Below are 72,089 nucleotides of genomic sequence, written 5' to 3' on the forward strand. Positions count from 1 at the left end.
GCCTGGTCTTGGAAAACTGCAGAGAAAAAGTTGACAATTTGTCGGTTTCCGTTTGTTTGATGCGTAACTTCGGAGTGGTGAGAAAGTTGGATGACGTAATAAGTTACGTCACAAGTCCTAATTACAGTGACGCTTGTAAAACTCTAATATTCCCAACGAGAATTAAAAAGAAAAATTATTCCAACGGATAATAGATGAAGTTTTTTTTTTCTTACAAGTTGTTTCTTTTATTGTTAAAATATTAATAAATATAGCAAATAATTATTCTGTCAAAGATTGATTCTTGATTAAGTACCAAGTAAACAGACTTACTTTTTAATTTCAATCAAACCATGAGTCGTGTTATAGATGTAACTTTATTAGAATGTACTTAATAATTAAAAAAATTTTATGCACATGCTTGTATAATGTGAAAAGATTCTTTAATAGTTGTACTTAATAGTTAAGTTGATATAACTCGAAATATTTAAAATAAAATTTAATATTTTTCTAAATACATGCTTGTATAATGTGAAAAGATTCTTTAATAGTTGTACATAATAATTAAGTTGATATAACTCTAAACATTATAAAATCGTTTTTCATATTTTCCTAAATACATGCTTAAAGCAGCAAATTAATGTACATATAAACATAAATTATTAGTGAAAATTTTAAAAATAAGCAAAAAATTTAAATGTTTTAGTATCATATCTATCTTATTATTTATCCACTTATTTGGTTTAAAGCTTTTATTTAAATTATAAAAAACGTAAGAATATATGTATTAACTGTTTATGTATATTAATATATATTAAACAATAAAATTATATAATTTTTTGTATACATATTAAGCTTTTTTATACCGAATTAAGAATATACACAGAACATGTTTAAAACTTTGTATACAACCAAATTTATTCTGAAAACTTATACTTAATTTGACATAATAAACTAAATATGTATAAAAGTTAAGTTAGTTTTTATAAAACATACTAGGTAGTTTTTTAGTTGAAAATTTTTAAAGCTTTGAAAACTTTTGGATAAAAGTAGAAATGTTTTGAATATTCGGCCTAAAAAAGTGTCTGAAAATTTGCGTTCCGAGTTTATCAATTTAACGCATATCAATTTAAACCAAAATTAGATGGTTGAATTGGATCAATATAGTAAATTAACTTCTAAGTAAGTTATATTAGCAAATAAATATTTGTAAACTTTTAGCTAGAAAATTTAAACTATCTTATAAAATATAAAAACTAGAGACACAATTCATTCAAAAGAGTTTTATTGAGCAAACACAAGTATGATATAATTGGGCTAACCTTTTTCATTTACCTAAAAGCGATATGTTTGTACTTTTTAGTAAGTTTACATATTATCTAAAATAATACTGTTATTAAAATTTAAGAAGCAAACGGTTTTTTAAAACCCTAAAAAGTCAAAACTTTTTTAAGATTGCAACGTCAATTAAATGCAAACAGTTGAAAAAATGTGTTTTTAAGCTACTGATAAACTAACTTGTTTATGTTTAGTTATGTTTTTTTAAGATTTCAAAATTAAAGTATTTTTAGACTAAAATAATATACAAAACAAATAATTTGATGTTAATTAGTCTAAGTATACCAGGTTAAGCGTCTGAAACATTAAGATTTTATCTTAAACAGTGTTTGAAACATTAGTTTATACAAAAATAAACGTTGAAAAATAAACTGCTTTTGAAAAGTAAACATTGTTTAGCATTATTTTATTTGTTAAGCTAAAGACCTGGAAGTTTGTATTAGCATAAAGTTTACTTCAAATTTTGTTTTCATTATATAATACTATAAAGTTTATTTATTCTTTTAATTTTGTTTTTATAAAGTTTTTTTAATTTTTATAGCACGTTTTCAAAGTTAATTGTTGACATTAATATATCACTTGTTGTTCTATTAAAATAAGTCGACAATAACTAAATAAAATATAAAAATCCCCAAAAATTTATAAAATTCTTTAACATTTTATTGAAAAGATCTATTTTGAAAAAAAAAAATTTAACGAGATTAGTTTACTTGCTATAAAAAAGTCTAAACAGAATTCAGAGTTCTTATGTGATAGATATTATATACATTAAAAAGGACTAAAAGCTAAATACTTATTAAAAACTATATATCATGTTTTTTATATAATGTGCTATGATGCTTTAAAGAGATGAAAGAGTTTATTCACATATTTTACATTGTTTATATAGTAACTCACATTATAAATTTTTTAAGAAAAATTAAGTAAGTATTTATTTGTTTTTTTTTAATACTAAGCTTCATATAAGGATTAAAATTTCAAAACTTATACTTCTAGTAATTTCCATTTTATAACTTTGATATATTATATAGGTATAAAATTCTCTAAACATCTTAACCTTTTATAAAAATTTTAATTTTATCTATTGAACGTTTAAAAGCATACTTATATAAATAACAAAAGTTTTAATAATCTATGTTCTATAACAAAAAACTCGACAAAAAACTTTAAAAAACGTTCTTAATAAAAAATCGAAATTAAATATATACGTATGCATTTACGTTTATCATTAGTACCAACCAAAGCTTTTTAATATTTATTTTTAAGTATGTGCTAAACAGGTTTTTTAGGTAAAGTTATTTTAAAATTTTCTAGGATTTCGAAATGTAAATAATTAAATTAATTATAATACATTTTATTTTGTTATCATCATTACGTAAATACAACAAAGTAATAAACCTAAACCTTAATATTTATCTAGTTATAGTATCGTAAAAAAATTAAATACGGTTAATACGCTAAAACTTAATTAGTAAATAAAGCTAACATTTTTGAATTTTTTTCTCAAATGTTTTCCAATATAAAACACAGACAATTTTTGGTATTGAAAGTTGTACAGGATAATTTACATTATTAAAATGAAGTATTTTAAAATTAATAAGTTTACTAATTGCATTTAGAGCTTAAAAACAAAAACAATAGCCAAAAAGCTTTATGTATATGCTTTCATATCTAAAGTATACAAATAAAATTAATTAGTTTTTAATTAAAACACTTTTTGACTCTATCAAATAAAACCAGCTTTGATTTTAAAAAAAACATAATTGTTTATCAGTTTGGAGTTCTTAGACAAGCTACCATTAAACATGACGTAGTATTTAGAAGGTATAATATTTATAAGTTATTAATTACGTAATATTTATAAGGTATTATACTTACACAACTATTTTTGAAGCAGTATATTAAGCCTTAACAAGTTACGCTAAAGCTATAAAATATACAAAAAAATTGATTGAAAGCTTAGTTGATTCCAAGAAAATGTTTTGTATATTAAGTTTAGCTTTTCTAAAACATTTACCAAGTGTCATTACAAAGTACAAAAAAAAACAACATTTTGCACATTTCAAAGTTAATAAACACCGTAGCTAAAAATACTTTAAAAGCAATACATGATACGATAAAAGCGGTTTTGTAAATTAATGTTTATTTAAATGTTTACAGTACAACAGTTTGCAATGTCCATAGATGTTTTAAGCAAAGTTTTTTTTTCATTAAAATTTAAGTTTAGAGTAATTTGAAAGAACATCTTCGATATGTACAATTAGTATTAGTACTACTTTTAACTTAAAAATACATCTAGGTTTCTTTTTTTTGCTTTATATACTTACTTAGCGCATAATTTTGTATTTAATAATCTACATTGCAAATCTTTTAAATTTAAAAGTTATAAACAATTCTGTGTTGTATTTGTTACTGCTAAAATTATTAAAAAATATATATATTTTTTAAAAGTTGTAAATACACTTCTTTTCTTTAAAATTTATACACTATATATTTCTAGTATAAATTCAAAAGAAGTTTATCAGAAAACTTAGGAAATATAGCTTTCTTAAAACTACCTTGTTTGTAAGACCTAAATTTTTTGGTATAAAGTTTGATTTATTTAGTATTTAAACCTACTGTATATGTTTATCTTCGTATAAGGAAAAGTTAAACACGTTTCGCAAAACATTTCCTGATAGAAGTAGTCTTACAATTAGTTACTAACAAACTATTAAACAATTTACGTTTATAGATGAACTCAGATACAAAACCTATGTCAAAGCCTGTAAAAAAAGTTGTAGACGGTACCAACTCTGTTGATGACGTAACTAAACGTGAGGAGACTGTCAATGAAGTCACGAAAGATCAAACTTCTGTCTATGACGTAACAAACGACCAACCGTCCATCGATGCAGAAAACCTTGTTAACGTTGGCAACGCTGCTAGTTATGTGAGAAACGGTCAAGTATATGTTAGCTACGTGGCAAGGGGTGAGAAAGTCACAAGAGAACAGAAGTCTATGGATTACGTGGCAAACGAATGTCAGGGTTTTGTTGACGATGCATTGGGTCACCGGCTAACAAAAGAGGCATACCGAAACAAGTTTAACAAAAAGGGAAGGAAAAATCATTAACTGGTCTTCTACAAAGGGTTTCTGGAAACTAAAAAGTTTTTAAATGATTGAACTTTTAATTTTATTCTATCCTTTAGTTTTTAATTATCGTCTACTTTGAAAATTCCCAAAAAATTAAATTCTTTTAATAATTTTCTTAAAGACAAGTCTTGTAGTAGATTTAGAATCAGTATTAACAAAATTCAAAACTTATTTCTCAAATTTAATATAGATGTATAAGCTTTAAATGTTTTTTTTTAGTTTATAAATCTAGACTTTCTACCGACTTATATAATACTTAAATATATTTTAATGGATGCACTATTTTCTGCAGCTAAGCACTAAAAATTTTAAAATTATATCTTAAAAACATATATAGACAGAAAACTAAACTAAGTTAAACATAAAATCACAAAAGATAAAGTTTTTTGAAAAGTTAACATCAATTCAGTGTTTTTGAAAATATTTATGTGATATTTATTAAAAAAATTTTATGAAATTTAATAAAATATTTTCACTTCACTTTACTATTTTACTACTTTATCTTAAGCTCTTTATATGTCGTTTGTGCTTTTGTGTGTTTAAAGCTTTTAAATATAGTTAACCAAATTTTTCAAAGTGATTGTTCCTAAAAATATTAATCATCGTTTGTTTTAACATAAAGTAAAAAAGTGTAACTATTACTTAAATATGCAGAAAATAATGAATTGAAAACGTTTTAAGTTATAATAACTAAGTTTTTGTTATCCTAAGGACTACTAATTTGTCTTTTAAGTTAACCAGTAAGCTTTACAAAACACACAATTGTTATGCTAGAAAAAACATATACTTAAAAGTATTAAAACAAAACTTTTAAAAATTATGTGTTTGTTATATAATACATACTGTAGTACAAAAAGAGTATAAGGGAAAACGATAATTTTTTATCACCTCTTTGTATATAAATTTTAACGTTTTACTTAGATTATAATATGAATTAAATAGCTTAAAGACTTGGTTTTTTTTTTTTTTTTGCTTTACAAACTACATCACAATTATGAAATTATAGCAGGAACTTAATATTTTAAGTACAATAAAGCTTTGTTTTATTTTGAATTAGTAACTACAACTACAGTGTAAAAATTTAAAATTACGCTTTAAAGTCATAAGACTTAACTACAAATTTCAAAGATTTTTAACTTTTTTTAAGACTACGAAATATGTTTTAATAGCTTTTGCTGCTTATAAAATGTTTTGATCAGTGTTTCAATTTTTCATACATCCATTTTAAATACCAACTAAAAAATTAAGCTTATTTTTATTGAAGTATAGACTAAATAAGGTATACTTTTTTATTAAAGTTGGTCAAACAGATTTTGAGATTTTAAAAGTGTAAATCAATGTATTGTTAAATGATAACTAATCTATTGCAGCTAACTTTACGTAATTACGTCCCAATAATAAACCAAGAACTAAAAATACGTATCTCTGAAATAGAATCCGCTAAAACTTGATTAATAATTAGGTTTAATATTTTAGAAATATTTTTTTTTATTGAACCACATTTTCACTGTATTATAGCTGATAAAAATTATACAATTTAATTTACAACAGATACAAATATTTGTTTTTTCTTACCATGCTAAACCGATTTGATATGTCTAAGAACGTGTCTTAGTAAAAAGAGACTAAATTGAAAAAATTGTACGCATTAAACATAAAACTACCAAGCACTTTTGTATAAGAAGTTCTTTTTTGACTTTAATCAAAAAAACAGCTTTAGGTATAATAAAATAACAAACTTATTATTTGCCAATTTTCAGTTCTTAGCAAGCTAAGTCACTTGTTTGTTACGAAATGTAAATTATTATAATTCAATATTATTACACAACATACTTGTGCAAAAAGCATAAAGCAACAAATGAAAGCATTATTGCATTTAAATAACGTAAACTATTTGCTAGGTACGAACTGCCGGTATGGAACACACGTTTTAGCTGGAAAACGCTGTGTTCAAAATATTTTTTTATTTGGTTTATAATTAATTAAAAAACCTTAGACTAGTAATAGAAAAGTATTTCATTATAAAACAAGTTAAACTTTATCAAATTAGAATAATTTCAAAATAAAAGAACCAGAAAAAAACTTATGAACTTACAAATTGTATATCAAATCTATTATTCAAAACATATATGTTACAGTTTATTTAGTTGAAGAAAAAAATTACAATGCCATTTAAACTTCCATACATTATATATATTATAAATTAGAATACTTAAAAAGTCATACAAAAATAATTAACAGTGCAATTGACACTAACAATCCCTTTAATTGCAATATAAATGTAAAAAGCGTATGTAAAGCGGGGAACGGGTCAAAACTGCACAAAGACAAAGTTGCACGAAGTTACTAAATTGCATGAGAAGACTAAACTACACAAAGACAAATTTGCACGAGTAACAGTTTTGCACGGAGTGTTATTTTTTCACGAGTGTTAAAAAAAACAAAAAAAAAACAGTTATTAAAACAAAAGAAAACTAAGTTTAAAACAAAAAAGGAGAAATAAAAAGCTAGTTACCGAGGGTAAGGGTTAGGGGTAACAGTGATGATAAAAATAAAAAACTAATAATAACTAATAAAGAAATTAAAAACAAAAAACTAATTAATAATAAAACAAAACGAAAAAAATAAGTTATCGACCGAGGGTAAGGGTTAGTGGTAACAGTAGTAGTAACAAAGAAATTTAAATTGGTAAAACAATTAAATTACAAACAAAAATGACTAAAAATAATAAAAATTTAAATTTTAACTAGTGCAAAAATTTCTTCGTGCAAAAGTATCTTCGTGCAATTTTGTGCCCTCGAGCAACTTTGTGCGCAAATGCAAATTTGATACCTACCCAAATTGTAACTAACCTGTATTTTTTGATACTTTTAAGGAAGTACTAGTGTAATTTAAACCGTACTGGACATTAAAACCGTTATAATAGTGTTTTTTCTTAACTAAATACGTTTTATCCACATTACACAGAAGTTATTATTTTAAATTAAAAAAACAATCTGTTAAAATATGTACTACTACTAGAAAACTTTAAGTTACGCACTTGACCATTTTGAAAAATTGAATTTTTTATAACTAGTTTTTTCATGTTCTTTATAATAAGTAGTGTATGTATAAATTTAGTAGAAAATTGTATAAGTAAAACTGCTTTGTTACGCAAATCAGCATTTTTTCTATAAAGATATTTTTACTTAATATTTGTATCTACAAGTAATAAAAAGTACCAATCAGTTTATATTTTCGCTCATTTATTTTCTGACTTGTCAAACATCTTCTTATTCTAACTAGTTTAGCAACATTCGATACACTTTTTAAACTTTTAGATAGAAAAACACAGACACTACATCGAGAGCAGAAATGTCAAAGCCTGTGGAAGAGCTTGTAGGAGGTAACAACCCTGTTGATGACGCAATAGAAGGTCAGAAAACTGTTGATGACGCAACAGCTAATGAGGAGCCTGTAAATGACGTAAATGACGCTCAATCATCTTCTCAAAACGATAAAGTACATCTCAAACCTAAAAAACATAAAGGAAAGAAATGGAAAAACGGAACTAATCGTAAAAAGGGTTTCACCAAACCAAAGAATGTTTTTGATGACTGAGTCATATTATTGCTATTTTGTTGAACAAAAAATTGGTTTTTAAAAAACAAAAATTATTGGTGTCTAGTAAAAAGTTTACCTTTAATAAAGTTAATTAGAAATACTTGAAATAGTTTCTTCAGTATTTTTTTTTGAAATAAACGTAAAAGTTTTTAATTCAGCTTTTATTACATAAACAGTTTGCTCTTTTATTAAGTTTAACTTTAAAAATAAATATTTACCCATTCATAAAAACTCATTAAGTAAATTTTGAAAACTTACTGTTTTATATTCTTTAATTCAATAAAAAAACTGAATAAGTTCTAGTTTTCATTACGATTAAGGTAACATTAAAACGCACTTTTGTGTAAATAAAACACTGTTCTTTTCTATTATCTACTATCTAAAGTTTTTATGAGATGTAATATTCCGATAAAAACACCAGAAGTACTCACAAGAATATATGAGGTAATAGTTTTTAATATTTGATGAAAACAATTTACTGATATCGATGTAAACTTAGAACTTAGGTGATGTTATAACTAAATGATTTTCTTAGGATACAAAGAACTTACTTAAAACAATTAAAGTGAATTCACATTAAATAAATAAATAAACTTATATATGCTACAATTTAAACAGTTACCAATGTTTATACGTGTTTTTATTTTTTCACATAAAAAAAGATATTTTATTTATAATACTAAAAGCTTTAAAAAAACGTAGATTAGTGTCACTACTTAAAGCTTTAAAACAAAATCTAAAAAGTTAAAAGCTTTAATAAACTAAAGCTTATTGATTTCAAATTAAAGCGTTAAGTGTTGAAAAACGTATTAGACTGAGTTATAAAAAACTTTTGTATTTTAATGGTTTATTTTTTGAATACAAAATTATTGTTATAAAATATTGCTAAAAGTTTTACAATTGTTTCTAATTATTGTATGATCATAAAGAATATAACCAGTAGTTCTTAAAAACACTTCACAATTTATACGTCAAACTTATGATTGTTAAAAAACGATACACTGTAATATAAAAACAGTATTTTTTGAAATCAAACTTAAAGAACAATTTTTTTTTATTTTACAAACCTGATAAACATTGTTCAAAAGTTGTCATGTTATAATCTTACTATTGTTCTTTACATCTGTTAAAAGCTTATCGAACTTTACTTTATGTATATACTTTGTACATTTAAAACGTAACTATCAATCAAAGTTTTATGAATCCACACCATTAGAATTTTCTACGGGTAATGTTGTGTTCTTTGTCCCATTTTCTTTTCCGTTTTGCCTCGGAGGGTTGTCTGTACCACTGCAATTTATGTTTGTTTTATATTTTTAATGTTTAACTTTTTTATATACTGATTAAACTATTTATTTAATTTAGTTTGAATTATTTATTAACTTGAAGATTTACTTAAAATATCCAAGTTGTTTTTATTCAAATGTTTGTTAGTGTTTAACTGTTTGATTTAGCGTTGTTATGGTGTACAAAACAAAAGTAATAAATAATGAAAATACTCAATACAGCTTTGTTGTAGAGTAATTGTTAATAAGCACTCTTGTTAAATCGATAAAACAATTGTCAATTAATTACATACGCACACTTATGAAAGATTTGACAAACGAATTGGATTGTTACGTAATTGCAGCAGTATGACATGAATTGACAGATATTTAGTTAACAAAAATAAGACTTTAAATAATGTTGTTTTTCTCTAAGATAAGCAAGGTTTTTCAATTTTTATGCTAAGACACTAAGCTTATTTATAAAACCAAAAAAGGGGTTTTAATTAAAAAAAACTTTATACTTTAAATTAATTAGCACACTTGTCTACTACTCTAAAAGTAGTTACAAAACTAATTTTTACTTTAGTTTGTTGTTAACTTAGCAATTTTATAGTCATTCAGAGAACACTAGTTTTTGAACTTGTAAAAATGCTCAAAAGTTTTTACAAATAAAGTTTAATACACTATTACAAAATACCTGTGTAATTTTCAACATCACATTAAGAATTTCCTATACTAACCCTGTGGTCGAAACTATTACTTAAAGTTTTTTAAATTTATTTTAGTCAAAGATTTTTAAGCATTGTATTATGCATTGAAAGTTAAGTATTAGTTGTTATATTATACATTGTTATATATAAAGTTACTTATACTAACTCTGTTGTTGAGACTTTTCTTTTCTTTCTGGCCCCAACTGCTTCCATTACTGAGCCCAGTTTACCCTGCGTATGCAGGTAGTAAGCCCCTCCTATACCCACAACAAACAACACCAGGAATATACCGGCTACTACCGATCCAATATCTGTTTATAAATAGTTAAACTTATTAGCTTTTAAAAGAATATTGTTAGACAAAGTTTTGTTATTTAGAAATAGAGACAAATGATGTGAAATAGCGTTTGCTTAAAGCTACTGATACTTTGTTGCTTAAAAAAAGTATGATTTATGTTTGTAGCTTGAAATTTTAAAGCAATATATGTTTTTTTAGTTAAACAACCAAATTAGCTTTTGAAACAAAATGAAACTTGTTTTTTGTAGTTTCATTAGCTGTAAAAAGTTTAGTCTACTTAAACAACAACGTGCTTGAGTACTAATATTAACGTCATTTTCAAAAAAACTTTATAATTTTTGTTTAGTATTTAAAACAAATTTGTAGTAACAATCAAACTATCAAAAGTTTTGAACATGTTGTTTATAAATAGCCTACGTTGTGTTTTGTAAAAGCTACAAATTTTTAGCAGACACAGTAAAAACTACCAAAAACACTTTTATTTTTATAAAATAAAACACGAATAACTGCCTTGATTTTTAACACAACTGAATTTCTTTCTCGCGTTAAACGTTTGTACCTTAATCTAAGAACACTAAATTATTTCTTATTTTCTAACAAAAAAGCAAACTTTAACAAGTTTTTAGTCAGAAATATGTAAAACAATAATACTGATACAAAACTTAAAACTTAAAAAATAAATTTGTATACTTAAACTATTTTAGCATATCTTGATTAAAACTCATACTTATTATTTTTAGTAAAAATTTAATATTTTTATTCCAATACTGATGTAGACAAAAACATTTACTAAACAATAACAATACAAACTTCCTTTTTTGTTTTAAAACAGTTAATCTATGTAAAAACCACTTTTTTTTCTTGCCTTACAATTGACATACGCTATGTTTTTTTAATAAAATTTAAACTGAAACTTACTCATAGGTGGAGTAAATGGTATCGGTTCGTCTCTTGCTTTCTTTCCTAAGAAATAAAAAAAATAATGTTTTAAAAACTCTGTTAAAGATTTAAATTTTAATTATAAAATATACTTAACTGTCTAACAAGTTATTTATACATTTAAGCAAACATAACTTAAAACCAGACTAACCAACAGCAGCACATTATTTTTTCTTAAGTTTAATAAACTAACTGCACAATAAATTTTTCGGTAATAATCAGCAACAGCACATTCACTTAATAATATTATTTTTGTTATAAATATACCACCAGCATATTGAGATTAATAAATTTTAAAAACTAGTTTTAAAGTTTATTCTCAGTGGAATATTCAGCAACATTATTTTTAAATAATATTACATATTTACAGCTACTTAACTAGACACAAAGTGAATTTTCTCAACATCAAATATCAAAAACATACTAACACTTTTTATGTTTAAAATAAATTAAACTAACTACAAAGTGAATTTTCCCAACAATAATCGGTAACTACATATTATTGTTTTTTTAATTTTATAAAACTAACTACACAATGAATTTTCCCAACAATAATCAGCAAATAAATTTAATTATTTGTATTATACTCTAAACTCTCTACACAGTGAATTTTCCCAACAATAATCAGCAAATAAATTTAATTATTTGTATTATACACTAAACTAACTACACAGTGAATTTTCCCAACAATAATCAGCAAATAAATTTAATTATTTGTATTATACACTAAACTAACTACACAGTGAATTTTCCCAACAATAATCAGCAAATAAATTTAATTATTTGTATTATACACTAAACTAACTACACAGTGAATTTTCCCAAAAATGATCAGTAAATAAATTTAATTATTTGTATTATACACTAAACTAACTACAAAGTGAATTTTCCCAACAATAATCAGCAAATAAATTTAATTATTTCTATTATACACTAAACTAACTACAAAGTGAATTTTCCCAGCAATAATCGGCAGCGGCACATTCGCTGCATCTGGGTCCAACTAAATAAGGGTGCACCCCATCTACGTTTCCCCTGAAAAAAATAAAATTTTTAATATTGAAGTAACTAAGTTTTGTAAACTCTCGCGCTTAATTAAAAAACTATATTTTTAAATTTTTTCACTAGTTGTACTTGCTGCTTGTTTATCATTAAAAACGTTTAAGTTTATCTCAGGAAATATTTTTAAAAGGTTTAAGTTTATTTGTCTATTTGAGCAAAAAGTGTTTGATGTTATCAAAATTACTTAATGTATCTTTAAGCTGTTGTACTAACTTTAGTTGTATTTTCTAGAAGTAGACTTTAAAATTACTAATTTGAAAACACTTCACTATTACAACAGTGCTGCGTAAATTCTTAAAACGTTCTTAAACTTTTAAACGATGGAACTACATTTAGTCTACAAGTCGCTCTTATAGTTACTGACAAAAACCGGTTCGATCTACATTTTAAAACCTGAGATGACTATTAAACAAAAACTACTTTGAAGTATGGTAGCACGGTAAGCAATAATCTTTAAATATCATAAAAAAGCTAGAACAAAATGTTGTGCATTTTTTTACTATCCTAATGACTATCTTTGAATTACTTTAGAGCCAATTGGTAAAATTATATCCCTGGTGTGCGACTCGATAACCGAAAGGTTTTTTCGAGCACCAGGTCCTAGGACCAAATACTTTGAGCATATTTTTTGTCGTTCAATAAACTATATATAACTAAGATTTGTTTTAAGTATAAACAGTTTAAAAATATGGATTTTTTTTCTTTGTGTTTAAGTTAGCTTACATAAAGCACAGCCTTAACAGCCACTAGCCTACTTTACAACAAAAGTTTACTATAATTACTAAAAACTGTAACTCAAACCAAGTTCTGGTAATCATTGATAAATGTATATTATTAATTACCCAGGGGCGTACCAACAAACAAAGAATATGATCTCTTATACTTTCACAGAAACATTTTACCAATTAACTAACTCATAAGCATAATGACATACGAAAAAATTAATCTCATATATTTTTATACGAAAACGTTTTACTTATTCATTAACCCAGAAGCGAATCTAAAAACGAAGAACATGGTTGTTTATACTTTCATACAAACGTTTCAACAATTAATTAATCCAGGCGCGTAATGGCAAACCAACAATGACGTAATTTGTTTTGAGAAGAACTTTTTACTAAACAACTTACCAGAGAGCACACCGAATAATAAGAAAAATAGGATTTGTTTTCACACGAACTTTTAAACGTAGGAGCGTAATGACAAACAAAGAACATGATCTCTTATATTTTCAAAGGATATTTTTCATAAAAAATTTACCCAGGAGCGTATTGACATACGAAGAACATGGTCTCTTGTGTCTTAAGAGGAAGTTTCTTCATTGTTGGACAAACGTATAATTAATTTTCACTGAAACGTTTTACTAATTTACTTACCAAGGAGCGTATTGACATACAAAAAATTTTAGCTCTTTTGTTTTTTTGGTGGAAGATTTAAACAATCAAGTCACCCAGGCGTGTAATAACATAATTTATTGTATTTTCACCGAAACTTTTCAAATTACCCTGGTGCATACTAACAATGATTTCTGATAGTTTGAGAGGAGCTTTTCACTTACCCTATCTTGTATCACAAATTACCAAGGCGTGTACTAACACAATTTATTGTATTTTCAAAGGAAGTTTCAACTTACCCTGGAGCGTACTGACAAACAAAGAACATGATCTCTTATGTTTTCACAGGAACTTTTTCATAAATAACTTACCCTGGCGCATACTGGCAAACGAAGAACATGATCTCATTTGTCTTTGGAGGAAGATTCTTCATCTTGGGGCAAACGTGCCAGGCGCACCCTATCTTGTAACTTTGCGCCCAAACAACCTAAAAAAAATATATGAAATATTTAAAGTTAATGACAAAATATCTCACTTTGAAGTAGTTTTGTTTTTCGATATGTCTACTTATTAGGTTGTCACAGTTTTATTGTTTTGTGTTATCTTTTTAAAAATACGTGCTTAAATTGCACATTACAAAAAAAAAACAAGTGAGTAAATCATGTGAAACTTTGTGCAAAATCTTTAAAACGTTTTAAAGGCTTGCACACCAACAAAATGTTAATTAGCCAACACCGTTTTACTTACACTCCATTCCAGTAGATAAAACAGATGTTGAAAAAAAGTTTTACATCAATAAAACGTTACTAAGTGAGAAATTAAAACTTTTTTATATGCTAAAATAAACCCAAGTATAAGTACAGAACAGCCGATCACTGGTTTATATTGGTATCTTTGAGAACAATAAAAAATCATTTGAAGTTTAAATTAAAGTACTTTGAAGAACAACTACAGTTTAAGTTTACATTTAAAAAAAATTTTTATATGCAATCTGCGTGTAATGACCACATGATTAACCAGGAACATAGTTTTTATTTTCAAACTCGTACAAATGTTAAAGAACAATTTAAATAAGAAATTAAAGCTTATTCAATTTATAAAAAACCTGAGTATAACGCCCACACAGTTCGTCGGATACTGATTTAAATCAGTATAATATTTCATCGACTCGCCGAGATTAATTTTAAAAATCGTAAAATTCGTACATTATAAACATTTATTATTATTTAATAATCAAAATAATAATAAACATTTGAAATAACTAAAACATCTATTATTTATACAAATCATTCATTAAAACAAACCTGAGTGTAGTGACCACATAATTCTCCGGGCACGCACGTCTGATTCTCAAACTCGTAGAACTCGTACTCTATGAACCACTTGTCTATCGCGTTGATCGGGTCGAACTCCATCGCCATTATGCCGCTCCCCGACCACAGATTCTCACCATTGTCGAACTGGTAAAAATAAAACAATGAAAAAAGTCTATAACAAACTTTCCTAACAATATTTTCTTACAAGTTAATAACTAAAAAATATTCATTTTAGAGCTAGTAAGTAAAATATTGAAATTAAATAAAAAAACATCCGACAAGTTTTCATCGTTGTCAAGCTAAAAACCAACGAAATAGTAAGCTTCACCGTTATCGAACTGGCAGGTCAAAAATAAAAAAGAAGAAATAAGTATTTTTCGAAAAGTCTAAGGAGAACAGTGAAAAGTAGCATAGTTTATGTTTTTTTTGATAAAATTCAAACAATGGATTTAGAGATATACAAGTCTTTAGAAATTTTGTGTCCAGTTTGGTCGTTTTAAAAATATTCAAAGGAGTTAAAGTATAAGCTTTTTTTTATTTTTTACTTGATAACAAAGTAAACGGTCATATAAAGTTTAAATAAAAATATGTTTAAAAAATATACTGTATTGTAACGAACTTTAAGAACAGGGCCTCTTCTTTCGGACTTTTCAGAGTGTTCCCATTTGCAGTCGTAAGCGTATTGTAAAGAAGTATAAGCTAGTCCATCATCCCAAGTCTATAAAAGTTTACTTATTGTAACTATCTACATTAATAATTCTATTTGCAATAACAAGCATCTTTGAGTTAAGAGCACGCAAATTCGTTGTCCCAAACCTGAATGAATTAAGTTTTTGTACCTTTTTTTTATGCAATCATAAGCTTATTGTAAAGATGTGAAAGCAAATCCATGGTTTCAAGTCTTGAAAGTTTTATAAAACAAAAAAGTGCTGCACAAAATATCTGTGTTAAACAAAGAGTTTTTTTTTGCTATTTTTAAATTTGTAAAGTAGTTCTAAGTCATACAAGAGTATTACGTTTTTTTTTATTTACGAGAAACTTTGTAAGATTTAAAAAAATAGAACCGCATTGTAAGTTTTCTTTTAATGAATTTTTTAGTTGCACAAAGGTTTTTTTATTGTCTACTATCATTGATAATAAACTATACACGTTACTATTTACATATTATTGTTATAAAATCGACACACTACTTAGTCGAGCTGAACACTCGACGTTTACTCTTCACTTTAAACTAATATACTATTTTTTAAAATAAACACAATCATTGTAAACTTCAAGTCTAAACACGGGTGCTTTGCTATCACACATTTTGTATGAATAAATAAAACAGGTATTACTTTTTTTTAAATAGTTTATACTACGAACGTTTAGTTACGATAAGCTTTAAGAAAAATAAATAGTATTTCTAAACTTACTTACTAAAAGAACTCAAAGCAATAACGCTTTTAACATAGTTTCAGGCTTTACACTTATTAAAATAAAAAATACCTTTAACACATTTAATTATTTGCGAAAACATTGTTTCACCATAATACTTCATAAAAAATTTTTTTAGTTCTGTTTAGTTTAGCGATCAAGCATTCTAGCTCATACTAACTGTGTTAGACTGTTTTTATCATACTTTAGTTTAATATCTCAAACTTCTCATACTAATTACGTGAACTATACTTAACTTGTCTTAAATTATTTTATCTTGACTATATTTTATATTCATTTTTTCAAGACTTTATTGTGCAAACTAAGTTTCGGTCAAAGACCTCGTCAGTGCTTAAATAAAAAATCTAAAAAGGTATGCTACAGTCATGGAAAATAGTATTTAACTTTATTTGTTTTATAAAAATCTAAACATATAATAATAAGTTGTACTATTTTAATTCAACTCAGTCCTTATTTACGTACCAATAATAGTAATTTTTATTTTACCCGGTTTTTCATGCTATTTTCTCTTATATATAAATACTATATATTTTTATCTATTTCTCACCATATATCTCATATTAGCAGGCATGGGTTCTTTATCCACATCATTTCCTAACTCAGCTCTCAACTTATTGTGGCGATCCACAATTATCTTTTGCTCGTCCTTGGTAGGCAGCGCTGATCTTTTCGACCTGCGAAAATAAATACACTGATCACCATATTACAACCTAAAGTTATCAAAAAACTTTTTAGCGAAAAGAATTTAGAGCGATTTCATCGGAAATAGAAGTATGGAGGTGTTTTTTTTTATTAAGTTTTATTATGCAGCGCAGACGTTTTTCCACAGCGGTGTTTCATTAAATACATTAAGCTGCTTGCAAACTTAGATCAAAGATATTTGTTAGAAATAAATTATAATATAGGGCTTAATTGGCTTTTTGGTATGGGAAATGTAATAAAATAAAAATTTTAACAGCGTAAAGTTATCGAAAGTCTTTAAAAAATAACATTTTAAGTTTTTTTTTCGGTATTAAATTTAAGGTATGTTTATAATTTTAAGGGATAATTTTTTTGTTTGCAGTGACCTGAAAAATAACATTATAAATACAGTAATACAAATCAATATTATAAAAACTTATATTTATATCACTAACACAATACTTTTTAAAAAGATAAGATTATTAAACATCAAAAGTTTTAAAACAATTTTAAGTTCAAAGTGTTTCAATTTTTGTTTTGTGTTAGGATCTTTTTTCAATATTCTTTTTTAAACGAAATGAAAGTTAACTAAAATAACAAGAGCAAAACTATAGTAATGTGCAAAGTTAAATGAACTTTGCAACTTTTCATTTACGTATTAAAGAGCTACTTGAGTACCTTTTTAAACCTTGAGACAATTAATCATATTGTGTCTAAAAATAAAGTTGTAATAATACCTTGAAGCGATTTAAGTTTTTTATCAATGGAAAATTTTGTCAAATAGCAAAACCAAAACTTCAATTACACTTAGTTTTAAACGTTTGTTGAACTGACAATCAAGTTTTAAAACTTTGATTTATTAATAGCAACGGTTTTTAGTTATTTTTAAAACTTTTAAAAAAAAAATCATAAGTTAACTCACCTTGACAACACTACCTCACTTTTGTAGTTTGGTAAAATGCTCAATAAAGTTAAGAAAAAGCTTACAAATATTTTGATTTCCATTCTAAATTTAACAAATACCTAAAAACATTAATTTTGAAAATAAACTTTAATTTTATACTTTCATAAAAAAAATATTTTTACAAAACACTTTGCATTTATTGAAAGTGGTTTTGTTTACAAAAATATTTGTACTACTAGCAATTAAATTAAGGATATTGGTTGTAGTATTAAACATTTTCTTTAATGTTTTGAGAAAACTAATTAGAGTATATAATTTTTTTGTAAACAATAAAAAACCTCTGTATTTTTAACAACTTATCTAAATCTAAGTTTTCTGTAGATAAACTGTACAAAACAAACAATATTTCGTTAAAAAACAAGTAAAAATAATTGTAAATAACTGAATGAAACTTTCCAATTGACTTAAAACAACTATAAACTTAAATATACTTAAATTTTATGGTAAAAAAACAAAAACGAAACTCTTTTCATGTCAAGTTTAAAACAAAAAAAATCAACAAGAATAAAAGAAAAAAATTATTATAATTTTCTTAGCACAAAGTTAATTAAAAACCTAAATACCGTTTACATATACTGCTCAAAATAAAACTTGAACTTTAAAAACTTGAAACATATCTAACCAAAAATCAAAAGCTTTATAAACTTGCTAAAAGTCAAATTAAACAAATAAAAAAAATAAAGAATAAAACGAAACAAAACATTTTGGTTTATTTGTAGCATAAAATTCATTAAAAAATTATGTACTGCTTGTTTTTATATACACCGTTTAAGAGTATATTTGAACCATTATAATTTAAAAATATGTCCTACCCGAAACAAAACGCATTTTAAACTTAAAATAAATTGAAACAAAGAAAAAACCAACAAAGACAAATAAAACTTTTTGATTGTTTTCTAGACTCAAGTTTATAAAAAAAATAAACATTTTTATTTATAAACTGTACAAAAGTATAGTTGTGCCATAACAGCTGTATAATTTACGCTACCCAAAACAAAACGCTATACTAACTTCTCTTCAAGTGAAATAAAACACAAAAAAAAAAAAAATTTTTTTGTCCTTAGCATCAAATCGCAAGTTCAATGCTACATAAAACTTTTTGTTTTTATCTGTTATTGTTCTAAAGCGTGCGTATATTAAAAAGGAAGCTTCAGCGAAAAATCGTTCGAGTGTTTTAAGTACCATCTAAAACATTCTCATCTCTTGTGGAAAAAGGCTTTTTATTACCAAAAAAGTTGGTTTTGTTTACATTTCGAGGCATAAACTTCGGATTAGCACACTTTTTGTTTCTTGTTGAAGCTTGATTTTTTCAAGACAATGTACTGCACCCCAAATATAAAGCACTTGATGTTTGAAAAATATGTTGGAGTGTTTTTGAGATGCTTAATGAAAGCTTAAGATGTATCTAAAAATGAACTTTTGAAGAAAACCAAACAAAGATTTAGAAAAAAACAACTACAGTTTAAGTAGAATACTAGAATTTATTTCAAGCTTTAGTTACTTTGAAGATTATATACCGTTTAAATAAAACCATAAAACTACCTTTGAACTAATTTTTAATTGTTTTTTTTTGTACAGTAGACATGCTTATCAATTAGAAATAATACTACCTATTTTACAAAAAGAATATGAAACATGTTTAAACGCCAAACTGCAAAATAGTCTGTAGCAGTTATACCAAAACTTAAATAGTTTTTAATGATGAACTTTTTGTTTAACGTACACATGCTTATTATTCAAAATCTATACTACCTGTTTTACAAGAAAAAAAAAACTAAGCTTTAAACCGTGTTTTATCGTCGAACTGCAAAATAGTATGTAGCAATTATACCAAAACTTAAATTAGTTTTCAATAATGAACTTTTTTTTTAACGTACACATGCTTATTTTTCAAAATCGATAATACCTGTTTTACAAGAAAAAAAACAAAGCTTTAAACCGTGTTTTGTCGTTAAACTGCAAAATAGTATGTAGAAACTATACCAAAATGCAAACTTATAACCGTTCAATACTCGACAAAGTTTTGCGAATGTTTATGTTTGCAACAACAACTTTGTTGATATTTATCTGTCTGGCCCATTCATCATCAAGTATTTTTAGAAACATTAAAAAAGATTTCGTGAAAATTTTAAAAGTGTTAAAACAACTTTTTTTTTTACTTTAATCCACTTCAAAGGTACAATCCTGATAAAAAGGAAGATTAAAAACTTTACAAAAGTATAATGTTGTAATGCAGAAAGTTTTGTATAGTGTCTTTTTTTAGGGTAAAGTAATGTAAAAGTTTAAGCAATATTAATTCGTTGAAATTTTACCTCTTTAACTTTAAGTTAAACTCTAAAAAGTTTTTAGACGTTTAAAAATCATATAAACAGTAAAGAACAACATAAAAAAATTTAAAAGCATGTCTTAATAGTTCTTTTTTTTTTACATCTTCTGCATTTGCTGTAAACATTTAATAATTAACGATTTGTATTTGTTGTGTTTTATCTTTCATGTATAGTAAATATAATTCTTTAACCTGTCTTATACAGTTATTGAAAAACACACGTAACACAATTGACAACTTAAAAATACAGCTTAATTTTTGTTGAAGTGTTTACTAGAAAGTAATTTTCAAGCTATAATTCACTTTAATTAAAATATCAAAAAACAAGTTATTTAAAATTTTTATGGTTAATAGAAAATTACATACAAAATTTTATTGTTTTTAAGTAACTTGCTTATTTACAAAAACATAAAGTTTAGTGTGAGTATTTGATAACTGTAACATTTTAGTTAAATAACTAAAATGAGAATAACTTATTCTTCTTAATGTACTTTAAGGATTTGTATAAAAATAAAACAAAACTAAATACAAAAAACTATTGGCCTAGTTCGAAACAAATTTAAAGACTTAAGTTTTTGTTTCTGAAGTTTAAACTTTATCTTAATTTCAGTATACTGCTTTTAATCCTTTTTTTAACAAAGCAATATTTTCAGTTTACTACTTTTCAATTTATAATTATTACATGTAATTAGTTAAGGCTTCTCATTAAAAAAAAACTAGCTCGACCTTTAAAAAACGTGTTTATCGTTTATCGTTGCTTATCGGGAAACGTGAGACTGAAAGCTTTCTACTTTTGAAAATAAAAAAATTAAACACAAAAACTTCAAATTTTTTACCTCGAAGCAGAAACTTTCAAAAGTAAAGTTTTATCTTTGCTAATACTCCAAATTGTTTCCTGTATACTAAGAATAAAATTTATAAATTTTTTTTGCAGCAATCTTAAGCTAATTTGGTAAATTTATTTTTAACTTTATTTTGTTAATTATTTGATAAATAAATTAATCAAACCTTTTTTATTTAAGGTGTGAATATTTAAGAATAATAAATTATAAAACTAAGTTTTGAAATAAGTAAATTAAGTATTTTAATTTTTTTTTAATTTTAGTTTCTTAACTGTTAAAAAATGTTATCTTTCCAGACGATTGAAAATCAAAAATCTATTCTTTAAATACAAAGTACTTTAAAAAACTGTTTAAAAATATGCTTAAAAGTTTATCTAAAGTCATAATCGCTAATTCACTGATATGTTGATCATTTTAATTAATTTTTAGATTTTTGTTTATAAGCCTAGATGGCAAGTTTTTCAACTTTTTCGTCAACTTTATTTCAACTTTCAAAAAAAAGTTTTATATTTTGTCCGTTGTATTTTATATCTGGTTGGTTTAAAGCACTGTTTTCACAAAAGGTCTTTTGGTTAATTACATTACAATTTATGATAATTCAGCGGACAAATATTTAGTGTATATTTTTTTTAAACAAGCCTTAAAGTTTATAGTTTGTGCTTTATAGTTATTATTTCTTAATTCAAGATATCCAGTAATAAGAAAACATTTAATAGTTGCTTAGAGTAGTGTTTTAAAGTACTTTTTATTTTAACACTTTTTTATCCTTACTTTCAGAGTCATTACTTCTGTTTGTAAAGTACTTATACTCTATCAAATGTAAAAAGTCTTCCTTTTCAAGGTTACTTAAATTATTTTGTATTGAAGATTAAATTTAAATTTTTATCAAAGTTTTTACAATGCATTTTAAATAATTAATATTCATTTATATTAGTACTTACTGTTTACTCTTAAAACTAACTTCAGAGAGCAGATTTACAGTATTTGCTTGAAAGATGTTTTATTTTTGAATTTTAGTGGTAAAAAATAGTTTCTTAAGTTTTAAACAAAGAAGATAAATTTCTTGTTTTGTTACAAGGGTCAAAAGGTTGACAATTGTAATATTGTGTTTCACTATGAGGTCAAAATGTTAATATTCAACTGTCAATTTTAAGATATTAAAAACCTTCTAACAATACTTTCCACAGAGCATGACTGTAAGCTTTTTTGTAAGTTAAAAAGTACTAACTAACACAAAAAGGTAAATAAAAATCTACTATATAAAAAAAAAGGTTTTATACTCTGTTACAAAACCCTTATCCTTATGTAAAAGTTTTTAATTCTTACCTTGAAGTTTTCTAAAATTGGTCCATCAACAAGTCCATCTAACAAGTCCAAAAGTTTTGTCATTAAATTCTAGAGTTAATTTAAAGGATTTTTTTAGATAAAATAACTATTAACTGTTTATATTGAAGTACTAAGTTAATCTCAAGAAATTAGTTACCTACATTCTCAATTTTATAAATGAAAACTAATTAATTAAAGATAACTTAAACTAGTTTTTCTGTTGTTTTAAAGTTAGTGATTTTGCTCTAGATATTTTATATTTTAAGTCAAATTATTAGCGTAGGGTTTTCAAAATGGGCAACATCTCCCTTGGGTCGGTTTTGGCTCCCAAGAAAACTAACTAGTAAGAGAGTGGACAAATAAATGGGTAATAATGGGGGAGACATATGATGATGGCGGGTATTATTTATAAGATAAAGAAAAGGAGTTTGGTAAACTTTGTATTAATGCAATAAGTTTTATCGTATAGTTACTTATTAAAATGCATGACGTAAAGTACTAAAACTAAATAATTTGGACTATAAACTATTGATTTCTTAAAATTTCAAGTTTTTTAACTATTGTCTAACTAACCGTTATATATATATCTTTTTAATTCCACGAACTATGAGCTTTATATTTTAAATGAACAATTGTTATAATAAAACAAATTAACAACTTAATACTTTTAAAAGACCAAATATTCCAAGCTTATGTCAAAACATGACAGCTATTAAAACTTTTTTTTAATTATAACATCTTTTATTTTTTCCAGACCACATGAAACCTTTACTATAACAACTAGGGTACTCTAGATATTAATTGTTTACTACAAAATTTCACAAACAGTTTCGGATCGCACCAGACATTTGTAAAGTTAAAAATAAATTGGAGTCTTCTAGACCCTTATTATTTCATCTAAAGTTTCATTGGGTCAGGAAATCCCCCCAACTCTGCAAACGTCTGGTACGATCAAACGATAATTCTTTGAGAAAACATAATAACAAGTAGCAAAAATAGTTTGTATTTTTTTTACTTCGTTCATTTATTCAATAAAAGCTTTATTTGTTTAATCATTACATTTTGTTACTTCTACTTAATTTATCATTGTAGTTAAACGTTTGTTGTAAAATTTCATCATGCAACTTTTAACTACAACTTAAATACTAATGAGTTTAGACGAAGAAAAATTTACTCCTTTTTTTTGTTTAAACTAAGTTAAGCATATCATTTAATAGTTTAAAGCTTTAACTTGCAAAATTCAATTAGTAATCAAACCTTATAATTTTTAATGTTTTTTATAGACATTTTAAAAATATTTATCGTTTTTAAAACTTGTTCAATGCAGCTATAATGAATAATAAATTTTATTGTCCTGGAGAGCACATTAAACCGAATCCAAGTGGTGTACGACTCAATTTTTTCTCTAGACCAATTGTTTTAAGCGTTTTTTTTGCTTTCAGCAAGCATTACTAATACAAACAAAATTTGTACTGTAGTATAAAGTAAGTTCGGTAATAATCACGAATTAATTTCAAGCTTAATTTTGCGTAATATGGTGATAAAATCTTATAATTAATCCGTTTCTTATTTAAAAAATATATAAAACAGCTTTACTACTTAGCAGTTTTAAAATATTAATGCCGTCATATAGATAGTTTTATTCGTAGAATTTGGAATAGTTGTGTGTGTTAAATTTTCCTATAACAAATACAAATTGTTATCACTGTTAAGTTTTTATTAAACTGTTTTTATGTTTGATTTTAAAATTTATGTTTAATTGACTATATTTTTAAACTAAGTTAGTGTATAAATATATTTTTATAGCTTAACTAATGTCTAACACTATATTTATTACTTTCAACGTTTATTAAAAGTTTATGAAAGCTTATAAAATCTGAACGAAATTGATAAAGTTGTAAATATTTTACTGTTTATTAAGATATGTTCTAACTTGCATTCTACTTTAAAATTATCTGTTTTTAAAAATTACTACCTACTTTTTTTTTAATTATTTTTACCATGAAACAAAACAACTAACAAATATTAACTTACAACACAAAGCTGTTTTTTTTAAACTTTAAATTAGTAGGAATACTAAAAAACTAAAAGTTTTAAAGCCGTTATTATCGAGATTACCTTATATTTAAACTCAAAAAAGCGTTTGAAAATTATCCGCTGGCTGGCGCTAGTTTGGGTTAATTTCGTTCGTTCCCAGTTTTTCTACGCTATTAAACATATGAGTTTTAACTTTCTTAAAGATAGTATATAAAAGTTGATAAATTTTAAAAGGTTTACGAGTAGTTTAGTTTAGTAGCAAAAGTTTTTCAAAAAAGACTGCCGTATAATTATTTAGGCTTAATTGTAAAACATGAACTTAAATTTAAATTAAATACTTCAGGAATACCAACAAGATTATTAAATAATAACCTTCTAAACGAAAAACTCAAACTGTAAAATATGTGAGTTTTAGTTTTTTCTTAATCGTCATTTTCTAAATATCAGGTTCATGTTGTTTACGTGGTTTTATAAAATAATTTTTTCAAATATATTTAGCTAATCAACGAACTCGCTTTAAAAACCGAAACAGTATACAACTCGATTTTTTTTTTTTTCAGAAGAAACTTGAAAGAACTTTGTTTACATAAACAGTTTAAATAGTTTAGATAATAAATAGTAAATTATATTTGCAATAGTTAAATTTCGAACTCTATTAAAGCCATTAACAATATTATACAAAAAAGTATTTAAAGTCGTACAGGTATAAGTTATTAATGACATCAATTTTTAATAGTAAATGTTATTAAAGAACAATTACAGTTTGTTTTCAGTAAACTAGTTTTGTGCGTATGTCTATTTATTGACATAAGATAGACTTAAAACTTAGTAAGTTAAACTAATAATAAAATCTTTGCAATTAGAGCTAAAGTAGTAGGACGTAAAAAGATCAAAACAATGTAAATCTGTTTCAAAAATTAAAATAAACTGCTACAATAAACAATTGTCGTAGATTGGTCAATTAAAAGTTTGCAAAAAAAAATTACCAAATATTGTATTAAAAGTTTTGGTTTGTAAAAAAAAAACTTGACGCGCTTTTACAATAAAACGTTTGAAACCGAAAGTTCATACAAAGCATTTCTCCCAATCATAAAACTTTCATTTGGTACTAGTTTAAAAACTAAACAGTGTTCAACAAAAGCATTAAAAGGATTATTTTGTATCAAGTCAAAAGTGCTCACGTTTTTGCACGCAACGTTACTGCCTACCAACGCTATTACCTAACAACGTATGTCGCTTAGCAACGTACTACTTTGCGTGAGTTGTAACGTTGCTACGCTACATTACGTTTTGAAATATTTTTAGTTTCCGTACAAGTTTTAAGTAGGGATAAAAGCTGTAAATTTAGTTTTATTTCCATACTTGTTCCTATGTTTTGCGAATTTACGCATAAAATCAAAGAACTAACATAAGCATAATACTAAATTAAAAATATTTTATAAACTTTCACTTAGCTTGAAATTGTCACCAACCTTGTTTTAAATTAACATAGAAAAATATTAAGTTCTTGCTGTTTTAACTTACCAAGTTTGTATATTTTAAACAATAATAAAAACTAACGTGTATTCTAAAAGTTGAAAGTTCAAGTTTTTTATAACAAATTTAAATTTTATTTTTTATATGTTCTACTAATTCTACTTTAATCTATAAGTTAACTAGAATTTTTTCAAAAATCAACTTGTTTGAAAAAAGTTAAAGGTACAAAAGATAGTCTTAATTTTCATAAACACTAGTATGATACTGCACTTATAAAACTAGAACTTTTGGGAACATATTAATTTGTTTATTTTAAGTACAACATATTTAAAAAGAATTAAAAAAAAATTATTTTAATGCCAAATCAAGCAGATAAAAAATGCTTTGATTTCGATTCACGAAAAACAAATTCGTTTGCAGAAATTTTTAAATGATTTCAAGATTAATAAAAAAACATATATAATTAGAGGACTGGAACTTTTAAATACATATAAAGCAGTTTATTATGTAGAAACTTTCTTACATGTGATGAAGTATTGAAAGAAACATAAAAAAACAATGAGTACACAACAAAGTTTAAAAAGTTAAATTTGAAGTAAATAACGATAAATCTTTTTTTAAATTTTTAAATGACGAAAAAAAAAATCTAATAAAAGCTTTTTACTACATTTTTATAAATTTTATTGCTTGCTTAAAAAAATAGTGCTTGATATTTATAACATAAAATATTAAAGATTATACAACGCGTATATTATAAAAAATAAAGAACTGCTCTAAATTAATAACATTCAAAATAAATTAGTTTTATTTTTACTTAAACTATTTTGACCTTGCATTAATTTATTACAAAACAACATTAGATTATTTTTTATAATTAAAATTATTGACTTTTATCTTTCTATTTTTAATCAAAAATGTTTTGACAACATGTTATAGCGATAAAAATATCTAAAAATAAAATTAAATTTAAAAATATACACGTTTCGAATAACCAAGGGCATATTAAACTAATCAAAACTTAATCGGATTTAAGTATTGTTACGAAAAAAATCAAAGTGTTTTCCGAACAAAGGTTAATAAATGTTTTTTTTTTTTTGAACAAGCTGATTACTAAATTCTTTTGTAAGGTTTATCAAATTATCTAGCTTGAATTTGAAGCAATGATTAAAAATTATTCATTTATACTTAAATTAAAAAAAAAATTAACAACTTTTTTAATTGTATAAAACAATTATAACTTTATTATTAACAAGATATTTTTTAAACAATAATGCTTGGTTATCAATGTACAAATACTAACTTTGCAAAGATTGTTTATGATTTTAAACATAAAAAGTTTATTTTCTAACGTGAAATATACTAATAATATACTATTTGATAGTAAAATAAACTTCGTAAGTTATTTGAAAATTTATGTGTAGCAAGCATACTAAGTAAGCCAGAACTTGTTTACTAGTCTGATTGTAAGCTTAGTGGAGTCTGTCTAGCTCCTTAAATCAAGATATAAATCAACGATTTCACTTTTTATATGTTGTGTTAAAAAATGTAGTCTTTATTTATTGCACATTGCAATATAGCACCTGAAAAAATAAGGGTTAAAATTAACTGGTTTTGAAAATTCACTTTAAAAAATACCAAAAAAAGCTAATTTAATTACTTTGTTTTTTTTTTTCTTAAGGATTTTTCAGATAAAGTCTGGTGGATATTTCAAAAGTCAAACTAACTTTAAATAGTTAATTGTCCAAACCTCGTTTTCAGTTTTAGTTGTGTAATAATAAAATAAAATATATTGATTACTGCATTTTTAGGAACACTACAAATTATTTTAAAACACATTTGTCTGTAGTATTTTTTTAAATATGTTTACTTTATAAATGATGTCGTAGTGTTTTCATTTTGGTTAAGTCATGTGAAATTTGTAAATATAAATTAGTTTACCAAAGACAACACCTTGTGACTGGCGATAGAATTAATTTTTTTGTTGAAATTTAAAGAAATCAAAAAACAACTCAGACGTATTTTACAAATAAAAATGGTTATTGCTAATGGATTTTTTCTATTTCTTTTCTTTTCAATTGATTTGGATGATGTTTTTGTTATTTATGTTCACTTTGTCAAAAACATCCTGTAGTTTTTAATTTTAGTAAAATCATGTGACTCTTGTAAATATAAATTAACAAAATCTTACTAAAAACAATGTGACTTAAGATAAAATTAGTTTTGTAGAAATTAAAATAAATTGAAAAACTACCCAAACACAGAAAATTTTACAACCAAAACAATAATGAATCATGAATATTTTCCTTTTTTTACTATGTCTGTTGTAATTTTAACTAAGAAGTTGAAAGCAAATTTAAAATTATGACCTTATATCTTAAAACTTGACTCAAAGTTTAGCAATTTTTCAACTTTTTAAGTTAAAGCGTGTGTTTTTCATAATTTTTATATCTGATAAATACAATTATAAAATAATTATAAATATATGTTTTAATGAAGTCAGCAGATACTGATGGCTCAGTATCTGCAAGACCCGTTAACTTATTTTTTTGTCTTCAGCCCTTCTTAGTCTTAATTATTTCTAATAGTGTAGTAATCACTTAAATAGTAGCTTGAATTTAAAACAAATGGTTATAAGTTACACAGCACAATTTAATATACAATATTTAATAACAAATGTAATTTAGAAATACGTATTAACTCAAGTGAAATTGTACAAAAAGTTAATACAGTAACCTCTCGCTTATTTACGCACATTGTGTCCACAGAAATAATGCGTAAAGATACGAGAGATCGTAAAGATACGAGAGGTACCAAATATACTTACTATAATTGCATTTTTTTTATATTGCTTCTAGTTGAAAGCAGACTGGGTACGTTTCCACTTTTGACAGTTTGTTTACTTTATTTATAAATATGAAAACAAAAGATAAAACTATACATATATTAAAAAAAAGATTTAAATTTATATAAAATAATGTTACTAGTTGAAAAATTTTACTAATTTTAAAAATAAGTAGATTTTATCTTTATCTTTACTTTAGGTGACTTATTTGATACTTCACGTTTATATATTATTCTACTTATTCTATTTATATTTAATTCAATTTATAGTTAAGCATTTGTTTACAATTAAGAAATGATGCGGTGTCTTTATTAAAATTTGTTTCTATAGCCTTTTACAAAAATGTGCATTTGGCGCTGTAATGGATTTCTTCTTTTGAACAAAAATTTATAAAGTATATGTTGGTACAACTTTTTTTAATTTGACAGTTGCCCACATTAGGATAAACTTGTCTTGCATTGTATTAAAGATATATTTATGGATTTTTTGAGTAAGAATGAAATTTGATGCCATAAGAATTTTGAGGAATTGAAATTAAAAATTTTATTTTTTGAGTTTTTTAGAATTCTAAAATGCGTAACTAAACGAGAGTGCGTAACGTCACGAGTGCGTAAAGATGCGAGAGGTTACTGTAAAGCCAAAGAATAATTTAATAGTTTGGTACTTTCTTTAATAAGCAACAAAGTTTAATCTATAATTTGGCACTTTCTTTTATAGCAACAAATTTACAAAAGCTCAAACGCTTAACTGAATTCCACTCAGAGATTCAATTCAATTCAAAGGTGGATGTGCTGTCATTAATCGGAGTTCATCAATAACTGACCGTTGCTACAACAAGAATAGCATTTTGTATTAAAAATTGGTCGTTAAGCAAACGTCATAGTGCTTTAATTAATATAAACTTCTCAGTGTTTACAACTACTTAATTTGTAAATTTATTCACTATTATCACAACGCAGGGACAAATAGCGATTTCAGTACAATAAAACATGTTGATGATATTTAATGTTCGTAACAAAATTAAAGTTTAACACTGCATATTTATGTGATTGAATACATATCAAAATAAGTTATATAAGTTTAAGTCAGGCGGTTATTATAATTCCAACATATTTCTATTTTTACGTTTCTATTTTTAGGAAGGTGAACTTTTTAAAACAACTTAATAAACATATTAAGATATTTAGGATCAAACTACTATAGAATATTAAACAAAAACATTTTTATTTAGCAAACAAATAAAAAATATTTCAGCTAACCCTTATCAACTAATTTTGTTAGCAAATAATTTAAAAAATAAGCTTTGATTAAGTAAACACTTATAGATTTAATTAGAAAATACTCAATTAATAAAATTAAAGAAGTTAGTTAGAGATAGATTAACAGTGTATAATTAAGTAATTGTAAATTAATTACTAATTAAACTAAGGTAAGCATACTTTCAAAAATAAAAGTAAAACAAACAATCATTAAAATAAAATAAGCGACTAAATAGACAAAACATTTATAACAGAAAAAAATAGAACTAAAAACGTTCTTTTGCTTGCATAAATCAGGTCTAGAATAGAATACAAGTAGCTTTGATTTTTCAAAAGTGACCTTTTTGAAATAACTTAATAATTTTATTTAGATTTTTATGAACATACTACTTTGGAGTAAAATAACAATAATTTCAAAAGTTACCAAAAACGTTTTACTCACATAAAATAAATTTTTTGTGTAATCCAATTTATTTCAAAATTTTTTTATCGACAGCTAAAAATACGCAGACAATTTAATAAACTTTATTATTCATAGATTTAAATTTTGCGCGACTATGGAAACGTGTGGCTTCTATTTTGCTCTAAAACCAACACAAAGACTAACTTTAATACTTTTTATTTTTAATATTAAGTTTTTATCAAAAATAATTACACGTTTTTTTTTAATTATTGCTAACTTTTATATAAAGTATAGTATATAAAAAAAAATGTTTAAAAGATTAGTAGAAACCTTATAAAGTTAACTTCGTATTAAATATTAAGTCTAGCGTTGGTTTTCATGTAGTTTTAATTTAATATTTTTTATAAAATGTTTACATTGCAAATATCATAAGTTTTAAATATCTTTTTGTAATTTTATTTTAATTTTAAGAAATTATTTTTTTTTTAAACGATTCTTTTTAAATATATAGTAAAGTTTTCACCAAAATTTATTAAACAAAAGCGATAATACTTAACTTCTTTTCGTATTTATTATTTGAACTAATATCTTAATGTTTAAAACTTAGTCATATCCAAAAACTTTGTTACAGTTTTAATTTACACTAAAAACTAATCAGTTAATGGGAAGAAAAAAACAATTCTTAGAAATCAGGTATAAAAAAGTTAAAAACAGCATAATTGACTTTAAAATGTTTTACTAAACGAAGTTTCTGAACAACGTAGTTAGATTAAAACGAATAATAAACTATATAATCCAATTCAACAACGGTGTTACAAAGTGTATCCAAACAACATACAAAGTAAAAGTGTCATTTAGCTATGTGCACATAGATTATACACAAATGTGTTGTGTTTTAAAGATATAAGGTTTTAACAAGTATTTTCGAAAAAAAAACAGATTCCTTGTTTGTCATAGTTTCTTTTTTTATTAACGCAAAGTTAGCTTAGATGATAACTTGAGATTTTGGCTGTATTTCTGTTGTTTTAAACAGATTGGGCGACGTACGGCCTGGATCCTACCTGCCAATCAGGTATTTTGGCCTCTGAAGCATTTTCGAGGTTGAAAATCAACTTTTTCAAAACAAACAACTCGATGTTTTTCGTAAAAACAATCTGAAATGTTCTATCAGTTTGTTTTAATGCTCAGTGGTGCTTAAAAAAATATTATCTAATTATAATTTTGCTCTTAATAGTTTTTTTACTTATTTATGTTCCAATTGGTCCAAACTGGGCGGCCTGCGAGGACTTATAACAAGTCCGGCCCGCTATGGAATCTCGTCAATCTGGCCAGACGGCTACGAAATATTTTCAACCATATGTTTAAATATATAAGTTTACTGAAACTTCTTTTAGACTTTTTTTTATTTTAAACCACCTCATACAAGACTGTTTTTTTTTGTATACACAAACATACGTACAAAAATAACATACGTAAAAGTTTTCCAAAATTTTGTTTCCACCAAATGTTACGGCATCGTCATTTGAAAAAACACCACTGAAAAAATACGCACTACTTGAAAATTTACGTTCAAAAAGAATTAAATAGTTGTTTGTTTACAATTTTATTTACTAAAAATTTAATTTATAAAAATCAACTAAAAATTTTGTTTGTTCCTTTATGTTCTTTAAATGTACAAAACAGTTTTATTTCAGCAGTAATTTAATAATCTAAAAAATAAAAACAAAAACTGTTTCTGACACACAAAAACAACCAAAAAAAATTGTTGCTTCTTAATAACAACAGGCTGGCTGTCAGAACGAATTTCCTGTTAATGTTGCGAAAATACCAAAAACTCATGTTGAAACAACCGTGCTTATTACGTCTTTTCGTTGCATTAGAGAAAAAATAAAGTGTTTTTGATGAATACTTGCATTAATTCCGAGAAATTAAATTAAGAAGCTACCGTTTGTTGCAGAATCGTGATATTAGTCAGCTTGTTTTCAAAAAATCTTTGAAAAATAAAAGTGTGATTGCATTGAAAACAAAAAAAGAAGTGTTTTTGTTGAATACTTGCATTAATCCCAAGAAATTGAATTAAGAAGCTACCGTTTGTGCAAAAATCGTGATCTGAGTCACCTTGTTTTCAAAAAATCTTTCAAAAATAAAACTTGTTGAACTTTTTATCATTGTCTGCCTAGCAAATGAACTTGAAAATCCCTTTGAACGTAGCGTTCTTAAACTCTGTAAACCAAATTCTAACAAGACAATTAAAACTTTATTTACTGTTGATAAAAGTAAACCAAATATTTTTTATCTATGTAACTTAGTGTGGTCGTATTAAAGCAAATAAAAGTGTTTTTGTTGAATTCTTGCATTCATTCTTGGAAACCAGATTAGGTAGCTACCGTTTTGTTGCAAAAATCGTGATCTGACTCACTTTGTTTTCAAGAGATCTTCCCGGAATACAAAAAAGATGTTGCCGATTTCGCAAATGAACTTGGCTGCCAATTTGCAGGAATTTCAAGTCTGGCTGACCTGAGAAAAATTTTCTTGAGTTAAAAACGGAAAGTTTTAGCTATACTTATTTTTTTAAGGGATTGGGATTTTAGTTTTTATTGAAAACTTGCGCTTATCTTACTTTTTATAACAAACATATTTTTCTACTTTTCAAAGAAAAAGTATTCAATTAAATCAAAAAAAGTGTATTAAAATGACAGCATGATTAAAAAGACCTAAATTTGCAAAAATCAATTAAAACATACAAACTGTCTACTTTACCAACTAAAACACTAATATTTTTATTATTAAGTAATATAAGTATAACCTCCAAAAGTATAAGTTAAGTAGAGTACGTATTATTGTACAATACTAATTTATTACATTTTAATTTATCAGAAAAACTTAACAAAAGAATTAAAATATTTAAACAAGAGCATATTTTTATTTGATTTTATCATGTTTTGTTAAGTTTGCATTGTTTATGATAGATAAAATAAAACAACATTATACTTGTAAGTATAAGTTTTACGCCTGTTAACTGATTTTTTTATTGAACTACAAAAAAATATGGTCAAAATAAGTGGAAGAACCATTTGGTTATCGAGTCGCACACCGTTTGGATGCCTTTTAACGTCGTGTCCAGGACACTCTAAATGTTTTATGTAGTTTTTGTTCAGGTAAACCATATTATGCAGAATTTTATTATAGTGCGTTGACTGTAAAATAATTAGTTTTTTATCATAATAAAAAGCAAACATTTAAAAAAACAAAATAATTTTATAATGATGGTTTATAGCACTACCTATGAACAAGTAAAGTGCAATCTCGAAATGATTATACAAAAAGGTTTGAAAAATAAATTAAATATTGAATTTGCTTTAACGTAAAACTTAGAGGCTGTTTTAGTTAGAATTAATAAAAAAAACTACCTTTCAGTTTCAAATTATTATTTAAAATATAACTGTTGTTAATTTTAAATATTTTTTTATAAGTTAAAGAATTATATTGATTAATGAATATCAATCACTGAAACATAAGGACGCAGTAACATTAAATTTTTTGTTTAAATTGAAAATTTTACAATATATTACAAAGAAAAATAGAAGTTTTACAATAAAGTAATACAAATCATCGACACAAAAACATCATTTAATTTAAAAAAACTGTTACTAGCATGTGATCTCTGTTTTGATGGTAAATTTTTATGTTGCTATTTATTAAGACTTAAAAAATTTTTCTGATAATTAATTTAATATAATTTACTAATCTTCGTTTTTTAAGATATCTATGTACGCAGAAAAGGCTAGAAACATAAATTTAAAGCTAACTTCTATGACTAAAAATCAAATACTTTTTTATTAATTCTGCAGAAATTAACATAAAACGAAACAATTTTGTCATCAAAAGAAAGTAATTGTTATCATACAAATTTTTGGTTCTAATTTTCGCATGTATAACAATATTGTGCTGTCATAGATTAATGTCTGAATAAAATGTAACACAAACTGGTTTTGACTTGTTTTTAAAGCATATTACTAAACTAAAAAGAATGTTTAATACGAATTAGTATATTGTTACTTACCACTGCATCAGCTGACTTTGTTTTTCAAAACAATACCCTGTTAAGTAGTGAGAATTATAAACCTCCGAAAAAATTTCAAATTATTAAACCTTCAAAAACTTTTAAATTTTCAGCTAAAATTGAATGTTAAGTTGTAATTTTTGATTGTTTAAGTTGTCTATGTGCTGCAAATATACATAGACGTTTCTTAAGCCTAACTTTTGAAACTGTTACTAGATAAAATCCTTGGAATACAAACGTACATAAGGTTATAAAGGTACCAAAGCAAATTAATAAACAAAATTCAAGTGAATAAATTTGTTTATTAGATATTTTATTTCTTTTTATTAATCTTTAAACTCACATAATAAAAAATCAAGATAAGAAGTTAAAGAATACATACAAAACAATTTATAAAAGGTATTTATACAAGCATTTAATCCTTTGATATAAAGTATATGAAATTTTAAAAAGTTAGTTATCAGAGTTTAAAATGATTACGCCTTACAATTGAGACTAGATATTATTTTTAAATTTAAAAAAAATAATAACAAGGAAGACAAAAAGTATTTTTAAGAAAAGTGTGTTTTATGTGCTAAAATAAAACAAGCTAAAACCACAAAAAAATATTTTCATATGTTAAAGGAAACACATACAATACTATTTGTAAAACTAAAAATCTTGAAACATTTTCAAAGTCTATCAACCTCAAAACAAATTCAAGCTAATCACATGTGTTAGAGGATATCCATTATTGAAATATTAATTAATGTTTTTTTTTTCATTCTCTGTGTCAATCAGCTTGTAAATAATCGCTGTTTTACAAGTACATGTACTTGATGTTACACTCTGACCAAAATTGTCACTTTCGAGCTAATAATAGCGCATTTTCCAACTGTTGCTAAATATACTGCCAGGTTTTTTTATAGTTACAAATCTGAGAAGTTGTTTTTGACACAACGGAAAAGTATCTAGTTTAGATTAGCAGTTTGTTCTTAGTAAATAGGATTTCTTGTTGTGTTAAGCAAAAGTAGACTTTAATAATAACTTCTAAATTATAAATAGCTCTAGCACTATTTTTATACGTTTTGTGTAATAAAAGTAAATATAAAAAAACTTAAAAATATCTACAATAATCAAGTAAATAAGTATAAAGTACTATAGTTATGTACGTATTTAAACTTCTTATAATGTTAGTGCTATTTATAAAAAAGTTATTTTTTATTATATTACTATATTAAAGAAATGTTTTTTGATCGTACATTGAAAAAGGGCTGTGGTCTAGTTTTAACTATTTATAAAGACTCTTTTATATACTTACCAAAATAAACAGCTTTATTTATATACAAAGTTGAACAATAATGTAAATGAAAGTTTTTGAAGTTTTACTTCTTCTGAAGTTGTACAAGACATTTAGAACTTTTAAGTAAAGATAAAACATAAACTTAGACCATAGTGGGAAACAAAAATAGAAAACTCGTGCTTTAAAAACATAAAAGTTTTTTCTCAAGTTAATATAAAAAACTTTCTCCAAAACAAATGTTTCTCAAGGTTTGAAGCTTTGTAAGTATTAATACTTTAATTTCTACAGAGTTTTAAAAATCAATACATAAATCGACTCGTAAAGTATGGTCAAAGGACCAAATTTATCTAAAGGACCAAGTATAAAGACTCTACATATTTACCAAATAGTATACTTCTTTAGTTATGTACAAAGTTTAACATAATGTAAATGAAAGTTGTTGAAGTTTTACTACTTCTGAAGTCGTACAAGACATTTAGAACTTTCAGTTTTACACAAAACTAGGGTCATGGCGGGATACAAAAATAGAAAACTCGTGCTTTAAAAACATAAAAGTTGCTTTCTAAAGTTACTTTTTAAAAGTTTTCCAGCAGATTTTTTTCTAAAGGTTTGAAGACTTTTTAAATATAAACACTTTCAACTCAGTAGATTTTTAAAAAGTGATAAATAATTCAACGCTTAAAGTATGATCAAGGACACAAATAGTTTTATCATTATAAATTTAGAAAATGTATTTATGTTTTATAAAAAAAAGCTCAAGCACATTTTTTATTTAAATAAAGTGTTTTAATGATTTTTTGCTTGTTTAAAACGTTTAAAAACCGTTGTTTTTCTCAATTAAATTCATGTAATGAGTCTTTACTTTTGTAGCTTTAACGCAACAGAAAATCTACTCTAATACTAGTTGAAGCAGACCAGTATAAAATATATTTTATTCTTTTTTCTAAAGCATAATTTTTACCTTTTAAGAGTAATTTATACAAAAAAAATTTCTTTATACTGTATTAACGATTTGAAAATACAGTATGCAGAGTATAATAAAAATTATTATTTTTTATTAACTTTTTGTAAGTAACTTTAAATCACTTTAAACGTGTTTTTTTTTAGTTTTAAATCAGTTTTTGTATAACTTTAAACAATGAGATATAAGAATTTTGTGTCAACTACAAAGTTTTTTTTCATAAAAATGTATTTTTAGTTTTTTTATAACTATCTTCAAACTCAAGTTTCTATACAAATACAACGTAAAACAATAAAAAAACTTATCAAAACTAGTTTAACTTAAGAAAACAGAAATATTTACTTTTTTTTGCAATTTGTTGAAGTTTAGAATAACTAAAACTGCACATAAGGTTTCCTGTTTAGACTTTGTACTCGATAAACCTAAACAAAGAATTAACGCAAAAATGTTGCAATAATTTACCTTTCTAAAGTTCAATACTTCAAACAAATTTATCTTGCACTTGAAAAATGCATAACAAGAAATTCGTATTCTTTCGCAGAATGGCAAACTAGTTTGGCTGGGCAAAAAATAATCGTTATTTGACTCATGTAAATAATAATTAATATATGTGAACTCAGATTAGGATTTTCGTTGAATCTTTGTGGACTCTTAATTTTCTTCTTTCAATGTTAAATATAACTTACTAATATCAAAAAATAAGCTCTATAGAATGGTTTAACAAAACTTTTATTTTTACAGAGTTCTTTATTATTTCAGTTATTAGAACTCACATAAAATAAACTAAGTACTTACATAAACATAAATGCCTATTGGTTATTTAATTACTTTTGAACATTTTTATTATTACCAGTGATTTAATTGCATATTTTTAAATTTAACAGACTTTTTCTCTATGTTAACGGAAAGGTCTTGTTAGACTTAGGTTTATCTTTGATTTTTCTATGCCGAGTTGTAGCATCCCCTGTTTTATAAAATAAAAACTTCAACTACATTAATTCTCTAAATAAAGATTAATTGTTAAAATAATTAATTATCGAAATATAAACAGTTAAAACAATTTATTTTAGTTGACGATTATTAGTGACTGTTGGAAAACTTTATGATTTTGATAATTTATAAATACATGTGTCCCTTAAGCCTTTAAAATTTCTAAAGAACTTTTTTTTTAAGCTTAAAAGCTCTAAATACTAAGGAAACTTTAACACAAAATTAAATTTTCTCATATACATTTACCGCTGTTTTAAAAAACACAAATCTATTGTAGGAAGTTGTGTGATTATTTTTAATAGTTGTAAATACACAGATAAAAATAACTTATATAACTTTAGTTAACCATTAATAAGTTTTATATGAAAAAAACAACGCTTAAAAAATTGAAATTTTAGAAAAATGCTAGTTTATAATAATTTTTTGTAGGCATAACTGATAAGTATAGATAATAAACTTTGTTAAAAAAAACAAAACACCTTTATAAAAAGTAAATTTAAAAATACGAGTGTTATTCATAAAATAACTTAAAACAATTATCATTAAATAAATGTAAAGCAAAGTTTTAATTCTACTTTTTCGTTAAAACACTGTTTCCAAAAAAATTACAGTTGTAAATAAAAACTTTTCAAAACTTATACAAAGATTAATTTTTTTATAATACAAATAAAGACTTTTTTTTATAATTTAGTTGTAAGCGTTTCTACTTTTAAAAAAACAGTAAAATAATTATTTTTTTTAAATCATAAAGTAAGCTCAGCATTAAAACAGTTTCAAGAAAAATTTTCAGTAATTTTTTTTTTAGATTTTTAAGAAGTTGTTAAGAAACAACAAAGCTTTCAATTTAACGTCTTAACTGTACTTTTGTTTTTTACAGCTTAAAGTAAGCTCAAACTATTTTTTTTAACAAGATTTATCTTTTTATGTAGTTAGTTCATTTATTTGTGTATTGTAAAACGGCTTTAATTGGTTTAAACTTTGTTGAAAAGTTTTAAAATCACGTTTGTCAGTTTTAAAATATTTTTTCTTGTAAAGGTGTCATTAGCTATCAACTTCAACAAGTTGTATTGAACTCGTGCTTTTTTGTTTATTAAAAGTGTCATTTTCAAGAACGTTTTTTCTTTGATCGGGATTCTAAGAAACTGATTGATTACATAACTAGTAGCATTGACAATTTTTCTTAAAAGCAATCAAAAATTAACGAATTTTTTACCAACATTCTTTTTGAAAATAACTGTTTTTTTTAACTTATTTCAGAACTTTTTAGACTTTTTAAGAATGTTGTTCTTGTAGCAGTTGTTTTCTATTAATAAATTAATTTTTATTAACTATTCTAAGTCTTTGAGAAAAAGTGAAAAAACATTACTTTTTGGAAAATTTATTCTGGCATTTAAATTTTTACATTGTTTAAAAACAAGTATATTTTTGCTTTTATGTTTTGTAGAGAAAAGTAGTAATATTTATCAGGTTAAATTTTAAGCTTGTTTATTTACAACTGTAAATCATCATTTCACCTGGTAATTTGCAGCACATATGGGATTTCGATGCTAAGTTCGCGCGTCAAAAGCTATCTGTGTGAAAAGTCTCAAATGATTTTGCAGTCGAGTTCAAAAAAACATGTTTTCAACCGGCTTGTAGTGAAGAAAAAAGTGCAGTAAAACAAAAAAAAATAGCTCAGTACTTTTACAAAAATATGTAAAACTTTCAAACTGTAAATACTAGTGATGCAATGCAAAATTTTTGTATATTCGAGTGCTACAAGTGCATAATGAACTTGTTTGATTTCTGCAAATTGTTTGTTTATAGCACAAAACATTTGTGCTCGGCGAAAATTTACACAACAAATCAACAGAGGTTCAAAGACAAAACTGTTGCACATGAAATAAATATTGCTAATCGTCAAAATATCAACGACAAAATTGTTGCAAATTTCAATCACGTGGTTCGAAAGTTTTAAATTTGGAAAAGCCGTGTAAATGTCACTTGTTCGATGTTAACCTGTCATCTGGGAAACCTTTCTCTTCTAATTTTTCACCTGTGTGGAAAAAGTTTCTCCTTTTGAATTTTGAGAGATTTGAAAGTGCAAAATCTGAAAAAAAAAGTCGATTTTTTTCCCGTGTGTGTTCGGTATATATTGGAGTCGGAGTGAGCGAAAATCATCATTCGAGTTTACAAGCTCATAGCAATCAAAGTGGAAACAAAAAAACGAAAATTGCAAAAATGTTTTTGAAAATCGTCATAATATTGCTTATCAGTGAGTATTTTACGTTATATTTATAATTATTGAATTTGATTTTTAACAAACTTTTTATATAAAACAGCTCTCCATTTCGGATCTCCCAAACCGTCGTTGAAAGCTGAAGATGCTAAGCTGAGGACAAAAAGAAGCGGTCATTGCCCTCATCTCAACAGACTTTTGTTTAGAAAAGCAAAGGAAATAAACAAGAATGTGGTGAGTCAATAAAACAATTGGTATAAAATAATAGTGTGCGTTAACTGTAAAAAAACAATTTAAATGTCTAATCATCTTTTTTATTTACTTAACAATTAACAAATGTTTTTTATAATTTAAACGTTTTTACAATACCAGTTGATAAATAAATTGCTCCGTTTTTAGCTGTTTAAGCAACTAATTAAAACTTTAAAATAGATATTACAATCAATTTAAAAAGCGAATTCTTACTATACTCTCAGTTTTATAAACAGCTTTAAAGGCAACTGAGTTCATATATAAAATGCGCTTTATTTAGCGATAAATAAAACCGGTGTATGTTCGAATGTCGAGTAAAGAGCAGTTATAAATCATTTTGAAATTATTCTTAAATGGCAATTGGGTTCACAAAAAAAATTAGACGAGTAAAATTATGTTGTGTATTCGATTATAGATAAACAATAAGTAACGTTATATATTTATATCAGTTCAATAAATAAAATAATTAATCATTTAATTTAAGCCAATTACAGTTGACTGTTTCAATCAGTTTAAAATTCTGAGTTAATTTTTTTTGTGTATTGAACACACAAGTGTGTGTATTCGAGTATAGATTAAACACAAGTCGTATGGTGGCAGCTGTAAGTTCTAAAGGTCACCCTAAACTAAATCAGCATCACACAAACACAAACTATATGTGTGTTCGAATGAAATTTTTCATGCATTCAAATTAATTATACATAATTTTTTGTGTCTTTAGGTTATATCTTATTATAATTGGCAACATAGTGGTAGCATTATTGGTATTAAATCGTTTTAGACCAATCCAAACAACAGTTTTATATCAGATTCAAATCGAGTAAATTTTCATTGTGTGTTGAACAATTGTGTGTTCGAGTAAATCAGCACTCAATAGTGAACACTCAAAATTTACTGTGTGTTCGAATAAAGAATATATATCAATATCTAACCATCTTATATAGCTTTAACATACACTTACTACAGTACTGCTTCTGTGTGGCAGCATTAGCAATAAATCACTCAAGCCGGTTTCAAACAACGTTTTCAAACAGATTTATTCGAGTTGAAGTTCAGTGTGTATTGAGCAAATGTGTATTGTAACAGCGATTACATACATTAAACAATAAATCATATCGCAGCAGCAGTGACCCTAAAGGTCAACCGAAATTAGATCAGCATCTGACACACAAAAACTCACTATGTTTTCGGACGAAATATTTTTTGTGTATTCGAACAGATTATACAAATAACAGATTTCCTTAAGTATCGGTAAAGCTGCGTGCTTTATGCAAAACAAATCATTCAAAACAGTTTTTTATCAACACAATGCGTTATAGATAGCACCTGAGTACACAAAAAAAAAAGCTCTGCCAAACAGTCGTATTATTAAATGAGCAAACAATAGATTGCTTTGTAGCAGAGCGGCGACTCTAAAGGCCGATGAAAATTAAATCAGCACCAAATGCACACAAACTATTTTTGTATTTGAATAAAAGTTTTTTGCGTGCTCGAACATCGAATGTAGAGAAACACCTTTCTAGATTTCACGAGATCATATGTAGATTTCTACCTTAAAAAAAGATTAAAATAAAAATCAAAAATAAAAAAATAAAATAAATCAAAAAACCATCTCACAGCACGAGCAAGTGAGGGTCAGAAAAGGCCAGCGATCCGAGATGAGAAGGTCGGCCGACATCGAGGTCACGGACTGCTGCGAATTGAAGGCGATTATGGTCGAATCCGAGTGCAGGTTGTTTGAGCAGCGCCACGTCCAGCAAGAGAACAAGAGCCTGCTTCTGATCAACATGCAGTTTATGAGGATAAAGCTCGACCAGCTTGTTAGTTTTATTTTCAACGTTTATAAAGTTGTCATATTGTTGTGTGCAATTTGTAAAAGTATTAAAAAAGTATTAGGTTTATAACTTGTAGAAATTTTTGACATTAATAACTTTGTTAGTTTGAGTTTACAACGTTCATAAAAACTGTAGATTTGTAACTTGTAAAGTTTTTAAAGTTTCACGACTGTTTTTTGTGCTATTAATGCTTTTTTGCTTTGTTGGTGACGAAAAATCCAAAAAGTAGTTAGATTTATATATAATATGTACAATATTCACAAAATTAGTGAAATTCTGTATAAAGTTAGTTCAAATTTAGAAGTTTTAACAGCTGTTTGTTGTGTTTTTGAGGTTTTTTAGTCTTAAAAATCGAAAAACCAGTTTAGATAAGTATATAAACAAACATATGCTTCTGTTTACCATACTCAAAAGCACTGTTCAACTGAAACAATTTTAGAACTTGTTGTTGATTTTTACAAATACGTTTTTAATATAGCTCCCATCTAAAAAAACTACCAAAGTTTAGATGAAACTTATATTTTCTTTTTTCTCTTAATTGACCAATCAATTGTAATTTGCAGATATTCGACCAGGAGAAAAAGACAAAAAAAGCGAAGAAGTTTGACAGGAGAAAATCGAAACACTACATGAGAGTGAGTTGAAAATAAAATTTACCGAGTTAATTTAAAAAGTTCAAACTATGAATATTAGTACTGATTGTTACACTTGCTACACTACAACACTTCTAATGTCTTTTAAATTGTTTTTCAGTTTTCAACTCTATTTACAAGCAATAAAGTTGTTTTTTTTTTATACAAAAATAAAATATTTACACATATATAACAGATTACTGAAACAAATCTTAAGTTTTTATAGCAATTTTTTTGCAGACTGCCGCCCCAGGAAACTACAACAACGTCTTCACTAAAACGGAAGACAGATGCAGGTACATCGTAACCGACAAATCTCTGTCGTCGGTCGCCTATTCAGAATACTTTGTTCAGCTCTTCAGCAGCTGCAAGTCTTGCAGGTTCAGCAGAAAGTGTTGAAATATTGACTTTGTTTTTGTATTTATTTCTTTTTTTTTTCAAAATGGCGGCCAGCGTTGCTGCTCATCAGTTTTGATCCAAGTTTTCTCCAACACAAATCAAATTGCTAGAACAAAAGCTTTTTTTTTCAAACAAAATTGTTAATGATTTCTTATTTATTTTTCTAGTGATTTTTCTAATCAAAAAAGGTTTAAATAAAAAAACACATCTTTAAGATGAATTAATGCATTTTTAAACCTCAAAAAAAAAAGAAATTAAAAACTTAAACGTTTTTATCACTGCTGTATCTGAATAAGTGTTAATTTACTTTTAATTTTTTTCTTATTTTTATTGCCTGTTTCTCAGCTAAGCACTTTTTAGCTGCTTAGTACCAGAAAAAAATTTTGCTGAATATTTTTATTGTCACTTCCAAATATTTTATTATGTACACACACACTAAAATGCATTCCAAATGTTTATACTTTGTACTTGTGTTTTTTATTTATACTCGTTTTGTTAATTGTTGTCCTCTTCTGTGTTTGAGTTTTAATAAAATCAGAAAAACGTGAGTTTAGTTTCTATATTTAGTAAGGTAAATTGATCTTCTCAAACTATGGAAAACTTGTAACTTAAAATACTTTTGCAGCTTTTTTAAGATACTCGAAATGATTAAAAACTTTAAACACATTTATGACAAAAAAGTATTAACTCTAATTCATTAATAATAACTATTATTATTAATAATCAATAATAATTATAATTAATGATAGTATTAATAATTCATTAGCATTAGCAATCTTTTTTGATAACGTTTTTTTAACAGTTTTATAACAACATGTTAAAAAAAAAACATTAAAATACTAATTACACAAAAGTTTTATATACGGCGTATTTTTTTAACTTTTTTAGTTATTTTTCAAAAGTATACCGTAACTATCAATTTTTCATATTTTCTACCTAAAAAGCCAGTGAAATTTTAACTTTTTTTAGCTACTCTTAAGGCTTTGTCGCGGCACTAACCTTAACTTCTTTTTTTTGTGATTGGCAACTTATCGGGTTTCGGAACAGTTCATTTTACCATGTTTTTGTGACACTTTCAAACCGGATTGCCTGTTACGTAACAATTAAAACAATTTATGTAACTCCAGTGACTCACGAGACTGTTTCGTTACGTAACTGCTTAACAAAAAAGAATTATTCACACGAACGTTACCTTTTCTTAAAAGTTTATGCAGTATAGTATAATAGAAATAGTAGAAAGTCAACAAATGTTTAGACTTTCTGAAAAATTAAGGAGTAACCTAAGAACAGAAGTTAACAGAGAGTTTTAGAACAAAACTAATTAAAACTTAACGCTCCAACAAAGTGTGAGAACGTAATCAATCGAAACTGGTACCGACCGACGGTGTGACGTAATAAATCGGATTTGTACGTCACAATTGTAGTAATTCATTGTAGTAGAATGTTGTTTTTTCGATTATGAACTTCTGATGACTTCAAATTTTCTCTTTTTTTTTTTGTGAATCACCGGCGCTTTTGACATTTTTTGGGGTACTTTCCCTAATTTGAGATGAGTAACTCGGCTTATCTGGGCGGCGTCGCCGGCAAAGCGAGATTATGTGGTTTGAAAGAAAAACGTTTTGGTCAAATAGCACAAAAGGCCTGGAATGTGTAAATTTCAAAAAAAAAATTATCAAATTTTCAAATAGTATAATACTTTACACGTTGTAAATGGAGAAAAACCAAATAAAAATCACAATCTCGCTGAAACATGTAAACTTTTGTTAAAGCACTCTTAAAAACGACTTTTCAGAATAAGATAACTAAAATCTCTAATGTGTATATAGTTATAATAATTAGAGCTAATAATTTACGTAGGATTTTCCAAACGATGTTTGCTATTTAATTTAAACATGCGTTCAGATTAAGTAACTATTATTTAGAAATATATATATAAGACTAATTTTTATTTTCAAAATATAGTGTGCTTTTAGTTATTAAAAAAAATCTGATTTTCTATCGAAAAAAAATTCTAAAACTAAATAATTTAATTGACATTTTTCGCATCAGACATTTTTATTTATCTAAAAGTATTCCAAATTCTTTAACTAAATAACTGAGTAGTTATTTCAGTTATGTATTTTGAAATTAAATTTTAAGACACCACACATGTTTAAAAAATAAACTATAAAATTATTTAAGACCAAAATAGTTTTTGAACTTCAATTTTGATTATAATTTCTTTTAAAATTTTTAAAAGTATAAAAGTTAGCATTATGTCAATTTTCTAGTATGAAGTTTATTATAGTTATAACATTTGTTAAGCTTCTTATAACAAATTAAAACAAAACTAACTACTTATAAAGTCCGGTAAAGTACTATAATCGACAATGATAAAATGTTGTACGTTCGCAGACTACTAATAACTTTATTTAAAAATATAAATATTGTTAACTTTTCATCTTAGTTTTATAACTTCACAACAAGTTTTTCAACTGTTTTTTATAAGTTTCAACAAAAATTTAAAATTTAAAATGTACTTAAAATGGACGCAAAGCAAAAAAAACTGAAGTTCAGATAAAAGTTTATATATAAGAATAACAAAATGTAAACTGTAGCTTTTTTCTGTTACTACAACTTTAATAAAACTACCTCAGTTTTTATTGTTACTACGATGTAATTCTTACTGCTTAAATCAATTAAACCTAAATGTCAATAGTAGAATACAACTTTCTCGTTTTGGTTATCATCTGTAGTTTTTTTAAGTTACTGTTAAAACTCTTTTGTTATAGTAAAACTAAATGAAAATAGAAATTTAATTGTAGCTTGACATTTGAAAAACTTAGTTTTTTAAGTTTAGTAGAATTCTAAAACTTTAAAATAAATTACAATAAACAAAACAATAAATCTACAGTTAAAAAGATTTTGACACTTTTTCAGCTTTTTCAAACAGATATGCCAATTATAGAGAAAAAATATATGTATTTATAGTTTAATTCTTACTTAAAAGCTATTTTGTGTAAACATATACCAATAAAGTTGTTTCAATACGAACTATAGCTTTCTATTTAACTAATGTTTAATTTCAAAACATTTTGTAGTTAGCAGTTATCAAAAACGTATGTAAACTTCGAGAATATATATAAATTCAAATTTGTTATAGCTAAATAGCTTATCAATGTGAATTTGCATAAAACAAAGCAACTTTCCCAAAAAAAAAACCACACAGCGAGTGAGTGATATAAAAATAGTTAAATAATGAGTCAATTTGTTTTTGTTTAGATTATTTTAATTGCTTTGCCCAGGCAAGTTAACCTTTTCTGAGAATTCTATAGTATAAGTTAACAATATCTATACTACTGATGTTAAATTTGATTGTAAAGAGTTTTCGGCTCATTTTTTTGTTATGTGCGTCGACAAAAATGCTATAAGTTTTTAATAAAATTTTATGTATTATTTAAAAGCGGTTTTCAAAAGTTTATATTTACATCGAAGTTGTTTGAATCCGGGATTCAAGGTGACAACTAGACAACTTTTATTGTATTATAACAAAGTAGTTATAAGAAAAATACTAGATTTTTTGCTTGTTATTTTTTCACTTCGAATGAGAAGTAACAAAAAAATTTAAAAATTTCAAACCCTATGACTGCATGTTTTATATCTTTATGAATCTTTAGTAAAATATATAATTGTATAGCAACGTTTGTTATAAATCGAGTATTAATTTTTTCGATAGAAGAATTAAAACATAGCTAGACATTTACCTACGAGTAACTAAATCAACATTTTGTATGGAAATTGTTTATTATGCTAAGAATTTTTTATTATGAGTAAGCTGAATATTTAACGTCAAAAAAAATTATTAATAATTTTACATTCGATCTTAAAATAAACATACTTTATTTAATTTAAGAAAAAATGATAAATACGTTTTGTTCTAGTTTTGTTTCAGTTACACTTATTTAACATTTTTTAATTATTTTGAGCATATATTTACCAACAGGGAAAATTTAGCCAAGGTCACTTTTTTTATTTAATGAATAGATTTATAATGTTCTAGTATGAACAAACCGTTTTTAAATTATGTGTTGTACTTTTTCGAAAGTTTTTAAAAACACTGCTTTATTTGAATAAAAATTAGCATTATCTTACAAAACAAAGACTAAGTTAGTAAAATTGTGACTATAAATTTCGTTAAGTAATATCATGCACAAAAAATTAGAATACATCAAAACTTAAAAACACACACAAAACAAATTCAAGTCCCAAAAATGGTTAGGATTCATCAGTTTTACTTTCTCACTACTACTCTTATCAACTGTATTTTAAATTTTTAACAATTTTTTTTAATTATTGCAAACAACCTCTTAATAACATCATTACCGGTTTACTGTAAAAAAGAAACCATGGAAAACAACAAAACTTAGTTAGCTAACACGGGGGTCGGCAAACTACGAACTGCGGGTCAAATACGACACAAAGTGCTCTTTTTCATTAAAACATACTTCATAAAGAAATTAAAAACAAATTGTAGTAACATATACAACTAGACTATGAATTTCAAATTGACAGTAAATATTTTTTTAGTATCACTTAACGTTTTTGCAACTTTATCGGTATAAAGTTTTTTATTGGTTTATACAAATGATTTAAATAACTGCGGCTCGCAATTAACTTTTTATTTTATAGGGAAAATTGGCTTTTGACTTGTATGAGGCTACCGAGTCTTGATCCATCACATGTTAACTGTGAAAATTCGAATACTACGTCACAATGATTTTTTATTTTATGTATACCGGGTGGCTTCAATTTTCCACTACTTTTTTTGAGTAGCTTGAAAACCATGCAAATCATTTGGATATTTGCTAAGTCAGCAAAATTTTCATAAAGCTTTTTTTTAATATTATTTTTAATTTTAATATTAAAGTTTTTTTTTTTTATTTGGGTAAGGTGGGTTAGGGATAAGGGTACATATATAAAACAAAATTTAAAAAAGCTTTGTAAAATTTTTGCTGACTCAGCAAATATGCAAGTTATTTGCAGGGTCTTCAAGCCAGTCAAAAACAGTAGTGGAAATCTGAAGCTACCCATGTAAATCTGAGTAAGTCATCAAAATTTTCATTGCTACTTAAGTTAACTTGGCTGATAAATACCAAAATCAATCGTAAGTTTGTGTTTGGTTTTTGTCTTTAACTGCTTGTTTACGCATTCATAATGCATACTTATTGTATGCGTATATGATTTAGGCAAGATTAGCATAAACTTTAGGAGTCTTTTTCTTAACTTCTTGATAAATTTCGTTGCATCAAAGACAAAATCCTAAATTTCACTTCACAATAGATTCGCGGTGACTCAGTGGTGAAATTATTTATCAATCGGTCGGTCAGTTTTCATTGGGCTTTTCTGTGAATCATAATCATCGAGCTCTTCAAAGTGGAAACCATGCGATTTAGTCGATTTTTTGTTAGATTTCACCAAAAGGGACAGTTTTAATGCAGTAAATAGTAAACAAACAACAAACAGCGTTTCGTGGCGATTAGAAATAATTGAAAGAAACAGTCACAGCAGTGTTCTCGTGCAGTTTATGTTTTTAATGCACTTCACTACGATTACTGCAGTGCGGTTTGGGGCTCTTGAGCGTTTTCGTGATTTTAATGTAGTTCTCTTCGATTAATGTGGTGTGAGTTAGGGCTTATGCATAATAAAAAAGCTCATAAAGCTTTAAAAGGACAAATTAATTGCAGTAAATTGACAACGAACATCCTTATTATCAAACTACTAAACAGCTAAATGAACAGTCACTGCAGTTTGTTAGTCTGGTGAAGTTCGTTTGTGCAGTCTGTGTACAAATTTTATATGAGTTTGGGATAATAGAACATGCAGTTGCCCCGAATTTTAAAAGGAACGATTTAAATGCAGTCAGTAGTAAATAAATAACACGGATTACATGGTAGTAAAAAAATTAAAGAAACAGTCATAGCAGGTTATGATATTTATTTATTTTATATTAAGCTACAAGTTTGTCGGTAGAGTTAATTTTGGCTCAAGAGCAAAAATAAAGAGTTGAATAAAATAATAGTTTGTTGAGTAATAACTTTTATAAACGTTTAAGTTAGCTTCAGGAGTTGAATTTGAACAACTTGCTTTTCAAATTTGCTTTTCCGTGAATCATAGGTTTTCAAAGTGGAAACCATATTCGCAATCTAGTCAGTTTTCTGTCAGATTTTATCAAAAGGGTCACTTTTAATGCAGTAAACAAACAAACAACAACGTCTCATGGTGATTAAAAAAGTCGCACCTTTTACGGTTTTGATGCATGTTGTTTCAATCACTGCGGTGTGGGTTAGAGCTGTTGCCAGTATTTTGGTCACATGAACTGAAAAACGAAAAATATCGCGTCAAATTATGGAAGCAACATATTCTATGCAGCAGTAAAAATATCGAACAACGTTCTGTTGATGATTAAAACCCTTGCAGCTTTTGTGCTTTCAATGCAGTTTGTTGTGGTTGACTGGGCATGAGTTTGGTCTTGAAAATAAAAAAACATCATGTTTTTAAATGTACGAATTAATGTAACAGTGTACAAACAACACACAATGTTTACCGATGGTTAAAAAGTTAAAGTCACAAAACATTTATGACTTTTATTGCAGTTTGTGGAATGAGCTTGAAAAGAATAAAGAAAGAGTAAAATAAAACACCTTTTTTAAGGAGGTATAATAAAGTATATTGTGAAAACTAGAGCCAGCTTTCGAAAATTTAACTAATTTCTTGTTCAGAAAAGCTTGATTAACAACTATTATAGTGACTAACAGAAAAATGAGTAAAAATAAAACTTGTTTATGTAGGCGTTACAGAGGTATGTATTGTTAATTCGTATTGCAATAAAAATTTTAATTAGTCGATAAGTTGAATAAAAAAGTTTTTGGAGGTGTGATAAAGGTAAATGTAAGGTAGTAAAAAATTAATTGGTATGGTAGTGTTAGTTAAAAAAAGTTTAGGCTAGGTTTAAAAACCACTCTGTTACTAATCTATATTCCTGAAAGCTAGTTTTCATAACACTTAATCAAAAAAAGATAAAACGCTAGTCTTCGATATAAATTTCCTAAAAACTTTGTTTGAAATATTTACAACGATCGGCCAACTAACTTACAGCAGAAAACTGTTGTAATAAAAATAAAAATATTCTAATCCGAATGCTTGCACACTATAGCTTTCAATCAATTGACAGGAAACAAGTTAAAATAAATAAATTGATAAGGAAAATATGTTTTTTATCTTAAATTATTGGAATCAAATGTCATGTTATTGAAAGTGCTTGCATCTTTTTTCAATAAAAAAAATAGTATAAACTTTTTCACTGATAACAACAACTATAATAAATATATTAAACTGCTTAGCCACTTTTGTTTTAGACATTTAAGCATATGTATTAGCTTGCCTTGTAGCTTTTAGAACGTTTTGAAGCTTTTCAACAAGTTAATCACTAAAAAAGGTTTAAATTTTTTATACTAGGAAGTTTTCCTATAAAAATAACTTGCTGCTACTAAAATATTTTGTATATTTTACTGTTAAGCAACCTTAGGTTGTTTAACTTTTTGCTTAAATTATTGTTCTATTTTACAATTTAGTTTATTTAACATAATTAAGTTTTGCTTTTATGTTCAAAAAACTTTTTTTTCTTTTTGTTTTAACTATTATTTTAATAGATGTAAAAGATAAAAAATAACCTGTAGCAGATTACTTTATCAAAAAATTAGTTGAACAAACTTTTAATAAGTAACACTGTAGTATTTATTTTATGTACACTATTAATTTTACAATCATTCGTATTGATTACTATTAAAAACATTTTTTTTTTTTATGCGTTAATAAGTTTACAGCATAAATTTGTATGATTAAATGCTGGAATAGTAGAACAAAGCACCAAATATCTTTTAGCAAGTTTCCTGATACCTTTTTCATTGATTTAAAATGATACATTGTTTTTAAAAAAGAACGATTTATACCAAAATTCGTATATTGTTAAAAATCATTTGTCAAACGTAATAGATCTAAGACTTAAAATTTATGTATTTTTAAACTAGGATCTAAAGTAATTTGTAACTATATATACTTTATAATTTGAAATCGAACTTCTTTTGAAGTTTTTACAATAACTGCTTTTGAAAATACTGTTATTTTTTTAATATTACTCAAAATACACTTTTTTTATAAACATTTTTTAAGGTTAGTTAGTATATTAAAAAAATTATTAGTTAAGGTATTAAGAAAAAATTTACGAGTTCCAAATGTTTATTTTATTTTTCCATGTTCTTTCATTTTAAAATCATAAAAGTAAACAACTTTAACTTAAAAACGAGGTTTACCTTTTACTATAAAACAACAACTAACAGCTTAAGCTACCTTTAGGATCTTAATTTTGAAACTCAGGACCTAAAATTGTAAAAAATACTTCCATTTTTTTTCTAGTCTTAAAAATACTTCTCACACTTTAAACAAAAAAACTTCTTTTTGATTTTTTATAACGAAAGCCGAAACTACAAAATAACACTTAGCAGTTTGACTTACAAATATTTTTTTTTGGTTTGTTACTTATAAAAAATAGCACATTAAAAATGTAGTTTTACTTAAAACTTTTTGAAAATGATCCAATACAATTTGCAATCTAATGTAACATTTTTTTTACAATCCATACTTCTCTAAACGTTCAAAACGTTAAAACTTAATTGATTGATTAATTTGATTGACACTCTTTCAATTCGCATTATAGCTTTCTTTCAAACTTGACTCAAGTATAACAACTAAATTAAAATTTTTCTAAAAACATTTTGTGTCTTGTTGTTTTTAGTTTTTTATGTAAACTTTTAAAATTGTTTTAAGAATCTATCAAAACCATGGTCTATAATACGAAATAGTCTTTAAGTTTTATATAGTTTCAAAACTTTAAAAAGTGTAACTGATTATAATTTTAGACATTTTATATACTTGATTATAATAAGCCGTCCGACTTGATAACTGAAAAGTTCTTTTTTGCTTTTATGCACCATGTATATTTTGAGCGTTTACTTTATCATTAATTAAAAAATAGTATTAAGAAAAAAGCTTTCTTAGAAATGTTCTTGACTTTGGATAATAGATAAAAAAAAATGTTTTTAGAAAAAATTTTAAAAATGTAAACTATTTTTACTGTACCAATTTCGTACCCGGTAATGAAAAATTTCTAAAAAGCTGAAAGTTTTCTTTCTTTCTAATTCTAAAAATGTTCTGTTTAACAAAACTTTTTAAATTTTATATAAGTTGACTATGTCTTTTCTTCCAAAAAAAAATATAAATAAAATACCTCACAATTTCTTTAAAATCAAATCCATAGAAGCCAAACAGTTTGTTTTGTTAATAATATGTACCAATAAATTAGATATTTTAACTAACTTTGACTCACATGTTTTTGTTTTTAATTAGCTTTTGACATTTATATGTTATTCAAAAAATGATGCGTCCAATACTTATGAGTTGTGTAAATTTTTTGTCTGCTTTATACTTTTAGTTCTATTTTATAAGTCACATTCTTTAAATAAATTTTACGTCTGTTTTGATGTTTGCGCATATTGAAAACGACTCAAAAAAAAATTAATGTTGTTTAACTGTTTTTTTATAAGTCTGTAAACTTTATTGTGTACGACTCGATGACCAAAAGGTTCCTTCATGCACCAGGTCCTTAGACCAAACTTTTTGAACGCTTTTTTAATCGTTTAAAAACCAACATGTATCCACAAAGTGATTAATATAAGAAACTTCGCGGGTGCTTTTGCTGAACGTCATAAAAAACACACTTGTTTTATAGCAGAATAGTTCAAAAGTTTGTAAAAGTGCTTACTACAATAGATAAATACTCATTAAAAGCTGAATAGGGACATCAAACGGACATTTTTTATATAAATTTTAAGTTTTTGCAACTTTAAAATCAACGAGATTTTGAGCATTATAAACTTTTGCTTCGAAATATTACAACTAAAGTCACTAGTTATGCACAGTTTTTGCTTAAATTTTACCTATATACCTCGTATATATACCAAATAATTAAATTATTAAATATAAAACATTTACATAAAGTACAGTAAAATAAAAAATAAAAATTAATAATTCATTGTTTCCTAATTATCTCATTTTACACTGTGTGCTAATAAAATATAATTAGATTTATTTACTACGTCCTTATAATATTTAAATTTCTTCTTTTTTTAAATAATTTAAAGAATTATTCGATAAGGTTTATTTCAGAAAATCGAACTGTCCAATATACAATTTTTTTTTAACGTTCTTATTTTGCTAGCAGTTTTGTTTCCTCTAGCTCAGGGGTCGGCAAACTGCGGCCCGCGGGCCAATTGCGGCCCTCGAAGGGTAAATCTGCGGCCCGCGAGCACGTTGTTTTTTTGAATGGAATGCGGCCCGCGAAAGAAAATTTTGTGGCCCGCGAGCATGTAAAAGTGGCCCGCTGAGCAAAAATATATTTCAAGTAAAATTTTTTTCGGTAATTCGATTTAATTTGTTTAGTTTGGTTTTAAGTCTCTGTATAACATTTAAAAATAATTAGAAGAAGTTTCTACTTTAATTTAAAAATTTGAAAAAGACAGATTAGCATTCTAAGAGGATATTTTTCTGAGTTTCATAATAACATCTATTTTACAACAGCAAGTAATTATCTGAAAAAAAAGTGCTTGAATTTAATAAGTTAGTTATGTTATACCTGTTTATAAAATAAATTAAATGCAAATGATTCCGTTTTGTACAAAAGCAATGCACAGTAATTAACTAAAATGTCATTTCTTTATAACTTAGATATTCTTTCCAATATTTTTTATACCTAAGTTTCGTTTGTATATTTTTTATTTGTAAATGTTATGTTTTAGTGTAAAAACATTTAAAATAACATAGTAATAAAAAAAAAAAGGTTTGTTTAAGTTTTGTTTTGACACATTTTAATTTTTAGAAGTTTTCTTTGCACTTAAACTAATTTATATGCACACCAATTTAAAAAAATGCTCATATTTTAAACCACTTTTTATAAAATACTTTAATTAGTATAAGTTTAGTTTATATTGAAGTCGTTTTAACAATAAATTTTTAAAGAGCTTCACAATTAAGGAGCCATCTAAAACTAATCAATCAAAGAACATTATCTAAAACTATATAAAATGTTTGTCCGTTGCAACTTATTAGTTTGTTTACTTTTACTTGTGATCATCGCACTAGCGTGAAACAATTGTTAAGTAATAAACTTTTTAACAATTTAACTTTTGTCATAATTGTAAGTTTAGTTTATGCATAATTTTCTAAGTTTGTTTTTTCTACATGTAATATCTAAATTTGTACAGACACAATTAAATCAATATATAAGACTTAAACTAATATAGTTTTTGTTAGGTATGCATTTTCATTTTTCAAACATTGATTTTGCCAAACTAAGTTAACTTTTATGCTTTGCATATAAATACACACATTTGCTGTTTTTTGGAGCTACCTATTTAATATAAACTAGACTTAGGGATAGTTTATAAACATTGACACACACTCAGACTATCTTTATTTGAAGACTTCAAATCTCAGGCCAACTAAGTCATTTTATAAGTTTTTGGCTAGAATTGTTTTTTGTATACAAAAATATCAGGAATGTTTTTGTTAATTCAGGCTGGCTTTTTTGCTTAAAAGAGTGGCAAATTAAACTTATAATGTAAGTTTTGCTCAACCCAAAGTGTTAGTTTCAGTTAGAATATATATTATTATATCAAGTTCAAGCTTTGAACTTGAAAGTTTATGCTTAAAAATTTTGGAAAAAAAACTTGAATTTGAGAGTTTTTGAAAACGCCTGGAGTTGCAAACAATTTTTACATGTAAAGTAGTGAAATTTCGATTTGACACAAAATATTTAGAAAATAAACATTTCTTTATTAAAAAATATACTAAAGTAGCTTAACAGTGTTTTTTAATATTGATATACTTTATAAGACACTTTTTAAACTATAATTAAACGTTATACTAGAAATAAAAGAAGGAATTGTACTTCTAAAAACTTTTGGTGCATTGCACCTTTACTTGTAAAATTTCACCGATTGTTGTGCTTCGTGTTTGAACTAAACCAAGAAATTATACTAAAGTGTCAAAGTTAAAAAAACATTTCTAATAAAAATTTTCAGATGAGCAATAGTTTTTCTATCAGTGCTCTCATCTTAACATATTGATTAAAGTCATAATTTGATTATGCGACTTTATAACCTTGATGCATTTCCTGAATAGGACTTTTTGTTGTCAAATGAAGAAATAAACAAAAGTTTTTCATTTAGCCAACAAAAATTCTTTAAAATAGTTTTCAATTATAAACGGTATCTCATTATTAATAATAAATTTTGCTACTTTATAACTTGCCTTAAGAACTTTTTTCTGATAATTCTGTAGTTACTGAAGATAATCATGTGCTTTGTTGGAACTGACTTTGGTGATTTGTTTTTTTATCGTTTCTCGCAATAACTCCTAACTAACGTTTTTTTTTTTTTTTGTTGCTCGTCTTTTATTTTACAACTAATATTTTTAAATTCTTATTGCAGATAAAGAATTGCTGTAATACTTAATAAAAAAGAGGTTTTTCTCTTCACTAATAACTCAATTAAGTTTTATACTTTTGTTAAAAATGTTTATTAAAGTTAATTGTCCATTCCAGCTGACTTATATTTTTTTGGCATGTAATTTGTTTAGTGTTAATAAGTTTCGTTATTTCTTTGTGTTGTGAACTTTGTTTTAACTAGGTTGCTACAAAAACAGGCTATTTTAAAAGCTTGAAAACTCAGATGTGTGTGAAACTTATATTTAAAACACTTAAAATAAATCTTAGAATTCCCAGAATAGTTTTTATGACTGTAGTGTAGTTTACTAATTGTAGTTTGTTTCTTTTTTTTACACTTTGTGTACTTTTTAATGATGATGATATTTTTACTAGGTACTTGAGCTTGATTTACAACGATTTACTAGCTTTTTAAACTTTTAATGAACTTAGGCTGGTTTGATACAACTCAGACATTTTTACTAATTATGTGACGACCATGTAAAAGACTAGTTACTAATGAGATATTTTATTTAAGTATTCGAGAATTAATTATGTTAAAGAATTTGTTCTGGCTTTCTATAATACAAACAGGTATTAATTTTATTAAATTAATTAATAATTTTTTTAATGAATGTAAACTATTTAACACGCAAAAACTTTTTTTTGAAGTTAATATTCTTAGAAATATGAAAAAAGGGGTTGATAATATAAAAAAAAATATAAAAGTAACTAATAAATTGTCTTTCAAGTTTGGTTTTTATAGAGAGTTAAATTGTATGTGAAATTACAAAAGTATTAAATTTAACTTAGTAAGTGCTTATGAAAGTACATAGTTTATTAACACTTAAGTATATTAGTCAATGTAAATTTTATTCTAATTTTATTTAATTGAAATAGTCATTCTATGTATAGCTAAAACTTATTTAAAATGATAAGGTGAATAAAAGTAAAACTTTTCTCTAGTGTTACTAAAACTAAAACCAAAAGATTATTCAAATGTCACTAAAACTAAAACTGCGGCCCGCGAAGACTTTGTAAACTTGAAATTTGGCCCGCGACCACCAACTGCCTGCCGACCCCTGCTCTAGCTATCTGTTAATTTCAGTATCAAAACAATCGAAAAATATATTTGTTTAAACATAATATTTTTATAAAATAACTCAGGTAAACTCCGGCTACAAAGTCAAAATCTTCTCCTAACAAAGAAGTCTTGTTGAAAAGTTAAGGTGTTTCCCCTAATGTTTGATGAGTCTGCAAAAACAAATCTTAATTTTACATTTTTAGTTATAGAAACTTATTTTTTAATTATTTTTAATGCGTTTGGGTTAGATGGGTTAGGCATAAGGTATAAATAAATAAATAAATAAATAAATAAAATACAAAAAGCTTTAAAAAAAAATCCTTCTCAACAAATATTTGGGGAAGCACCTTAACTTTTTAATCGGACCCTTACGATGTACTTTTTAGCCAAAAACTTAAGTTTCTTTTTTGAGCACTAAAAAGAAAAGCTTTTGTGGTAAAAACTGACAATAAGGCTCTTAATTAGATAATAACTGTTTACTAGTGCTTTTTCAATTCTTATTTTATCATATTTTTTGCTTAGTATAAAGTTTTTCTATTAATTAACAATTTATTTTCTAATAAATGTGGCCCTTGAAAGAGTTTTCTCTGTACAGTTTGGCCCGAGAGCAACGTTTTTTTAATAAAAGTTGGCATGTAACTTTTAAAAGACTGCCGACTTATATACAGATATTAAACTTTAAACAGCTAGTTTACAAATCTTTAATTTATCAATACATTTTGAACAGCAGTTTTAAAATTACTATTTAGTTTTAAAGAACACGAAACGTTGTAGTCCGCATAACTAAAGAAATGTTATGATAATTGATATGTTAAAAAGTTATGTCATTTGTTTAAATTTTGTAGCCACCCCTGAACTTGTTTTAGAGTAAGGGCCGTTTTAAATTACGCTTCCTTAAACTTAGCAGTTCTAAGACCTTATACTTTTTAAGACTCAAGTCTTGCGAGTCATAAAACAAATATAACCGCTAGATTTAGTAAAACTCAACTGAAAAGTCTACCTCGCATAGCTTATAGCCGTTTAATGTAGCTTGATAAACAGTAAATTTTTGAAAACTTTATATAACTTTTAGAGAATTCATAAAAAATCTTATTTTTTTCGATAATAAATAAAGTAGACTTTTTAGTGATTGTTGTCTGAATTATTATTTTATCAAATAAAACAAAATAACTTGTTGCAGTTGAAAAAGATAACAAGCTTCCACTAAATTTTCGTAAAGGTACACAGAAAGTTAAATATAGTTTTAAGCAAGAACTAGTATTTTCTAAAATGTTAAAAAGGTAAAATGTTAGACAGTTGAAAAGATAAATCATTCTAAGACTGATATGTCTGAATAATTTTTTAAATTAATGGTAAACATATACTTTTCTATAATACTTTGAATTTGTTTTGTAATAGATGTATTTAAAGACCTAACTATCAGAAATAGTGTTTTCAATAAATTTTTGAGTTTTCTAAAATCTTTCAAGAGCCATAATCAAAATTTATTTTTATTTATGCTTTTTAACACTCATATAGTATTTAAAAAAAAATATTTTGATGATCGTTTCTGCAAACTGGTTTTTTACTTAAAATGTTTTTTTATGTTTTTTTTTTTAATTTTAGTCAAAGGTGCATAAAAGTAAAAACAGGTTCATGCTTTTACTTGTTATATTAAAATTTTATAATGCTGAACTTCATTGAGATTTATTTAAAAAAACATCGTGTATTATTTTATTTGTAAACTTTTAATAATCTGCAAGCTTCTTTCATGTTTGTGAATGATGCATATTTCCCAAAATGTATTAGCCGCCTGATCAAATAAACACTTTAAAAAAATGAAAAACTGTTTTATTAGTGTTAACTTTGAACTACATTAGTATCTTTGTTTTGGATATAATTCATTATAAATAACTTAGACAGTTCTTTTTCAAAATAATGTTTTTTTTTGTAATGTATCATTTAATATAAATACTACACACAAAAATTTCTGGTGTATTTTTTATGAGCTTTTGTTTTAGAGGATTTTTATTACTTAATATTTACTGTCCTGGACATGACTTAAACTGTTTTGGTATAAGACGCGATAATCGAAAGGTTTATTCGCGCAACAGGTCCTTGGAAGGTCTTTTTGAGCATTCTTGTTGTACAATAAACAATATTCTACATTCTACAAATAATAGTTTTAACAATTTGTACGCATCTATGTTCTTCTTTTGTTTAATATGCCATAGCAGCTGGTTTAAATAAAGTTATAATAAACAGTTTTTAAAAGCAATTAAAGTTTTTAAAGCCATTAGTTATTTGATTTATGATAACTTAGTTTATCTTGAAAGTCTTTTTCTTCTCACATAATTTATAAATAATTTTAAAATATTTAAAGTTCTAACTTTAAATTTTGCTTTAGTTTGTTTATATGTCACTGTTGTGAAAATGTATTGAACTATTTTTTCACGTTTTGTGTTTGTACCGGATTGCCTACTCTACTGTTCTGGCTGCAAGATAAAAATCCCTTTAACTGTATTAGTAAACAACAGTGACAGATTGGAAGTATTAATAACAATACAGTGCTTCCTTACTTATTCGGTCCTCGCTTAACCGCTACCTCGTTTATCCAGTCGGTTTTAGTCGGAAAGTATTTTTATTCAGTTCATCTAAAATCAGTACTTTATTATAAATACATTTCAAATTCAATTTTAATATCTAAGCATGCAGTTATTAGTAATATAATAGTTTTAAAAAAGATTGAAGTTTTTTCTTATTTCATGTTTTTCGCGCTTTACAAATATCAGAATAATAAACCGAGGGCTACTCCAAACATCACATTTTTAATTGCGATAAAACCGGGTTGCATTTAAGAATGTCACCAGGATATATTTTAGCATTAATACACACCCGGCCGATTAAACAAAAAACCAGAAATTGTTCATAAATTATTTTATTCCGTGGGTTTTATGCTAAGTATCAAGAAAGTTGTGTCAAACAATTTTTTTTTTTTTTGAAAGAGTTCCAATATTAGTTAAACTGTTTACGATATAATTTGTTACAGCTCTATTCAATTAAAACTTAAAATAGTTTTGTTTCATTAATTTTTAGTAAATTTCAATTTTTTGGTACGTTGAAGAAAGTCATCATAAATTTAATTAAGAGATAATTGAGTCGAGTGTACGTTTTGTTACAGGCATTGCATAATATTAATGTGGTAAGTTATCGATAATTTGTTATTATCTGGTCAAAAGCCAAACCTACCTTTTTTACAAAAGATTTCGCCTAACATGGCCGGATAAGCGAGGAAGCACTGTATTTAATAACTATAATTTGTAATGGCAAAAAAAAAATTTACATAGACGTAGAAAGTTTGTTACATTTCAGTTAAAAAAGTTTTGGTTTGTCAAAGGAAAACTGTATTTATGCGAAATACTTATAATACCAAAGTACTACTCAATTCTCTTTAATATTCAAAAAGTTGCTTAAAGTGCTTTTACTATCGTCAAGTATTTTTAAAACAAGTATTGAATTTTTTTTTTCTTTTTTACAAAAAGAGACATACCTTTTTAGAAAGTAAGTGCGTTTTTTTTTTCAAAAGTAGAGCTTTATCTCTAAGTTCGGGTCCTAATGTCTTATATGGTAAAATTTTAGATGCTATAAACTTAAGATCAGGACTCAGGAGTTCTAAAGTGTTAGATAGAAAATCTTACGATTGAATTTTTTCAGACCATGTCCGTTTGGTGACTTTATCACATGCTCAATTTCCTCGTTTCCTTGACAAGACGTTAAAAGGTATCCGTGGTGTGCGATTCGATGACCAAAAAGTTTTTCCGTGCACCAGGTCTTAGGACCAAATATTTTGAGCGTCTATTTTTTCGTTAACATATTGTATTGGAGCTATTGTAAAATTACATTTCATCTGAAAGTTTTTAAATTAAACCATAAAAAGACTCTTAAAAAGGGTATATGAAGCTTCTTGGAGTAATGATTGGAAAAGCCACAAGTTTTTCAGCTTATCATGCTTGACCATGGGTAGTATGTAGTAAAATTGAAGAATACTATTATAACGCGTATACGCTGATAAATACTAGAAACTATTTTTTTTCTCCATAACTGCAGACCATGTAACAATTATATCAGAAACAGGGCTTGTTTACAAGTTGTATACTTTGTAAATACTTAGCAAAAAAACTTTTGAGCAAATTCAAAGTAATCTTAACGAAGTATTTTTAAACTGATGTTAATGATGCAAATTTTTTTAAATTGTTTATTTTTTTCGAAACTTGACCCATCATTTTATACTTATAAATTATAAAAAAAGTTTTAGTTTTCGACACTATTCAGAAACCTATTGGTTTAAATAATTTGTTTTTAGTTTGGTTAAAAAATAAAATTACAAAAAAAGCCATTTAAGCCAAGTTCATGCTCGTTATACAACCAGTGATGCTGAGAAGAGAAACTGTAGAACAACATATCATTAGATAGTTATTACTAAAACATCTAAATATAACTTGTAATCACATTACATTTTTTTAAGTTCAGTCAACCACATTTAGAAATGAAGCTGATTTTAGTAGCCTTTATGCTGATTGGATCTGTATTGAGCCAAGGTGAGTTTTCTGAAAAAGTAAATTAATTGCTGGTCACAAACTATCTATGTTTTTAATGAAAAAAAATGAGTAATTACCTAGGATGATGTCTGCACCAATATCAAGCTGAAATTATGTTTTTTTTATTATTGATGTCTTTTTTAACCATAATTTAAGGGTAATAATTAATATTTTATTGATACATAAATAAAATTTAACTTATTTATCATAAACTAATAAAAATTGAATATTTAATTGATTTTGTTATACAACATAGAGCAATTATATCAATACAATAATTTTTATCTTATGTATATACTGTTTATTTAAAAACAAAGAGAAAGAAAGCACTCAAAATATTTGGTCAAAGAACCTTGTGTGCAAAAAAACCTTTTGGTTATCTAGTTGCACACCGGATACATTTTAACCTCTTGTCCAGGACATATAATAGGATGTTTTAAAATGAAGTTGAGAAAATGTTTTAGTTTATAATAATTAAAATGTTATTATGTATTTATATAGCTTGTTTAAAACAAAATATCTTTTTAGAATAAATATATAAGGCTTGAAACATTGATTTTCGGCCTATAATTATTGTTAAAAAAAATTCAAATATAGTATAATTAATGTTAGCTTAATATTGATGTGACATCATCCTATGTAATTACCAAAAATTGTTACTTGCTCTCTTTGTACTATTATTTACTTGTTTAAAACTTTAAATTCAAAGTTAATTATTATTTATTTAAACTAATTTTGTTGTTTTTATATAAGTTTATGTTCAAAAACTACTGTTTGTTATTATTTTGTAAATGAAGATTTTATGATAAATATACAAGTTTTTGTAAGCAGCAATTTAAATGTTTTTTACTTTTTGAATTTGTACTTAATATAATGGCTAACAGTTATTTTTTAGTTAATAATAATTTTTTGAAAGTTAAACATTACCTGTTGTAAAATAAAAAACCAGCATATTTCACTCTAGACTTTAGAGAATATCTAATGATATTAATTAAAATTTATATATGTACAATCTAATCTGAAAAAGTTTGGAGATATTAATTTTTTATCATACTAAGTGTATAAAGTAGCTGAAGCATAAAACCACCATACCATTAGTTTGTATTTCTATAGACTGTTAAAATTACACACAGTTGTATAGTAATAACTGTTTTAATTATATGTTTTTAAAAATGTCTATTTGGAGTTAAATTGAAACAGCTTGCAAAAATGTTTTAAATTTAATTAGATGCGGACCAGTGCAGTAGTCAACTTCCTTTATTTCATGGCAAACTTGGTGACAATTGGCTCTCATTCATTGAGAATTCCAAACCAACATTTCAGATTGGATTGAAGCAGAGAAAAAAGGGAGCCAAAACTGAAACTGGTGTTGTTACATTCAACCCTAGAAAAAAATATGCTGGTTAGTTTTCATCTTCTTTTTTTGTAGCTTATGCTTTATTTTACAAAGTCATTAATACTTCTTTTATTAGATTATGAAACTCTGTCTCAACTTAGTTTCCCCAAAAAAAATGTTATTTAAAGAAAACTTGAATTTTATTAGGTATTTACTAAACTAATATATTTTATGAGTAAGTTGGATATACAATTTCTAAAACAACATTTTATTATTACAAAGTTTACAAAAATGATCCACAATTAGTTTCCTTATTAAAATTAAAATAAAATGTTTCTCAAAGTTTGCACATAATGTTGATGAACTTTTTAATTCTTTAAAAAATAGATTTAATACTTCATTTAAGGGCATATATGGGTATTTTTACACAATTAACATTGATTGACCTTTAAATTAACCTTTAAATTTTAACTATAAGTCAGTTTTTATAATTGAAAAAAAGTCAGTTATTTTTTGAGATATAGTTGTTTTATAAAAAGTTTCTGATACAAACCTATGAAATGCAATTTTTTCATCTTATATTTTACAATAAACTTATAGTTTCACTAACAACAAATGTTCTTTTTATTTTTTGAGACCTCAATTTTTCAGCAAATTTCTCTTGCAATATTTAGAACATATGTCAAATTATTTTCAATTTACATTTTGTTACCAAAATTTTTTTTTGTATATTAAAAAAAAAATTCTTTAGTTGAAATTTTAAAAATAATTTTGGCTGATTTTTCTAAACTTTGAAACAAGTAAACTGATAAAATATTTGTCTAGATTTTCAGCCATGAATATTTTTAATTAACATTATAAATAAGCAACATTGTCATGTGCAGTTTACTATTTTATTATACTTGAAATGGTCGCACCTTTTTGCCACCCAAACCTGGTAGTAAATAAAATATTCAATTCGCACATGTTTATTTAAAAAAGCTCTTTACATTTCAGTAAATAGAGCAATCTTTTTTAGTTAAGACAAATAACTATATAACAAGTAAACTGAAAAAGTTTTCAAAAAGAAGCACATAAATTGTAGGAGATAGTTTTTAGTAAAATAGTCTATTTTGCCTTCTATTTGGAACCTATGAAACTCAAACTTTGATTGCTTATGTTTCAACATTTATTCTTGTTTTAACAAATTGTAACAAAGTTAACTTTTGTCTAAGTAATTTATTTAAGAATTAAGACTAACAAAATTGACTTACCCCTTTAAGCCCTTAATTCTTAAAAGCTTTTTTTTTTTGACCGACCATGAAACATTATAATGTGATTTGTTATAACAAACACTAAAACAACTTTAGAATATTAGTTTTACAATTACAAGTGTTTACTTAGTTTGCTAGTGTGTTTTTTTATAAATTAATTGCTGTACACAGTTTTTTTCAAACCATTGATAGAAAAATTGTTTAAGTATTAGTATAACAAAAGTTAATGTTTTGGTTTATATAACTTTGGGTTATTTTTTAGTGTATGTCAATGCCAAGAAGAACCTCAAAATAAAGCAGCTGACCATAATCGCTGAGAAAATTACTGGAGATGAAAACTGCAACATGGGGCGTTTTTTGCCCTTCAAAAAAGGGGCTAACCGCCTATACGTGTCCCCACTGTCGTCCCAATGCAACAAAATGGTCTTTTTCCAAGACAACACAGAGGGTAAGAGGGGTGTTAAGAAGGTGGTTGCCAGTTGGAAGGCACCGAAGATGAACGCCTGCACCAAAGTTGTACTGAGGTTGGTCATTTTCATTTTATTGCAAACAAATATGGGTCAGTTTGTTTTACTTGGGTTGGTAATTTTGCTGGGCTGTGAACATGTTTACCATTTAAGTCTAACAAAGTAAGTGGAAAACTTGTTGAAAGTATTTTGTGGAGTAGCTTCAAAAACCTGTAAACAATTTGTATATTTGCTGGTTGAGCAAAGTTTTTAGCTTTCCATGTTATAAATTATGTTATGTTTATTGTACTTATTAAGTCTTTATTTTTTAAATGTTTGTGTAAGGTGGGTTAGGGACAAGGGTATAAATTTAAAAAAGTACACAATATTTAAAAATAAAACTGAATTTATAATTTAAAAACAAAAAAATATGTAAATTTAATAATGTTTTAAAACTCCAAGATAGTTATGATTAATAACAGATGTCTAATTTATTTTACAAAACTGACAAGGTCTCAACATAAATCTAATATTCTTCAAACAGTCATTTATAATTCAAGCTTTAAATTTTTTTGCTGACTCATAAAATGCAGGTTTGCAGCTTTTTGTGGAATGTGTAGATTTTTAAATAAATAAATAAATTTTAAGTTATTTCATAAACATGAATGTCTACTAAATATTAAATTTAGATCGTTCTTGAAAATAAAAGTGTTACAAATAGTCAATGTTGTTTGATTTGCACAAGTTGGTTTTAAGGCGTATGTTCCCTTCACCCCAAGTACACTAAACATAAAAGTTAGATAAGCATAAATAATCAGTAAGACTAAGTATGTTTAAGCCATAAAAGGGTATTTTTATAATAAAATTGACATTCTAATCAATAATTATTACATAACTTTTGGCATAAACTGTAAGTGACTGTTCACAAAAGTGTTAAAATTTGTTTTGAGGTCTTGTCATTTTTGTAAAAACATTTTTACACAAGTACAAGTAGCAGTTATTCATCATAAATGTCTTTTGGTTTTAAAACAATAACCAAATTACGTCTTGCTTTTTTAGTTTTGAAATATGATTTTTAGCTTTTTAGGAAATATTACTTAGTTTTCAGTTTTTAAAAAAACTAAAAATTTAGAATTTCATGACCAAGACTTCCAAAAATGGCCCATTAGAAAATGAGTTATACGAAATTAATAAAGTTTCGTGCATAGTGTAATTTAAAATAAAATCGTAAAGAACATTAGTTGAAAATTTTGATTAAAGTATTTGTTTTTGCTTTCACTATGCAGTCCATGTTGAATTCACCAACTGTTGTTTTTGTATCATGAAAACTCCTACTTTATATATTACTCGGAATTTTGTTAGCTGTTAAAATCTGATTTGAAACAAAAAATTACAAAATATGAAAAGGTGAACAACAATTTTTATTCAAAAAATAAGGTACAGCATTAGTGATTTATAAATTCCATGAAAAATTGATGATAAAAAGTTACTGTATATTTGCTTATATTGAAAGCTTAATAAAAATAATCACTGTATTTAAAAAAATGTCGTGTAATTTATACTTAGAGCTTAATTAATTAACTAAAATTGATTTATCTGAAAAAAAAAGGTATTTGATTATCTGGTCTTAACATTGCTGTAATTAGTTATACATTTACTCAGTAATCAGTTATAACTATAGTTATTATATAATAGTAAAGTATATGAAGTTCATTTAAAAGTTCATATGTTATTTAAGTGTTTAAACACACTAAAAAAAATGTTTTTAAATTAGAAAAAAAAATTTCTTAATGATAAGCAAAATATCTCTTGCTTAGTGTTTTTGTTTAAAGAATTAAAACTGCTGGTTTTAAACTTTTTTTTTGCCTTTTTATTAAAAGCTGCCTGATTCCAACCTTAAAAGGCAGACAATGTGCATGCCATTTGGTTCTGTACTAAATATTGATTTTTACCAAAAAAGACTGCAAAGCTTACAAAAAACTTTTTGTTAAGCCAAAGTGTTTAGATAAGTTTTCATGGGCTATTTATTGTGTTCTGTGTAGTTTCGTGCACATTTTCCATACTTATTATGTATGATTTTTTCATGTATTTCATGTACATTAATGTTGTACCAGATCCAAATTCCACGTATGGTCAATTTTTGTAACTAGCAAGTCATTATTATTTATTAAAAAATATTCCTTTTACAAGAAATGCAACTGTACTTTGCGTTTAACTTTGATTTTTTTTTTTTTCATTTTTAATGTTAACTACAAAAGTACAGTAAACTGACACCTAGGTTTGAACACAGCAAAGTGCGTACATAGGAAGTTTTGGACTTTAATTGCCTACAATAAGCCTAATACAAACAAGTTGAAAACCACTAAAGTTTATAAATAACTGTTAAAGTAAAATCCCCCAAAACTTTAACTTTCATCATAAAAGCAAAACATTTTTGTTAAAATTATATTATAAGTCTTCAGTATTACCTTAATAAATGTATATATATGTAAATATTTATTTATAGTATAAAAAAAAACAACTAATTTTCAAATCGTTTACTTAGTTTCGATGCTTTATGCATCTCCTCAGAACGAATAAAGAACAAAGTAAGATTTTTAAAGAATAAAACAAAAAAACACATTGTGACGTTTCAACTAAAATTGAATAATTTTACTTAGCCTATTTTAAAAACAACTTATGTACAAGTTGACTTATCTTTGCTTTGTTTGTTCTTGTTTTTGGATTTATTTTGTTGTTATTTTTTTGTTATTATTTAGTGGTTTTTGTTCTTTTGAAATACATATTTTGATTATGTAGGCAGGGTTGCTGCCTTTCTTTTCTTTTATTTAATGATAAATCTTTTTTAATTTTTTCAATCTCGTATTTTTCCAAGCAACATAAATGGCATGTTTTATTGTTTTTCGGCTTTGTTTTGGTTCTGCAGAGTATTTCCCACTCTAAATTATAGTCTTTTTTCGCGTCTTTTAATTCCCAAATATAGTTCGATAGTTTGGTATTGTGTCTTTTTAATTTGTTGGTAAAACTTGCTTTATAGTTGCTATATCTGTTTTTAGTATGTAAATATTATGTATTGTAAATATGTAAATATTTATGTATTGTTATTTATATTCAACTCACAAAGTTTTTTTAATTTATTTTGTATTTCCTTTTACCTTGTTGCAATCATGGGGTATGTAAATGTTAGTTGCACTGTTCATTTTTTTCGATTATCTAAATTTTGTATTATACTTTTTAAGTATTTTTTATTCCTATATTTTAATCATGGGTCATGCAAATTTAAATTGCACTGTCCGTTTTTTTTTTTTTGAAATCAAAGAGAATTGAAAACTGTTTTTGAACACAGTGTTTTTCAGCTAAAAAGTGCAATACCGGAAATACGTATCTAGGAAGTGCGTACCTAGGTTGCAGGTTACTGTGATGAAATAAAATTAATTGTCTGATGTGTATTGAAAGCTAATAAAAGTAACTAGTATAAGTTTTAGTACTTTCTGGCTTTTTATGTTTCAAAATTGCTGACTTAATCATATTCTAAAAGGTATGTAAAAGTATTGTAAACAAGAAGTCCTTACCGCATGTACTGGGTTGCAAATCTTTAGACACTGATTCTTTACTATGCAAAGAACACGAATCGATTTCATCACCATCAAAAAGTTTTTAATTGGAGCTGTGAGAAAAATAAACTTGTGAATGCACCTAAAAACCTACACTTAATTTTAACATAGTTATGCATTACAACGGTAGGTGTTTTCTCGCAGCTTATTCGTAAAGTTTACATCAGCGCCTAAATTCTATGGAAGTTCCTCAGTAGTCATGTGAAAGTTCTTGTTGATTTTGTATTAAAACAACATTTTTACCTGCCAAAAACTAAATTTCCCCACATACACAAACACGAACACTAAAAGCGTTCCCCACCCTTGGTATGAAATAAAAGTAGTTATTATTTCTTCTAGTTACTAAAGTTGAATAATATCAAGTGATTGTAGATATTAATGAGAAAAGGCAGATAACCTAAGAATATTATTACATCTTATTACATAATTATTAATGATTTGATATGTTATAAGTGCTTTAAAAATAAAATTTAAAGTTATACAAACAATTTTTTTCGAAATCAAACGCACAAACAAGCAAGGCTTCATGTTACCTTGCAAACATGTGTATTAATTATTTTTTTTTGAATTTATTTTAAAATAATGTCAATTAAGAAATGTTAGTATTTTTTTTGCAGAGTCGAGATAGTTGGTAGTGATGATAAGATCTATCATGACGATATTGAAGACGAAAATTTGAATGAAGAAGGACTCAAATACAACGCACTCACAGCGACATTTGAACCTGCTAGTTAAATGCAATTTGCATCGAGTTTGTAAAAAATAACTAAACTTAACACTTTATATTTTATAACGTATTTTCAAGCATTATAGTTATTTTTTTCTTGAAAACATTCACTATTTCTTTATGCGCATGTTCTTACTTTGAAGCATCAGATTTTTTTTATTGTATATAACTTCTCATTGTTTAAATACGTAATTGACTCTGCATAAACTTTTTAAAGCATCAAGATGATTTTACAAAACGTTTGTAAAGTTGTGTTTTATTTTCTGTAAGCATTTTAAAGTATTCGAATTTACTGTACAATTTCCATAATTTAAAATGTTTTATTCCACATTCTTTAATGCTGTTATTAAGGCATCAAATTGCATTATTATTTTGAACATTACTGCTTTTTAGTCTCGTATAATTGCACAATTATACTATCATATTTACTCGCAAAGCTTGTAACTGCTTCTAAGACTTTTTCATTGCAAATACTTCGAAGCATCATTTTAAATTTGTTTATTACAAAATGTTTCAATAAAGTTGTATACAAAAAGTTGTTTTATTTATTTCTATTCAAAATTTATGCTAATTTATTAAGCTTATGTAAATTTTCCCTGTGCTTTTATAAAACCTATATATTTACATTTAACATTCACAAAAAGAGTTAAAAATGCACATATAGCTTTCAAGTACTATTTAAAACTATTTTAACTACCTTTTGTTCGATTAATGTTAAGAAACATATTTACAGGATGCCATGTAATATTTCCATTCAAAATTTTCTCAATTAATTATCTCTTTTATTTGCATACATTTTAAATGATAACAAGTGTCTGTGTTAACAAGTTAAAACACTTCAACAGAGCTATGAAAGTCGAAGAAATATTCCAGATTTACTCAAGTATTTTAATAAAAAAAGAGTACTGTTTAAATTTGTTATTGTAATATATTCCAGTGAACTTGTTTCGCTAGGATCTTTTTTTTGGCAAACGATTATCTTTTTTCATTAACATAATTTTCAATAAACGAAATCTAAAGCTAAACAAGTAATACTGATAACTATAATGAGTTAAAATAAAATGTATTTATTAATCATTTTCCTATGAATTTTATTCAAATATGAACAGTAAGTATACAACTAGACGTACTTCTTTTTCAACAAGAAATGTTTGTACTTCTATTCAAAATTTTCTCACTATTTGTCTACTTTTTTGTTATTGGTAAACAAATGTCTTTTTCATTTAAACCAGGTGTTTAGATTTTCATTAGACTTAGGTACATAGATTAAAACTAGCGGTTTTAAAAATTCAAACTTAGTAATTAGTTCGACGGTTTAATTTTTAGAAACAACTAGAACTACACACAAAACAAATTAGGCAAGTAGACTTACGCATTAACTGTTTTAATAACTGTGTACTGAATTATACAATTTAATTTTCTAATTTTACAGCGTGTGAATAAATATGGAATTTTTTGTAACAATAAAAACAACAATAAGCTTTCCCAAAACAATATTGTTTATTCGAAGGAGTTAATGTCATTCCGATGCGTATACATCGGCGTTTGTTTTTCAAATGCACGTTAGTCACATTGTGCTGCTTTACAAGTCACGATGAAGTTCGCGTGATCTACGAACCATCAAGTTAAATTCAATATCTAGTTAACAGCTTAAGAACATAGAGCACCTAGCTTCGAGATCAAGAATATCTAGTTAGTTCGTCTAAACTGTTAGTATTTATAACTTTTACGATTGTTGTCACTTTCGATAGTTTTTACTTCGGTAGTGACTTAAACAGTTTCTTTCAAACTTGTTTTAACTATAATAAAGTATATAGACTCTTAGTTTGTGTTTTATTTTATAACTTAGAAATAAGCTACCTTTATTTGTTTAAATAAGACCAATATTTGTTAGTTTAGTACTGTAAGCTACTAATAAGTAAGACACGTAGGTTACTTGGAGACCAAATATTTAAGACCATAAACAAAACGAGTATTATAAATATATCATTGTGGTTATAACTGTAAATAAAACTTCAGTTTAAATCATGGCCAGGTTTTATGATTCCTGTTATAAGTTTTCTTCTTGTTAGTTTTTATTAAAATAAGTAGTTAATCAGGCTAACGAAACTGAAAAGTTAAAAAATAGTTTCTTAACTTGTGTTGCTTATCACATATTTACTTTTAGCTTTTCAAATGATCGATTATTTAGGTGCATCGTAGACAGTTATGATATACAGTTTAATAAACAAAATCTTAAACATAATTTTTATCGTTTTAGACTTGTTTCGACTCAGCTAATATATAAACTAAACATCTAAAAAGGTATTTTTATTCTATTCAACAATTTTAGTTGGTTCAAAACCTTTTTAAGTAAGAAAAACTTATATACTTGAATTTTTTATACTCATTCAATTATACCTGACAACCAATCTTTATTGTACATACTGAAAACTACTATACTACTCATCAATTTTATTGTAATCTATATTTGCTTAATATTGAAATATAAATATTACAGTTTGTTGAACGACAAAAAAACGCTCATAATAACTGGTCCTAGGACCTGGTGCACAAATAACTTTTTGGTTATTTAGCACCGCTGGATGCCTTTTAACGTCTTGTTGAGGACAGTCAGTCAAAACAGTTTTGAACTTTGAAACTCAGACGTAATATACTCATGATAAAAAATGGTTACATTTCTTTGGCTATTTAAACCTTATTACATTTTACTTCACGTAAATTACTCACTCTACCTATTTTAAATAAGTTTTCGAATATTCTCTTTTTTTATAAGTAATAATTTATACAAGAAATTTGAGCTGACCAAAAAGTGAAAAGTTTCATGCAAATACAGGTAGTTCTAATAAAGTTACTCCTGTTGTTTCATAAGTCATCCGTTGGTAAATTAATATGAAAATCGTTCACGAGTAATTGTTTTACATTGAGTAAGCACTAATGTGCTAAATATTTGAACTCTTTTTATGTGTTCAGGTGTTTTTGCTAGTTAAATTAAGCATAACATGTTTTGTCATCGGCATCTTTGCAACCTTTGACGATTTTGATGTTACTAATTACAAAGATAGTGTGTTGTCAAAACTTAGTTCCTTTGTCTTTCTAGTTTAGTGCTTTGCCTATGAATTCCGTCTGTTTTCAACCTTTTATAATTGCACACGCTCAAGTTCTTAAGTCCTAATATTTTGAACGCTTTTTTTGTCGTTTATTAAACAATAATGCTTAGAAGCTTCTTAAATGCTAGACAAGTGCATCTTTTAGCATTTAAACTTATAA

General features: G+C 25.7%; 2 protein-coding genes across 2 annotated transcripts; one reads left to right on the forward strand and one right to left on the reverse strand.

The window, feature by feature from the left end:
* Positions 1-8,849: 8,849 nt before the first annotated feature.
* On the reverse strand, positions 8,850-18,120 carry LOC145838316 (GLIPR1-like protein 1). The gene is made up of 9 exons (XM_082945884.1): positions 18,024-18,120; positions 16,968-17,094; positions 15,603-15,701; positions 14,972-15,127; positions 14,039-14,154; positions 12,215-12,306; positions 11,251-11,295; positions 10,201-10,345; positions 8,850-9,346 (listed from the first exon to the last, which is right to left on the reverse strand). The coding sequence occupies exons 1-9, from the start codon at positions 18,104-18,106 to the stop codon at positions 9,253-9,255; spliced, it is 957 nt and encodes a 318-aa protein (XP_082802010.1). The 5' UTR covers positions 18,107-18,120; the 3' UTR covers positions 8,850-9,252.
* A 43,180-nt stretch (positions 18,121-61,300) lies between these two features.
* LOC145838499 (uncharacterized) lies at positions 61,301-69,275 on the forward strand. The gene is made up of 4 exons (XM_082946107.1): positions 61,301-61,443; positions 62,672-62,845; positions 64,295-64,556; positions 68,710-69,275. The coding sequence occupies exons 1-4, from the start codon at positions 61,392-61,394 to the stop codon at positions 68,825-68,827; spliced, it is 606 nt and encodes a 201-aa protein (XP_082802233.1). The 5' UTR covers positions 61,301-61,391; the 3' UTR covers positions 68,828-69,275.
* The last annotated feature ends 2,814 nt before the right edge of the window (positions 69,276-72,089 follow it).

Source organism: Thalia democratica, chromosome 6 (genome assembly GCF_965202585.1).
Source record: "Thalia democratica chromosome 6, ktThaDemo2.hap1.1, whole genome shotgun sequence".
NCBI classification, from domain to species: Eukaryota; Metazoa; Chordata; class Thaliacea; order Salpida; family Salpidae; genus Thalia; species Thalia democratica.

Coding starts and splice junctions, on each gene's coding strand:
- LOC145838316 (XM_082945884.1), bottom strand. CDS start 18,106: ATGGAAATCAAAATATTTGTAAGCTTTTTCTTAACTTTATTGAGCATT. Junction 14,155..14,971: donor TATGTGGTCACTACACTCAG/GTTTGTTTTAAT, acceptor TATTTTTTTTAG/GTTGTTTGGGCGCAAAGTTA. Junction 11,296..12,214: donor CTGGGAAAATTCACTTTGTA/GTTAGTTTAGTG, acceptor TTTATTTCTTAG/GAAAGAAAGCAAGAGACGAA.
- LOC145838499 (XM_082946107.1), top strand. CDS start 61,392: ATGAAGCTGATTTTAGTAGCCTTTATGCTGATTGGATCTGTATTGAGC. Junction 62,846..64,294: donor CCCTAGAAAAAAATATGCTG/GTTAGTTTTCAT, acceptor GTTATTTTTTAG/TGTATGTCAATGCCAAGAAG. Junction 64,557..68,709: donor TGCACCAAAGTTGTACTGAG/GTTGGTCATTTT, acceptor TTTTTTTTGCAG/AGTCGAGATAGTTGGTAGTG.